A 72,089-nucleotide genomic window follows, 5' to 3' on the forward strand; every position below is an offset into this window, starting at 1 on the left:
TCTCTTTTGGTCTTTTTTTTTTTTTTTTTTGGGAGTGAAAATAGCAATAACTTTCATTACATAGGAATATGGTTGAAGCTTAATCAAGCAATATGGTTGAAGCTATTCCATCCACACTTGAAAAGAGTCCACATGACGAGCATATTAATTGAGCTAGTAAGTGAGCCATGGACTTACATGGGAAAAAGCAAAACTACATGTCTACACCCATCAAAATTCTTGGTGTAACATCTGGCATCGTGTAAAATTACTAAAATATGACCAATATAAATTTTCATCATGTATGAACGTTGGAGTAGTTCTAGACATATATGGAATGGACAAAACCCCCTTTGAACATGGACAATGCCATTAAACATGAAGAGTATCTTGTGGAACTTCATTACAATTATTACAGAAATGATCCTATAAAATACCTCGTCGCAATAGTGCTATCTTCGTGGGGAGTGAATCAGTATATGCTCGCCATAAAAATGTCTTTAGCCTTGGCGGAATCTTGAGAGACCATAATTGATCTCACAGTTTAGACTGTTGTACAGAATCTCTAGTACTTGGCCGCCTTCTATTTTGTTCGTCCATGGTAGATTATAAGCAATATGTAATTATATAAAGAGAACTGATCTTTCTGTTTGCCACTTCTTTCTTGGTTTTCAAGTTTTAACGAATTAGGCCCCTCGGTTTTCTAAGTGGTATAAATTCCTGTGCAAAAATTAAAACAATCAGCTTTTTATTCGACCAAAAAAAAAAAAAAAAAAAGCACAGCCTTTAAACGTAAAATGTAGAATTCAAGATAGGGGAGGTTAACCTAACGTGTTATTCTGCAGAAAAAGAAAAAGAAAAAAGAAAAGAAAAAAAGGGCCACACAAAATCAAGAAAAAACTTAATTAGCACAGAAATTCACTTGAACCGATACATAGAAGTGGTTTTAATGAGAATGGTCCCACATACATTTAGCCACATGGAACAAAATTCAACTTCAATTTCAGATTCTAATTGAACAATTGGAAGGATAATTATGAACTGATGGCCACATAGATGTAGACACATGACACAAAATTAGAGTTCTAATTTGGAATTGCAATTTGAGTTTCTCTCTGCTTCACCTATTATTATATATATAGATTAGTCATCTAAAAAGTTGAATCTTTGTAGCAAAATTATTTATGGGGTATTTATTGTTTAAATAAGAAAACATTTATAAGGTAAGAAAGTTAGTGCTTTGTGGATGATTTCCTAGTTTGTCAGGGTATATGAATGTGCGGATTTTCAACAGTATGTGATATACTGTTGTTACTTATTTTTAACATATAAAATTTCTTGCACTCTCACCTCTCATTTAAATTTACTTGTCGTCAAAGATTTTAGCTTGCTAATATGATACCCGACTGACATGGACTACATCTTATGAACCAGCCAACATTTTTGACATGAAAAATGTTTGAGTTGTGACCCCAACTCTACAGGAATGGTGCGAGTATGATGCTTGATCTATTTGGCAAGAAAATCATAGATCATGTGCACTTTGCCTGAAGTTCCATGTGATTGTATTTTGTACTGATGTTTGTGTATGGTGATGTCTCTTCGATTATTGCATTATACCATTGTGTAAATATATGTTTTGCATTTCAATAGTTAGATAGTGGAATATAAGCAATGAATTCCTTGTTCCCCCAATTAGGATCCTCTTCACTATAAGAATGAAGAGGATTCGTTTTATGATAAAAATTATGTATTTTCCTAAATCTAAACATATATATATATATATATATATGGTATCATGTTATTTAAAATCTTGTTTCACCAATAATAAGTAGAAAAGATTGTTAATATTGTTCTTTCATGTTTTAGGTCTACCAGTGACAGTAGGTTGGCCATTGGCCAAGGGCAAGGTAGCCTTATTATAATAAAGTTTCCTCTACTTGGAATACCTTACAAGGACAAATCATTTTCCTTTTTACACCAATTATAAGGACATAGATATGCCATCCAGCTTTGTTGTTATTTTAGTTCTCTGTCTCTATCCTGCTTGTTCATGTGTACATAAGCTCTTTGAATTTTTGTTAGGAATGATATGGTACTTTGTTGAATGCTTGACTTTGCATAAGAGCCATTACTTTTTTCAAACATAAAATTTGAGGGAGAACTTAGCATTTTCTTTGTTTGGTGTTGCAGTTTTGATTATAATCTTGGAGGTAAAAGAGGTTAGGTCCTAAGCAGAAGGTCGTGACGTGCTGATTATTGTTTTTTGGAGAAGGGCAAAGGGTGATTCTTGCCTGATTTGCTGGACTATTATAAAGAAATCTTATTAAATAAATCTGCTAATGCAAAAACTTATGTACTTTGTAATGATTTGGGTTTTTATGCTTGTGGATGGAGCCATAACTTATATACTTTGTAATGATTTGGGTTTTTCTTTTACTTCTTCAGACCTATGAAAAGGTCTTGCAAATCCTCCTCAAGACCTTCATTTTGATATTTAACATATAGAATCCAAGTTGTTTTATTATTAGAATCCAGGTTTTTATTATTGATTTTTTTTTTTACAATATTGGATGATTTGGGTTTTCTTTGAAGATGTGAATGATGGTTCTTTTATGGAATTGTGCTTGGTTCTTTTTATCCTCTTCCCTCTTCCAGAAATCACTCTTCACTATTTCACTTTGGTACTCTCTCTCTCTCTGGCATGCCAACTAGTTTAACAGATTGGTTAGCTTCTATTCTTTGTTTTATTGCTTGGTGACTTGTGGAGCTTGTTCGTAGAAGCATTTGCTCAAGCAAAATAAAGGGTTAGTCTCTTTTTTTTTTCATTGGACCAATATGGTCACATCAAAGGAAAGTTTTTTAATAATCTGATTAGCTGAGAGTCACTTACCTAACAAAGATCAGCTCAATTTTTCAAGGACCTAGTTGATAAATTTGTGTTTTTTTGTATGATAATGGCTGATTAGATGGTTAAAAATCAAATCTTTCTTATTGGGTTATTGCTTGCTCACTCCCAAGTGCAGGAGATCGTAGCAATATAATTCTCGGAGTACCAAGGTCAAACCACAAGGAGCAGGGTAAATTCAAAGACAATATAATTAAATAACAATTTGGGTGAAGAAGAAAAATACTTTTGCTTGGTGATTGTTAACAAGAATAATAATAAAAACTTATTTAAATCAATAATGTAAATACTAGGGCATCGGGGTGTTTCCCTTTATCGATATGAGATTCTTTGTGATCTAAGAAAATATCTATTTCATAATTGATTGTTCTTATACAATTAAAAACTTATGATTCGGTTGAACTGAGACAATTCAAGAACGCATGATAACCTCGATTAATAATGTGGTTAGAAAAGTTTTCAGAAAAACCGATTCACTTTAAAACCTGATTTCTATTTGAAACTATTAGAAATTCATCTAAACAATAAGAAAAACATGATTGAACTTATTGAAAGCATGGAAGAACTAATACATCAAAAGAAATTTAATTGAACAATCAAATATGTAATTGATAAAATCCTAAAAAGAATCACATTGAATATTCATACCGTATAGAAGAAACATAACCCCTAGCCCTAGCAAAGAGTTAGGGCTGTCATTAGAGAAAGAAAAATACAAGGTTTTCATTGCCCAAAATTCGTTCTGCCCAGCCTCACTTCAAAAAAACTAATGTCTAAGTGTCCAAAGAAAATAAAACATTTACTATTTTAATTTCCGTCCAGGTTTACAGCAGCAACTTGTGAGTTAATTTCGGCCGTCAAAAATTGAGAATTTCGAAAAACTCAAAACTGGAAAGTTGTAGATATTTAAATCATGGTTCCAACCCATCTGGCCTTGTGTCAATTGGATTTTTGAGGAGAGAGATATGCCCAAAATACTGATCAGTGCTCAAATTAGATTTTTCCTTTTCAGATTCTGCCTCTTTGATTTCTTTCCTTATTTGAAGCTTCCAATCATGGTAGACGATCCAAGCACTCCAGCTGGACCTCCTTAGACATTTAAGCATGGTCCTTTAGCTCCACTTTAATTCTAGTTTGGCCTCCATTCTCTCACAAATTCCTGTAAACTCATCTTTCTCACATGATTTCCTGAAAATAGAAAACTACACACAATAAATAGCATCTTATTCAAGAAATTATGTAAAGATAAATAATAGGGACTAATGCAAATCATGGCTTAATTATACAAATTAAGCATAGTAATAAGGAGATAACACCCATATAAATATATAACAAGTATACATTTTAAGGCGTTATCAGTTATTGTAAATGGTCTCTGCATTATTTGATCTGTGGAGGCTGAGAAGGTCTATAATAACTTTCTATTTATGTATGTCTTTGTTTCTTGGTATAATTGTGATAGGCAAAGAAATTAAGATGTGGTACTGATAGCTTTTAGCATGGTAAATGAAGCACCTTGTAAGTTATGACTTTATTCAGATGTTTTAGTTATTTGAGTGCTTATTATGATTGAGACTGTATGGCTCAAATGAGGCATACAAATATTTCGCCATTATCGTTAAAAAAAGAAAAAAAAAAAAAAAAACTCCAACCCAAGACCCGACCCGAAACCCCAAAAACCGACTTGATTATAGACCCAATTTTTTGAGTCAGGTCGGGTCGGGTTTTAGGCAACCAAACCCAATTTCTATCGAGTCGGGTTTCGGGTCACAGTAAACTCGACCTGACCCGACTTGACCCAATATCATTCCTAGTTTTAATAAATATTTATGATAGGTTTTGAGTATTAATTTCCATGGGCTTTAAATAACAATTTGTATAGTTTCTCATAACATTTATAAATCATTTTTGCCATGGATTATTCTGTATATGATATTTTCTTTGGGTCTTTTAAATAATAACCTCCAATGTTTCTTGTGAATAATATTTACCATGGGTTTTAATAGAGGCAATCTCCATGAGTTTCAAATAAAATATGGTAACAACCACTATAATGGGATAATGTGAGATTCTCATGAGTTTTTCTATAAATAATCATAATGGGCTTGTAGGATGAATAATTACCATGAGTTTTGGAAATAAATATTATGAATGTTGTGATATAAGATAAATAGTGACAATGGGTTTTAATTATATAAATTCCATGGGTTTATAATATGGTATGAAATAAATAAATGTCATGGGTCTAAGATAAATAATCATAACTTTCCATGGGCTTTTATAAGATGATTGTCATGAGTTTTGAGAATAGATAATTGTCATGATTCTGATGTTATTGATACTGTTCCATTTCGATCGAAACGAATGGAAAATTTTGTACTAGCCAACTACCTGGTATGAAGCACCACTCTGTTCCACTTTGGACCAAATTCTGGTCTATTCCGGTCTGTTTCGTTCATTTCAGCCAATTTTGGCAAATTTTGGTTATTAAACGAATTTCAATCGATACCCTGTATAGTCTTAAGTTTCTCTTTTTCTAGCCGTCAATCACAATTATTTCCCATTTCATCACTCATTTCTAACTTCTAAGCTTACCTATCTCTCTCCATTACAAATTGCAAGCCAAGAGCAAAGATGAATTTAAGAAAGGACCTTGTCGTTGCTTTGGATGTTGAGATTTGAGATCCATTAGAGTATTTTTTTTTTTTTTTGTGCTGAGATGATGTTGTTGAGGTAGTTGGTGATGCTTCAGAGCCGTGGATGATAATGATGAACCAAAACATTTAGCTTCAAGATTAGCTTTTCATTCTACTTTCCTAGGTGATTTTGGGTATTTTTTACAGCAATGTGAGATGGGTATTTTGTGCATATGGGTAATCTTAGAGTTTATCAGTATGTGGTGGAGAGCTAGTGACTGACTATTCCTACCGCCTTTAAAAAAAAAAAAATTTCAACTTATGGCGTCTGCTTCTGATGATAGCTCTTTATTATCAGACCAAGACACCATTCAGTTTTTGTGTAGGCGGGGATTGAATCCCAAATTTCTTATTCTACCATCAGAGACTTTACCAGTTGAGCTAATTGGAACCTACCGCCTATTTGTCAGTTTGTGGTGGAACCAGTAATTAAAGGGTGACACACAAGTAATACTACTTACTAGAAGTTTTCCAAAAACACCAAATAATAATAATAATAATAATAATAATAATAATAAATACTAGAAGAATAACTATTTGGATTTTATTACTTACTTTAAATTGAAATGTTATAAAATAGAAGTGCTATTTTAACAACATTTTCACAACAAATCATATGTGGTAAGTTGTTATTGGTTCTAATTTGAATCCACAACTTAAATTCCCTACCTATTACAACCAATAATAACCTATCACATAAGATTTGTTGTGAAAGTATTGTAAAAATGTTGCGGACATAACATTTCTCATGTTATAAAACTATATGAGATCAATAAACCGAAATGGGTCAAAATGGTATGTCGAAATAGATTGATACTGAAATATTCAGTTTCATTGGACAAACCGAATTGGGGTCCGAAACGATATTCATAACTTTGATAAATTCCATGGGCTTGTAATATTATAGTAATAAGTTTAAGAACTTAAAGTATTGTTCATCATTGACTTTAAGTGAAATACTTATGATATAGTATTTTGCCAAGTATTGATAACCTTAGGCTTTTTACTAAATTGTGCCAAGTAGCTAGTTTGAGTTTTTAATAGTACCAATGTAAATTGGGTTTTTGATATTGCCAATGAGAATTGAGCTTTTGATATATTGCCAATGTGAATTGGGCTTTTGATAATTAATTTGCCATGGGCTTGAACTATAGGCTTTGATTATGAGATTTGAATTCCATTGATAAAATTGTCATGGGTTTAAACCATAAGCTTTGACAATGAATTTGAATTTCATTAATAAAATTGCTTTGTCATGGACTTAAATCATGGGCTTTTGAAATATTACTAAGCATAAGTAGTCTTAGACTTTAAAAAGAATGAGTAGTGTGCATTGGGCTCGTAGGGCAGGTTTTGAATTTAGCTAAACAATGATAATGGAATTAGATAAGATATGAGTTTTTGGGTTTTTTGTGATAGTTTATATTGTGGCCTAATTTAGATAATGAGATAAGAAATATTTGTGAGTCAATGGGATGAGAAATATTCATGGAAATGCTAAATAATTTATGGGTGATATTTTGGTATTTTTTGGTGAATAAATAAATGTGATTAAATAGGATTGGGGCCAGTGGCGGCTCTACATGCAAGCCAGGGTGGTTATAAGACCACCTTGACTTGCAAAAAAATGTATGTGTATATATATATATTTGCCAAAAAAAATCATATGCTAAACTAACTTATTGTGACTACCTTGATAAAAAATTTGAAACTTATGTATTACAAAAATTTGGGTTCAACAAAAATAAGAGTAGTGCTAGTACATTCACATTATTTTCACAACAAATCTAATGTGGTAAGCTGTTAATGATTCTAATTTGAGCCAAATACTAATAATATTTTTTTATCCACTAATAACAACTTTTTGCATAAGATTTATTGTAAATGTAGCATTACTCCAAAATTAATTTTGCCCCCAAACATAACTAATCCTTTTTTTTAAAGCTTAAATAACAACAATAAATATTACCCAAATAACAACAAACATAAATCAAACAAAAACAATACAAGACCAAACAACAAGAAGTAAAAAATTATTCAACAAAACCTATTATAAAAAAAAAATAAAATAAAGATAAAATTTGTAGCTTGTTCAACCTATTCAATAAAAATAATTTCTAATTTCATTTTTACTTAAAAAATGGTACCAAGAAAAATAATGTGGTAATTTAAATTTTTTAGTGACCACCCTAAATAAAATTTTTTGAACCGCTACAAATTGGGGTACATGGCATGAGTGAAAAAAATTGTACCTCAACAAGTAGTTTTTTGTTTTCTTCACTGTAAAAATACTTTTTATTCCAAGGCACTAACTAGGTGATTTTAAAATTTTTAAAGTTTATTTAATAGGATAAAAAAGAGAACCTAAATCAAATTTTATAAATCAAACACATATTTTTGCCATTTTCTTATGACTAGTTTAAAAAATTGCCTGCGATCCCATGGAGGATTTCTCCACAATAAACATTTTGAAAACTCAAGCCATGGTCCGTAGTCCATACTTCATGCTTCATACACAAATTAAGACAAAAAATAATGAAAATTTGAAAAGACAAAAGAAAAAGTTGATTTTGCATTAATTAAAATTTTTTGATTAATTTGGCCCCCACTTAGAAAAAGTTTCTTTCTTCGCCCGTCCTTTTCTATCAAACTCGTGGAGGATTCACACCGTCACACCGTCACACCGCGTTGAAATATGAAAACTTACCTTAAGCAATAAGTAATAGGAACAAAGATAATGTATTTATTCTCAAACAAGAATATTTTTTTTTCTACAGAAAAAAAAAAAGAAAAAAGTAAAAGAAAAAAACCAATAGAGGATTCAGCCTTCATAGTTCTCATGTGAATGAAACAAACACACTCCAACAAAGATACCTGAATGAAGGGTCGGGGAGTTTAATATAGACAAGGCAATGTATTCAATTATGCAAACAGACAAAAGAAAGGTTTATTTATTTATTTTGAGAAACAAGAAAGGTTTATTTGCCTTCTCAAAAAAGAAAAAAGAAAGGTTTATTTGGTAGTAAACTAAAGACACAAACTTTGGAAAAATTATATGGCCCTCACACTTAGCAATTTGTAAAATAAACGGTAGATAAATGATATGGTCTATTATAAATACATTTTTTTTATATAAGATAAAATTTTTAATTTAAATTAATCTAAGTATATCAATATATAGTTCTTTCTTAGAGACTTGAAGCTGATTCTTCTCCCACATTTTATATGCACTTATACTTATGGCGTAATTGTCGACGCATGAGTACAATATTATTTCTTCAAACTTTGGCCCCCCCTCTCTCTCTGTTTGCTTCTCCTGGGTCCTCGCCGGTCCTATAGGACACACGCTTCTCTCTCATACCACATAACCCCCTGTTCCATTCCTTTCATATGTATCAAAACCAAAAACAAAAAGAAAAACTCATAGTCTCTCTCTCTGGATAAAAGAATGAGAAAATCAGAAAGATTTCATTTTTAGGACTACTTTCTCAGACTCTATAAGGTACTTCCTCATTTCTCCCTCTAAATGCGCATTTTGCTTCGTGGGTTCTTATCATATTTATTCAATTTTGATTCTTTTTCTTTGTGTCTATTGGTTTAGAGGTTCAAAACTTCATTTTGCTACATGGGTATTGATTAATTTCTTACTTTGGTTTAATTTTGATTCATTTTCATTGAAATGATTGCTTCTCTTATGCCCCTTGTTGGATTTCATTATTGGATCAGTCTAAAACCGCTTAATTATATATTCATGCACGTTAAGTTAGACTTAGATGTATACTATGGTTTCTTAATTGGGTTTTTATTTTCTTTTTACATGTATGGATCTGAGTTTGTGTTTTGTTGTTCTTGGATTATTGAATTTTATGCCACCTTTTTGTGCTTCTGATATGGTATATATGTATTATGTGACTATGTAAATCTTGTTGAAGTTTAGCGTTCTTGGTGTTGGGGAATTTGCGCAAACAAAGGTCAAAATGTCTAGTTTTGTGGGTGTTCTTGTTTCTGATTCATGGCTTCAGAGCCAATTCACCCAAGTCGAGCTTCGCACCCTGAAATCCAAAGTAAGCATTTATTTGTTCTCCAAATATGTGCAATTTGGATGATATTGAATTATATACATTTGTTTTGTTTTGTAATAGTTTATGATTAATTGTCAATTTTGGGGTGATATTAACTGGGTTGCATTTGTTTTAGTATGTTTCTGTAAGGACTCAATCTGGCCGTGTCACGGTGGGAGATTTACCAAGCATTTTTGTGAAGTTGAAGGCTTTCACTGAAATGTTTAAAGAGGATGAGATTAAGGCTATGTTGGAGCAGTCTTATAAGGATATGGATGAAGAAATTGATTTTGAATCCTTCCTTCGGGTGAGTTTTTGAAGTACAAGGTTTTCATGCTTTTTGCTCATTTATTCACACACTTATAATGGCATTGATCATTGGAGAATGAATTATGCTCTATTTTTTATTAGTTTTCATGCATCTCTCTCTCTCTCTCTCTCTCTCTCTCTCACACACCCACCCACACACACACACACACACACACACAGTTCATATGAAATGGATTGAACTGAGCAAGTTGTGGAAATTTATTAATTGGCAGGCACATATAAATTTGCAATCCCGAGCAACAGCAAAATCACCCGGTTCAAAGAATTCCTCTTCATTTCTCAAGGCCACCACAACAACTGTCCACCACTCCATTAATGAATCTGAGAAGGCTTCCTATGTTGCCCACATTAACAGTTACTTGGCAGAAGATCCATTTTTGAAGAAGTATCTTCCTCTTAATCCATCTACAAATGCTTTATTTGATCTTGCAAAGGATGGAGTTCTTCTCTGGTAGATGCACTGGATCCACTTAGTTATTTTTTAAGATTTTTTTATGCTTGTTGATGGTGCTTGTGTTTGTTGACGCTTTTAATTGCTTCATGTAGTAAGCTTATTAATGTAGCTGTTCCTGGGACCATAGATGAGCGAGCTATCAACACTAAGAAGGCCCTTAATCCATGGGAGAGGAATGAAAATCATACCCTCTGCCTCAATTCTGCAAAGGCTATTGGCTGCACAGTGGTTAATATTGGCACACAGGACTTGATTGAAGGAAGAGTAAGTTCAGCTACTACCAGCTACCAATTGGAATTTTCTTGTCTTATTTTTCTTTGTGTTTTAAATTTTCTCAAGTTTTTTATTTTCTGTTTTTGTCCCCTTTATGTTGGTTTTGTAGCCACATCTGTTACTTGGCTTGATTTCTCAAATAATCAAGGTATGCAACTTGAACTTGTTCCTTTATGCATTGCATATAATCTCTTAGGACTTAGACATCATGATAAAGGTGGTGATCTAATTTCAACCTAAGAGACTTGAGTTAGGTTATCAGTGTTTACACCATTGATTCTGTTGTGTTTTCATATGATGGCAACTTTAGATTCAACTACTAGCTGATCTCAATCTGAAGAAAACTCCTCAACTTGTGGAATTGGTGGATGACAGCAAGGTCATTTTTTTCTTTTTGTTCTTCGTTATCTATGTTTGAAAATATGCAAGGATAATACTTTTTGCACTTTGCTATATATGCTAGAACCTAGAAACAGTGGTTACATATTTATTATGCTAATGTAATCCTATAAAAAATCAGCAGGATGTGGAGGAGCTTCTGGGCTTACCACCTGAAAAGGTTTTACTTAAATGGATGAATTTCCATCTGAAGAAAGCTGGTTATGAAAAACAAGTTACAAACTTCTCTTCTGATGTGAAGGTAAGTGAATACTCACTTGTTGATGACTGAACACTTTATGCTTGTATCTAATAGCAGAGAATTTATTTTTAAGTTGGCATGGCTTAGGGATAAGAATAATTATTCTGGGTTTGACTATCTCATGTATATAGAGTTTCCAGCTGAGATTTTACAGGTTCTGGACAATGGTGAATAAATTGTGAAAATATGGTTATATCATACTGACTCACAAAAGAAAATAAGATTTGTCATCGCATTCCTAATGTCCTGTCATTGTTTTAGGAAATAGTAAGATGTTAGCTTTAAGGAAAAGATTTGTGTTTGTAATCATGCATCATATATTTGAGCCACCACATGGCTAGAATTAGACTCATACTTAATGATTATAGAAAATAGTAGAGTGAGACATTTATATCTCATGTTTTGGATGTGCTGTGTACGATGTTGTCTTAACCTTAGTTCATTTGTAGGATGGAGAGGCATATGCATTCCTTCTCAATACTCTTGCACCTGAACACTCAGGTCCCACTGCTTTGGATACAAAAGATCCTACAGAAAGAGCAAACATGGTTCTTGCGCATGCAGAGAAATTGGATTGCAAAAGATACCTCACTCCTAAGGACATCGTTGAGGGTTCACCAAATCTTAATCTTGCATTTGTTGCACAAATATTCCAGCATAGGTGAGGAATGACATCTTAAGTTTATTCCTTTTTAGGTTTGCACAAATAAGCTTGTCATCTCCCCCTCCCTCTCTCCCCACCTCTCCTCTTTCGTAATCTGAAACCATGACTTCTTTTTTTGGGTTATTTTTTGGTTATTGAACTTTTGACCCCTTATGAACTGATTCTAAGTTTCTCCCCCTTATTCTGTCTTCTGATTTATATGATATGATCAATGCATTATTTTAACCTGCTAGTTATTGTAGTAGACTGTCTCTTTTCTACATTTTGGTTATTGATTTTTATCTTATGCTTTTCTATAAAGATTTGTTGCAGGTTCAAAATGTGTCCTAGTTTTGCATAAGTTGTGGGAGACACACGAGGTTTCTAAGATCCCTTATGTGCCCTTTGGAAATATGATGCCATTATTTATTGTTTAAATATGTTCATTCTAAGTCAATCTTATGACCTTTCAGAATAAATATGATGATGCTGATATTAAAAACAACAATAACAAATTACTAGGAATTTATTAATTTTGTTATTAGGCTTAGTTGGTTTTTATGTAGTGCTTCTGTTAGATTTGGTCTAGAAATATGCACCTAGTTTTGTGCATGCATATTTGCTATTTACAACAATCAGCCATGTAGGCTTGGACCAAAAGATGAAGAGAAGAGACAAACTGATGTGAAGTCTCTCTCTATTGTAGAAGAATTAGCATGGTAGCTGTTCTTGTAACGACCCAAGGAAAAGCGCTAGCCACATTTGCGCTATACCTCAAAAGGACTAATCACAATTGGGGCTCCTTGCAATTGTTAATAAAGCCCAGTTCAACCCAGTAAATACCCGATGTGGGACTCATCACACACCCACACACATCACACAATCAATCAAATTGGGGTATCACAATCTCTCCCACTTAAATCCCTAACGTCCTTGTTAGGGCCCACTTTGTGGGGTAGTGTCTCTGAACCCACATGGGCCTACTGGGCCGGTTCTGATACCATATGTAACGACCCAAGGAAAAGCGCTAGCCATATCTGTGCTATACCTCAAAAGGATTAGTCACAATTGGGACTCCTTGCAATTGTTAATAAAGTCCAGTTCAACCCAGTAGATACCCGATGTGGGACTCATCACACACCCACACACATCACACAATCAATCAAATTGGGGTATCACAGTTCTGAATTTTACAAGTTTGTGCATCATAGTAAATTTAACCTATACAGCCACTTCATCCCCTTCATTCACTGGTGCTTGTATTTTTAATCCCTTAAATGGCACAGTAATTTTATTGAGAGACCTGTTGATCTTTTGAAATCTTTGATAGTTGGGAGTCTTGGGACTTTGTTTGAGTGGTCCTGTATTTGGGGTTTACACAATGTATTTCCATTTTTTATTTTCTACACTCTGTAAATTGTTCTCTTTGATTTGTTTGTAATTGTTTCGAGTACAATCTATTCACCATCGTGAACATGATTTTTTTTTTTTTTTTTCCTCAATGAAGTTTTTATTACCTATAAAAAAAGGGTTCCTTTTTGTGCAGCACAATTGTCTTCATGGTAATTTCTGATGGTACAACAATATAAAATTGTAATTATTTTTTGTGCATGTCCTAGCTCTGCGGTTGTTTTAATTTATGTTGATGGCATATAATTTTCTCTGCAGGAATGGCTTGACAGTTGACACCAAAAAGATGTCCTTTGCTGAGATGATGACAGATGATGCACAAACTTCTCGTGAGGAGAGATGCTTCCGATTGTGGATTAACAGTCTTGGAATTGCTACATATGTTAATAATGTTTTCGAGGATATCAGAAATGGGTAAGGTTTTTGTTTTCCCCCAGTAGTGTCAAGCCCATATGAATCTTGATGGAAGATGAATTCATTTTGCTCGCAGATGGGTTCTTTTAGAAGTTCTTGACAAAGTTTCACCAGAATCAGTTAACTGGAAGCAGGCATCAAAGCCTCCTATAAAGATGCCATTTAGAAAAGTTGAGAATTGCAACCAAGTTGTAAAGATTGGGAAGCAATTAAACTTCTCCCTTGTGAATGTAGCTGGAAATGATATCGTGCAAGGAAATAAAAAGCTCATACTAGGCAAGTTTCAAAACTACTTAACTTCTGTTATCTTGCTTATTACTACTGCTCCATTCAATCTATCCATATGATTCATGCCTATGCTTGATGGAGTCATGGAAGATTAATATGCTATTACTTTGCAAATTCGCCTATTCAAGAATTATTTTATTGAGTCCTTGTGTGAAGTCCAATTGAAGTGAAAGATGTGCCCTTATATGGTCTAAGTATGAGTCTTTTAGGGTTAAAACAGTTTTTAATTTGGGTTTTTATTTTATTAGTTATGGTCAGTTTTATATTGAGGGGCAAATCTGTAATCTCTGCAATTCCTGCGAATTAAGGGTATTTTGGTAATTTAGTTGAGTCTAGAATCTTCTAGGGTTTTAAGTATCTTAGGTTTATTTACTTTCGGTCCAAGTTAATATTTATTAGGTTTTATTAGTAGTCCTAATACAAGTAAGAGTCTTTATATATGTTGTGCTCAATGTATTCAAAGAGAATAGAATGAGTTGATTAATAAAATGAGTGTTTTGAGCAATAGGCATGTTGACCTTTGTTGTTTCTCTCTCCTTCTCTCTTCTCTTTATTTTCTCTTCTTTCTTTCTAAGGTTACTGTTCACGGGAATTGAGCAATATAACCTCTGTATTTTGCCAATGAGCTTAATTTCAAATGGAACCTCCTTCCTTTGAAAGAGCAGGGGGCGGGTCCGGTCATGAATTCAAGATCCTCCAAATGCATGTGTAGACTTCCCAATTAAAAAGAGAAATAAATAAAGTCTGTTTTTTCCCATTAAGTTATTCTTGTGGCCAACTTAAGAAAATCTTTAGACAGGTCCTTTTGTTTACATATTCTTTAATATGAACAAAGGGTCAACGTGTAATATATGGACATATAACACAATTGTGTGTAATCCTTCACTAATTATATTTCTTAGTTGCCAGGCTTATAGGTATGAAAATCTTTTCCTAATTTAGATTAAATGAACCCAAATCTTTGAAATGGAACACTTGTACATATTGATCAGGCAGTTCAAAGGTTGGAAAAATATAGTAAATTTTGCCTGTGTGATAGTTGCCTTTATTATAGAAGAACATTAAGATGCATAAATTGGGCCAGAGAAGAGGCCATATATCAAGGCTATTAGGTGCGAACACCACAGGATCAGGCCTTTTGTTTGATTGGGTTCATTGGTAATTGGGAACTCTCTAACTGTCTAACCTTTCAATTAATCTTTACAGTACTTTGGTTCTTTTCCACTTTCAATTGCACTTTCTACTCAAGAAAGTTTAATTGGTAGAGCATGCTATACTGTTAGAAACCACTTAACACCTTGCCTCCTGTCCCACCTGCAGCATTTTTATGGCAACTCATGAGGTTCACCATGCTCCAACTCTTAAAAAACTTGAGATCACACTCTCAAGGTAAAAAGGGTAAAGAGATAACAGACACTGATATTCTAAACTGGGCAAACAACAAAGTGAAGAAGGCAGGTAGAACCTCCCAAATGGAAAGCTTCAGGGTAATCAAGTAATCAATGACCTTGTTTTACAATCTGATTCTAACCTATGATTGATGATATTTGTGTCTAAATTAACTTGCCTTTTTAGGATAAAAACCTTTCAAATGGAATTTTCTTCCTGGAGCTTCTTAGTGCTGTAGAGCCAAGGGTGGTTAATTGGAGCGTTGTTACAAAGGGAGAAACAGGTATGTCAGTTTTCTTATCGTTCAAGTGCACAACACAATGTGGAATTTGCCAAGCTTGCACCTTTTTGGCTTACTACATAAAACAAGAAGAATAGATATGCATGAAACAATGGGAAAGTTTCTCACTTAACTGTTTCTAACATTGCAGAGGAAGATAAGAAGTTGAATGCAACATATATAATCAGTGTTGCACGAAAGCTGGGTTGCTCCATTTTCTTGTTACCTGAGGAAATAATAGAGGTAAGATTCTTCTAATAATGTTGGATGTGTATATTTCTCCTCACATTTTGCTATCTTTCCTCTCAAAAAAAAAAAAAAAAAAAAAAACCTTCTCACATTTAACACCATGATGTAATGAAACATTTGGAGATTCTATTTCAGTAGTCCATTTTGTGGAGATTATGATTCTGAGCCGCCTGTATACTCATTCAACTTATAGAGAGATAGAGAGCATATTCAAATTGTATTATTTTGTAGTCTTTCTTTTAGTAGTGGATTTTACACTGAAGTGCTAATCAACCTAGTTGCTCTGCACCTCTTTAGATCTTTCAGTCCAAAATTTTGTGCGCATTTGGGAGAGTTTGTTTTTACTGGCATATTGGGCTTACAAAATAATCTGGCAAAGCAAAGCTTTAAAAAGTTGTACATTAGCTATAAAAAGTTAAATAAGCTGGAAATAGGCTCTGGGAAACGAACCTGCAGCCATTGCACAATGTTACGTTTCTTAATTGATGGTTTGTATGAAGGTCTCTGGTATACTCCCTGTATACAGTGTTTTTCCCTTTTCAATAAAGTACGTTTTTTATAAAATAAAATAAAATAAATCAATGGTTTGTATGAAGTTTTGTAATTACCCCTTTTGAATGAAGGGTGAAGAAGTCCACGAGCAGATGTTATTGAGTTGACTCACATATTAGGAAAAAAAAATGATTAAGCTGACTTCTTTCTGGCTAACAAGTGAACTGGATTCAGCTATGCTGCAACTGCAATTGACATTTACAAATGTATAAAATACATGACTCTTAACTAATTTTTTATTCATATTTTCCATAACAACAGGTAAACCAGAAGATGATCCTTATTTTGACAGCAAGCATCATGTACTGGAGCTTGCAGCAACCAGCTGAGGAGTCAGAGTCATGCCCTGCTGAAGACAGTAACATTCCTGATGCATCCCCTGCATCTTCAGTGGATGGTGAAAGCGAAACACCTTTGGATGGTGAGGTCTGTAATTTGGCCATAAACTATGCTGCTTCAGATACTGCCCCTTCAGATACTGCCCCAGAGGTCGAAAATGAGGAATCCCCTGATAAGGTTGAAGAAAAGGACTAGGACAGTCCTGATAGAGAATGAACAATGTTTTTCCCTTTCTTTTCTTTGTTCATTACTTTTACTTTTACAAGAGAGTAGGAAAGAGTAAAATTTGGCTGCAGTTAGGATGTGATACAGCTCCTTATTTAAAGAGAGCATATGCTTCTAGACCACAGGGGGAAAAAAATTAAAAGGGTCCTGTAAATTTTCTTTAAACTTATAACTAAAGGTTTCTTTTGTTAGGCATATTCTTTTTATTGAAATTACATTAATACTGGGGAATAATGTAAGTGGGTCATAATCATAATGCATTATTTGTTCATTCTTCTTAGTATTGGCTGTGTTATCGCATTTTTCAATTTAATGCTCGTGTTTGATACTAGCTTGGAATACCAAAGGATGTGAATTGTTTTAGATTCAAGACTCCCAGGTGCATTGACACTGGCATTACACACAATTGCTGTCAACAGAACAAACATGTGCTCATGATTGCGTTTATCTAAGTATTTAGTCATGCCAATTGCTTCCATGCTCTGGGAGGTACTTTGGAATTTTTCACTATGCAGTTTTGATTACTATCCATTATATTACAAGAATTGCAGGAGTATTGAGAATTTATAATCATACGGGTAAAGTGCCATGAACACCTAATTGAAGTAACTTATTAGGAGAGTTGAAGCGAGGGAAAATAATTCTCTATTTGAAATTGATTCATTTCATAGTTTACATTAAATATTGCAAATATATAGTGCATAGGCTATCAAACACTAAAGGGGCAACTCATGTCACTAGCCCATACTACACATTAAATATATATATATATATATATTATATTTTCAGGACACCTAAATGTCCTTAGTTTTCTTTTATTTCTTACTTTCACGATATTTAGATAATTATGCATGTTCTAGGTGATTCTTTCTAATTTGTCTTCTTTCTTTTCAATCTTTTTATATATAGTGGTAATTCTTTTGTAAGAAAGCCAAGGAATGCAATAATAAATCTTCTTCCATATATTCTCCCTCAGATATTCTGTGTTTTTCTTTAGTATCAGAGCCTCAACCTACTTATATAATAAAAATCTACTACTTTTTAAAATTTTGTAAACGAAGTGTAAAATTGCCTATCTACCATCTTTAGGAGGGAAATGGAGTACGAAGAGCAGAGAGCACTCTGATGCTAGTTTTACATATTTTGTTTTCAACTAGAAGCGTTGTGCTCTGGGCACCTTTATCTCCCAATTGAAACATCATACACATACAGATCTCTTTTGTTTTATAGGAAAACAAAATCATATCATATAGAAGATCATTCTTAATTATGCCATGGCCAAACAATTTAATGATATCAATAGTGCAAAGGCAACGTCTCTCTTAGTCTTGGCCCCTTAGCGTCATCTGACTGGCGTGCATGGGGAAGAATGGGGGGTTGGTTTGGTCTAAAGATTCAAAGAGGGACATAACAAATGCCCGCCAGCAATTAATATGATAACAAGACCATATCATTGTGAGCAAATGCCTATAGATTACCATGAATCTTTCTTTTTGCTTGAAATACATTTTTCCACCATGATTCAGAACCAAACAGGGGAAATATATGAGAATTGAGATTGGTTTCTCTTTATCTAACACAAAGACATCAGATAAAACGGCTCAGATTAACAAGTATTATTCCATCCAACAAGTATTTCATTAGATCATTAACTGTAACCAATTACACCATAATTCAAAATAAATAATAAACCTAAGAAATAAAATTCATGGATGCTTGAGTAACTAAAGTTACAAAAAAAAAACCCAACTAAAGTACTCTTGAGTCATTTCAATTTATTGTCCACTACAACCAAAAAAATGTTTTATTTATACATCATTAAAAAAAATTGTCTATGAACCTACACTCACTCTTCTTGTTTGCTTGGCATGGGGAAAGAGGTAGGAGGGGATACAGGTGATCTAAAACCATCATGAATATCATCAGCAGGAGCTCCATCAGATTTTTCTCGTTCAGCAACAAGCACAAGCATCTCAAGGCGCTTGTCAAAGAGTAAAGCACTCTCATCTCTCTTGTCAAGCTCAGCAGCTTCAGCTTCAAGCCACTTCTCTCGTAAATCATCAAGAAGATTTGCTTGGTCTGTATTGACTACAGCTCCTGGAGCACTTGGAACAGTGGTGCGAAGTGAGGAATCCCCAGATGGTGGTGGGACTGTCAACAGCATTGCTCGGAATTCTGGTGTATCAGCAAAAGTCTCAAAATTACAGGCTATCGTGTCTAGACAGTACTCCCGTATCTTGAAAACACCATACCTAAACATGCAAATCACTCAACATTATTAAAACCACAATTAAGTTCAAGGCTGATAAGGTATTAAATGATTTACCCATTAGTGACTTAATTTCATTTCTAACCATCTATGCAGCTATAATTTGAAACGGTTCCAGCTTATTGTCAAATTATCTGGCTTCCTTCCTATGAATTTACTCCAGATTGACATAGTTAACTACCAAATAGGTGGGGAGCAAAAATATGATTATATCCACTATAAGTACATTGAGGTAGGATCAGAAGCACTGTAAAGGAAAACATATTCAGCAAATCACCTGTGGGGAACTTTAAAGTTTCTTGTCAAAAAATGTCAAAATAAGAGAGAATTTTTATTTTATTTTTTCTTGTTCCTCCAGATCATGTTGTGCAGTTCAAAATGTATAAATGATGATGATATTTCTATTAAGAACAGTTGAAAGAGGTATTACACACTCCCAGATACTTAATATGGGTCTTTATTGGATAGCCTAATAAGGATTCTCACTGGAAGTTACGAATTCAATGTGGAGGCCAAAAAACTGCTTGTTGCTAATGTCAGAATTAGAATAGTATCCTACAGTTTCAGATGAAAAGCTGAACCTCTAAAGGTCTAATGCTAATAAGTGTAATGATAGTAGTTAACAATTAATACAGAGAGGATTAACAAAGCAGCAATTAACTTGTCAGGAAGGAAAGACAGAACAGTTCACTCAGCAAGTGCCTCATCCAAGAGCTCACAAACTGTTATACAGGTGTGTAATGGGCCAAATATGTGGCACTTGGTAAGAATATAATGATTCAGTTATGTACTCCCTTTCCAAGTCCCTGATATAGATATATAAGACATCCTCAGTGCACACATTACTATAGCTACTGATCAAGATATATTAGGAAGAGAAAAGAGATAACCAAAGATGTACATGTCCGATAATATCAACCAATGGCACAATTCTGCAGGTGAGGCCATTTCCAGGTGTGGCAATAGTACATCAGCTACAGCTCGCTTAAGAGGAAATAACAAGTATCTAGAAGCAGCATCAAACATTTCCTCTGCCTGCTCAATTAACAAGAGTATTATAACCAGCAAAAGAAAATATTTTTGCTAAAAGTAGTTTTGATTGATACATTTTATACCTGATCCGGGTCTATATCCTTCAAGCCATCAGTGTACCTGAATCAACCAAAGGATTAAAATAAAACACATGACAACTAATGCTGGTACTGAAATGGTGATCACATGCAATCATGTTAAATGGTCTCAATCATAATCAATGGTTTACTTGCAGTCTTCTTTGCTTATATTAAATAATTGATCACATAAAAAATGGACAACAAAAGTGCAAGAAACATTCTGAATAGGGAATGAACCTTGGGTTATTGTAACAACAAAATCTTTGCTGCATAATTTCCTCTGAATGTTCTGACCTAATCTCACTATTCTATAGTAATGAGAATTGACTTACATATACTCAATCATCTTCTCAAATGCTTCTGTCCTCAAATCATGTTCGTCAAGAAATGGAAGTGTATCAACAGGTAATGCATCTTTTCCTTCATAAAAATCCTTCATTCGAGACAATCTTGCTCTAAAGTATTCTGACCTTGATGCTAAAACTACTTGATGGCAACGAAAAATATTTTTATCAACTCTTACACAAACATCTGCAAGATCATCAACAACATCATTGATCTGCATTGCACCAACATTATATGATAATTCCTCAACGTTGTTGTCTTGGTTGTGTTCCCTGGTGGAATTGGCAAGGGAAATTTGAAGGATTTGATGCAATGCTGCAGGAAGTCGATCTTCTTCAGGAAGGGACAAGCCCTGTAAAATGAACCGTTTCTGAGAATTATCTAAGTCTCTCAGTGCTTTGTATTCCGCAAATTTCTGGTGAATCAATTCTTTCTCAAGAATCCTTTGTAATGATTCACATTTGCATACTTTGCATATTCTCACAAGATCCTCCATGTCATCTACTGCAATCTCTAGTCTATCAGAATAAAAGAAGTGGATAAGGCTGTAAAGAGCAGTATAAGATAACTTTTCCCTTGCAAATCTTACTTCCTTGCGGTCTTTCCAATCAGTTTCAAACTTCCTCTTAAAAAATGGTGACCGAGCACTTAATATAACTCTGTGAGCTTCAATAGGACTACCTTGCACAAAAAATACCACATCTGGTGGGAAGTGGTAGGAACTGGATCCCCCATTGGATGACACACCTAGCCAACCATATCACATGTTGAATGTTGAATTAATATGCATATTATTCTTGGAAGAAAAAATATGTAATGCCATTGAGCTGGTAGGTGTCAACGCTGATGAAGCAACTAAATCAACAAATTTACTTTTCACACATTAAAATAGAATTATTTTGCCTTATGTTACCCAATTTTACAGCAAAATATCAATAAATCAATCAACCAATCTTTTTTCTTATTCATCCAATCTTCCGAATTTGTAATATCATGTACTTATTCAAAATCAACATGTACAACACAAATAACACCCGACAAATTTAATTTTCCAATATTATCTCCACTCTTCCTTAAGAGCAGCCATCATAATCTCACAAGATCTGTCCCGATGAGTTTGCCCCCAAAAACTAGAACCAGCTCCGTCAGGCATCAGTCCCACACTCAAATACACCAAAATACCCATATGAACCATTCACCCACAAAATAAATTCATTCCAAAAAATCAAACGAGACAACATTCTTCATAATCATCCTTTATTCCCCCATTTACTCACTCAACCCAAAATGAAATTACTTTCTACTACTACCTCTACTCGCATAAATTTTAGCCATTAACACCACAATTAAACAATGTACAACAACCCAGGATTTGTACCCACAAACTGTATCTAACTCATAATCCCCACACCACTTGTAGATTTCACATGGCCAATTCAGGAAATGTAACATTTCAGCTTTTTATAAAATAATATTAACAATACTAATACATGTACCATAGATTTATAATTTTTTTTATTTAAAAAAAAAAACCAACCAACCAACCAACCAAATTGAGAGAAACCGGTCAACCCACACCACCAATTCAATAAATTCAACATTGAGCTACAAAATTTACAAACAGTAACATTCCTAAAATTTAAACTAACCCAGGATCCTATTTAACGAAACCCATCAGTAAAACAAGTATATTTCAGCCAACCAGAACTCACAGACAACAATGTTCATAAAATTGAACCAACCCATTACCCCACCTCACAAGTCCCAATTGAGTAAATTCAACATTGGGCCACAAAATTTACAAAAAAGTAGCATTCCCGAAATTGAAACTAACCCACAATCATATGAAGAAAAAAAAAACCCACTCAGTAAACCTAGTATATTTTCAGAAAAAAAAAAAAACGAGCAGTCACAAACAACAATGTCCATAAAAATTGAAACAACCCCATTACCGTTATCTCCCAAAACATGAAAACCCACATCACCAATTAGCCAAACATACCATAATCAGGATGGTCCGAGTATTCCCTGTTGCCAGCACAAGCCAAGAAAGTGTCTCTCAAAGCACCCTGCAATGGACCCAGAGGCGGTGGCCTAGCTTCAAATGCCTTCAAAAGCTTCCTAACCTTCAAGTTCAGCGCTGCATAGTGACACCTATCGCCATCAAAAGTGTGCTCTGAACATATGGCACCACTCTCAAGCAACATCCTCGCGGCGTCGAGGTGACCCGCCAAGCAAGCGTAGTAGAGCGCCACCGAGTCCCACTGGTCCCGAGCGTTGACGTTCACGCCGGACTCCAACAAGTACTTGAGGCGGTCCACGTCTCCGGCTCGTGATGCTTCGAAAACGTCGCCGTTTGGGACCTTCTTGAGGGGTATGGAGGACCCGAAGTCTGATGGGTCCAGGTCGATCCCGTCCAGGTCTGTGTCGATGATCCATGAGTTCGGGTTTGGGAGATTGGTGTTATGGCCGGTTGGGGACATTTTTGAGCGGGTGGAGCCGTGGAGGGAGATTTGGGTTTTGCTTTTATATGGGTACAGACTGCAGGCTACAGAAACTAGAAATGTGTATTATTATCCTTGTACGGTACCACCTGTTGTCTAAAGTCCCAAGTAGCAACCCTTTTTTAAAAAATAAATGAAATATATTTTTATGAGATAATTATTTATTTATTAACCACATGAGGTTAGGCTGATTTCTTATTATTTATCCGTGGTTTGATAAGAGTGTCTTCATTCACTTGAGGTTGATTCTGCAATCGTTATTCATCTCATCACTTTCATGGTTAAAAATGAGAAACAAACATTAAAAAAAAAAAAACAAAAAAAAAAAACATAAAGAAATCAAGAGCTAAAAGTGATATTTGTAAAAAAATTTGGAAGATTTTATACTTTGCCTCAAGAACACTACTAAGGATACATTGACTAAGAACATATATGAGATTTACTAGGTCATTAGATAGGAAAAGAAGAATAATAAATAATAATAATAATAACCATTAAAAAAATAAAATATGAGGCATAAGTATTGATGATGAATGGATCTAAGGAGGGAAAAAATGAATGGCTATTAGGGCTATTCAAACTTCAAAGCTTCAAGCAACAACCCAATTGAGCCGAACAAACCAAAAATAGTGGCTCAGACATCCAACAACCACCACTCAAATAAACATCCCCACTATCGATCTATGTAAATATGTTACCCCCCCCCCCCCCCCTCTCCCCCCTTTCCTCTTCCCCAACATGCTGCAAGTAATGAACAACCAAGTTGATAAGATTGGCGTGCTGAGAAAATCTCTCTAAAAGCCAACTACACCAATGAACAATCGTACTAGAAGGAGTCCTGGTCTAGATTTGATTCGGATTTGGTCAGATCTGAAACTTCTCTTGTTTCAATGCTTAGGTCCCTAACCAATATGCACTATTGGGATATGAAGTCACTTGGGTTGGATTGCATTTGGTGATTACATCTAGTTTACTACCCAACAAATTTTCCCATGTACATGTATTTTATTGCTTGTTTAATAAAATTATCACAATATCACATTTTCAACAATTGACAAGCCCAAACTCCTAAACCAATTAACTTTATTACTTTTTGAGATTGGACTAAAATCAGACCATGAACTAGTGAGATATCACAGAAACAGTGCAAAAATGGCCAAAAAACATTTAGCATATATTGCAACTTGGATTTTGGGCAAAATAGGTGATTCTGGAGCGATGTTCGCACGCATATTTGCTCCATACCATGAAATATGGATTCGAAAACCTAACTTGTCGTGAAGTAAATGACTTTCTCTATGACATGGTACTCCTAGTTTGTTCACCAGAGGTTCGAATTTGTGGTAATCGCTTGTGGAAATACAAATATTCTTAAGCCCAAGTGAACCTTTCCAACCAACCAACTTTTGAGATGCATAACTTTCTCACTGACGATCCATATGACATAAGGCTAGACCTGTTTGAAAGTAGAGTACACAATCTTCCCAACAACATTGGAATCATTCGAATCAAACATCGAGAAGACCTCTTACCAAAGACTTGAAGATAGGTTGCCATAAGTAGAATAAATGGGAAAAAGTGGGAATTTTTGTGAAAGTGAAGAAAGGAAACAATTACGCAACATCAAGATGATCCCACATTTTTCTATAAATATGAGCTCATACCTCAACATTTGCAAGAACTATGGGGTAAATGGGGGAACCTTTGGGCAAAGAAATAGTCCTGATCTCAGGCTACCAACTTCCTATTCACGAATCTTGCTTTAGAGAGGCTTTCTTGCTTTGAGTGCTTAGGAATGCTAGTGCATGCATGTAAGATTTCTAAACCTTTTTCTTTTTTCTTTTTTTATGCCTGTTGAGGTACAATTTTTTCATTCATGCCATGTTCCCCAATCCTATTTAATCACATTTATTTATTCACCAAAAGTACCAAAATTTCACCTATAAATTATTTTGGGTCTCCATGAATATTTCTTATCTCATTGGCACACAAATATTTCCTATCTCATTATCTAAATTGGACCACAATATAAACCATCACAGAAGTCCAAAATGTCATATCTTATCCAATTTTATTATCATTATTATAATAAGCCCAAAACCGGCCCTATAAGCCCAACGCACACACCCCATTCTTTTTAAAGCCCAAACCTACTTATCCTTAGCAATATTTCAAAAGCCCATAATTCAAGTCCATGGCAATGCTATTTTATCAATGAAATTCAAATCTATAATCAAAGCCGATGGTTTAAATCCATGGCAATTGTGAGAGACTAGGAAAATTTGGGTGCTCTCAAAAAAGAGATTTAGGTGCTTTTAAGGGCATCTCTCTTTTTGGGTAAGTGGTGGGGAGTTGCCACTTATTTTTTTATACAAATAAATAAGAAAAAATAAATACACGTTGCATGATCAAAATACTTCATTGTCATTAATTGAATAAAGAAAAGAAAAAATTTGGTAAATTAACCTTACAAGGCTTTAGGTCCTAGTTACAATCTATGCAAAAGAATACAAAACTTTGGTCCTAGTTACAATCTACCAAAATTAAAAGGACAAAACACTAATCTACCTATCCAAAAATCCTAAGCTTGGGGGCAAGGTTACGGAATGGAAAGGTGTTAGGCACCCATTCCACCCAAACAAAGTCTGGTCTTCTAGACTCTAATGACCAATATACCATTTTTTTGCATGATGTTGAATGATATGTGAACACATATGACAGACACTTGACAAAAGTTAATTTAAATAATTTTGCCTTATGAATGATGTGTCCTCTTTTTAAAGAAAATTTAGACCTGTTGTTTGTAAGGGGTAAGAAAAGAGATTTTATCAACAAAAAAAAAAAAAAAAAGAAGAAGAAGAAGAAAGAGAGAGAGATTTGTGGTGATGTTATTCCCAAAGAAAGCCTTTTTCTCTACCTTACTTTCCTACCCAAACTTTTTGCCTCTTTCTCTTTGTTTCTCTTGGTTTTTGCCCTAATTGCTCAGCGACATGTCCCTCTTTTAGTACGAGGAATGTTATGAGGTACATTAAGATAGGTGTCAAACCTTTATTTGCCCATTTCAAACCCTAATACAGATATTATACCATACTATGGTTGGAGGAGAGAGAAAACATGTCAATATCAGGGTAGTGGAATGGAGGGCGGCTCTGCTACTACATGGGGAGCAAGCCATAGACAAGGAAAAGGACATTCCAGAGGCTAAGAGTGATACACGTGTCCTCAATAGTGGTCTAGCACAAAATAAGCCAATAAAGGGTGTCCTATAGCATCTGACCATAGGGGGTTGCTATCTCCCTTTTGTGCAAGTGTTGGGTGTCCATGTCAGGTGCAAATCTCACTCTTCCCCAAGGTGATCATGCCATTGGCATGAGCCAAAGATCCTCTTCTTCAGTCAACGCTTCCCTTCCTTTCCTCATTGCTAGTCCATGTGTAGGGTCTGGATCCAGCCACGTTAGCACTTTCACATGCCTTGGTTGGTGTAATGTACAACTGTTTTTATTTTATTTACAACTATTCCATTAAGAATGTTTTTTGTATTTTGAAAACACCCTCTCAGCTATTTTCAAAATTATGGTTTGAACAAGAAAAATAAGATACAATTTTCTAAAATTTGTATTTAGAGAACATTAGCCAAACAATATATTCAAGTACGGGGCCCACCATTTTATGGTTTGTAAAACAAAAAACTATGTTTAAATACTCTTACCAAATGGGCCCTAACCTTTAAGTGCTTAGACTTTCCGAATCAAATGCTTTCTCTAGTAAGAGAGATCACATGGCTAATGGGGATTACTTACATGTCTAGGATTAATTTAAATTCCCATGATCAATTCTTTCTTTTTATAGCACGCTTAATTGATTGTCATGTGATTGACTATCACATGCTCGCTCGCATTGATGCTCACATGTTTAATTAATCATAACGTGCTTCATGTAATTGTTAAATGCTTGATCAATTATCACGTGTTTAATTAATAGTTGCATGCCTGGTTAGTTTTCATATGCTTGAAAAATTGACAACACTTGGATAATTGTCACGTGCTTAGAGCATTTGCATAAGACAATGCAAAATAGAAAAATGGCTCAATTTTACACATTCAAGCCACAAAATCACCCACATCAATCAAGTTCAAGATATGTAAATTTGTAAAATTACTAAATTAACCATGTAAATATACACGATTAGAGTTCCTATTGATGACCTACATCAATGAGTTAATTGTGTAAATTTACAATTTTGCTGTAATAGCTGTGTAAATTTATACTGACACTATTTATTTTGCATTTAGTTTTTTATTATTTCTTTACATATCTTGAGAATGAAGGAAGAGAATGGGTAATGGTTATTATATGGGAAGAAAGAGAACAATTAAAAAAAATTAAGAAAAATTTATATTTTAATGAAATGTAGTGTAAAATAGAAAATTTAATGTGAATTGTTTTAAAAGTGAGTATGTAAATTAGAAAAAAGTAGATTATTGTGTTAAAATAGATATGAATTTTTGTGCGAGTTGATGCGAATGCTCTAACTTTGTATATCATTATTTTATCCTCTTTTTTTTTTTCTCTTGCCTCTTGTCTCATCAAATTCTCTCTCTCTCTCTCTCTCTCTCTCTCTCTCTCTCTCTCTCTCTCTCTCTCTCTCTCTCTCTCTCTCTCTCTCTCTCTCTCTCTCTCTCTCTCTCTCTGAGGATAATAACAAACAAATAATGAAAAATGATTATTCAAATAAAATAGAATGTAGAATAAATAATCTGATGTGAGTGTTTTTGAGAAATTGTTGTGTAAAATAGAAAAAGTAGATCAATTGAGTGACATACTTACCTACAATAGACATGAATTTTTGCACAAGCTAATACAATTACTCATACATGTCAATTGAGTGACACTCACCTATTGATTGACCCATATGTCTACATGTCAATTGACCTGCAAGCTACAAGTTGATTGGTGCACATGCTTACACGCTTATTGATTCATATGTTTACATGTAATTGCCTCAAATGTTCATAAACTCACTTGACCCTCACATGCTTGAGTGACCTAAATGTCTGGATGATTTATTATTCTCTATGCTTCTTTTGTCAGCTTCATTTATTCCATTGCTTTCATTTTTTTTGTGACTTCTAATCTTAAATAAATTCTAGGGTTGGGGTGTTAGTGCATGTGTAAGGGCTTGCTTAGTAAACTCTATTAAAGTAATTCGGTAATATAAATAAGGGTTAATTACGGCTAAGCGGTTCAAGGTGCCTAACCTCTTCTCGTTATCCTACCCTAACTCTGATTTTTTTTTCCTTTTTTTGTTGTTGAGAAAGGCCCTGACTCTAAACTTAATCTAATGTGAAGACCCTCCTTCTGTAGTTAATAAAATGATATTTGGACCTATAACCAAGCGATGACTTCTTTAATGCTTATATCTTAGAGGCATCAACGTACTCTTGGGTTCATTCCGATAATGAGCTCAAATTGTGATAGGGAGATATGTGCATCTTGCCTGCTTGTCAAGAGGAGCCGAAAGGCACAAAAAGGATCACAACCCACGACACTCGTAATAATTATATAAAAAATTATTAACAAATATAATTGTATCAAAAGGGATCGGTTAATAAATATTGATCATTAATTGAATTATTTAGATTCAATTATGAAAATAAGTACTATTTCTTATTAGTAACACTTTAATAAAATACTGCCTTTATAATAATAGTTTAGCAAAGTGTTAAAGTTTTTTATTTAATAAAATAAAAGGTTAGAAATTGTAAGTGTTTTTTTTTAATAAAAAAAAATAAGGGTAAACTACGTATTTGATCCCTATCCTATACACCATATTTTAATTTGGTCCCTAACCTTTTAATTGTGTCAAATTGGTTCTTAACATTTCAGTACCGTGTCAATTTAATCCTTACTGTTAATTTTTAGATGAAAATTGATGACGCGTCTAATGGCTAAAATAAAAAATTAGCTTTCATTGACGTGACAATACAATAAAATTTTATTTTGGCCTTTTAACATGTGATCAATTTTCATCCAAAATATAACAACAGTGACTAAATTGACACGACATTAAAAGATTAAGAACCAAATTAAAATATGTTGTAAAAGATAGAGACCAAATATGTAGTTTATCCAAAAAAAATAATTAAATAGCAAAATGTTTACAAGTAAAGTAAGGGGTAGTTGTTTGAATTTTGAAGAATAGCAAAAGGCAAAAGGGTAAACATATGTGACAGTAGGCATTCCCCATAAAAGGACAAACAAGTAGCTGATATTAATAAAGCCGGTTACCATAAATGGATAAAAAGACGGTTATTCAAGTTATTCGTACGCACTTCTCTCTCACTTTCACTCTCACTCTCACACACACACACACACACACACACACACACACACATCACATGCCAATGCCGTGTCCCTCTTCTTCTTCTTCTTTTTCATCATCTTCTTCCATTTGTGCACAGTCTAGGGTTCTCTCGCACTGTTAACTCTATTATTATACTTCTTGTAGTAGTAGTAGTCTAAAACAAAGGAAACCAAATTTTTAGAGTTCTAGTTACGTTTTTTTTAAAAAAAAAAAAATTTAATTTAATTATTTATTATTATTATTGTTGTTGTTGTTGTTGTCATTACCTTTTTTTTTTTTGGTGTGTGAAATGCTTTGTTTGGTTGACGAGAAAGTGTAGGAAAAGAGAAGGGAATGGGGTTTTAGAGTGTACCAAAATATATTTATTGCTCGATTGTACAGTCTTGGTGTGGAAATTCAATGGCATCCGATGAAGAGAGTGAGATTGTGGCAGAGTTTGTCACAAACTATGATTTTATCGATCACATGGGAAATCCCGTTTCATTGTCTGTTTTGCCACTACAATGGAGCGAGGGTGATTTCTTTGGTGACTTGGAAACACAAGTTTTCTTACGTGGGGATGGTGATGATGGGCTTCAGAGAATCTACAAGTGCGTCATAGCATGGAAATTTCAACTTTCCTATGTGCGGCCTGAAATTTGTGTGCTTTCCAAGGAGAAAAGCTGGATAACACTTCAAAAGCCAAGGAAGGCTTTCGAGAACACAATCAGGACAATTTTAGTGACTGTTCACTGGCTTCATTTTGTTAAAAAGAATCCAGAGGCATCAGCTAAATCTCTATGGAACCACTTGAAGAAAACATTTAGGTTTGATTTTCTTATATTATATATATGATATCCTAAGTGCTGTTTTGCTCGTTTTTGTGATCACCTGTGTGTTTTGCAGCTCATTTGAGGTTGAACCTTCTGAGAATGATCTATTGGATCACGTACAATTGATCACTGAAGCTGCTAAAAGAGATGAACCTTTAGTAAAATCTAAGGTTATTACTTCTTGCATCTATCTCTGTTGTTGTTTAGTGTGAAAGTCTGTATTTGCTTATTGAAGAGATAACTGTTGTTTTATAGAATTACAAATACTTACATTCAGTGGTGGAGCCAGAAATGTTTCTTAAATGTATCATTGTATTCCTATTTCCCTAACTCCCTAAGTGCAAATGAAAATGAATTTGTCTTTGGAAAAAAAAAAAGAACTTTTATTAAAGAGATTTAATCTTTTATTTTATAAACCAATGCTTTAAATGCTCCTAAAATTATATGATTTATATATGACAAAAAAGTCATTATTAAATTAAAAAAGAAGACAATAATACATTAAAGAGCGTTTATACTTCTAAAATAAATAAATAAATTGAAGGGGGGCATTACCAAAAATTGGCTCAAAATTATGAATTTTAACACTAAAATAGAGGGGGAGGGGCATCTGTCCCCTGGCCCCCCTCCCTCTGCCACTGATTACATTTGAAAAGAAAGAGAATCAAGAATATGTACTATGGAATACTGTTGTACTCATTTTATATGTTATTACTGTTACTAGCTTCTCTAAGTTATATATTATTAATCTTTTGGACAGTATTTGCTTACTCTTTTGGAGAAGCCTAGGAAAAGTAATGCGTTTCATGAGGTCAGAACTATCTGATTAGTCTCTTGCTTACACATTATGTTGCAAAATCTTTCTTTTTGTTCAAGGTGTCCTTGTTTGGTTTAACAGGATGCTCAAAAAAGGAAGAAGTTGAATTTTATAGTATATTCGGATGATGAAGAGGAGTATGATAAAGTGTTTGGTGAAGAAGATAATGAACTTTATCTCTATGATTATGTTTGTTCAATTTGTGACAATGGTGGTGAAATCCTATGGTATGCTCTCTTTATGACTTCATTTAATTAATGGTTTTCTTTTACACAATGAATGCAATTTTTTTATTTTAATTTAAAGGTAGTGTTTCCTTAAGGATTATTTTGTTGAATAATCCCTTTTTTGGTAGACTAATTTACTTTGTTGATTTCAATTTCAATTTGCATTTGATACAGTTGTGAAGGAAAGTGCTTGAGATCCTTTCATGCAAACATAGGTTCTGGGGCTGAGGACTTCTTCTGTGAGACTCTTGGCTATACTGATGCTCAAGTCAAGGTACTGACTTCTTTGCTTTCATTTTGTGTGTGTATTCTCTCTATTTGCTCGTTTTGCTCTGAAATCTAGTTATTTTCTCCTTTAATCAGTATTTGGTTTTGTGCAGGCAATGCCAATATTTTTGTGTAGAAATTGCAAGTATCAGCAACATCAATGCTTTGTTTGTGGCAAATTGGGATTTTCTGATAAATCTTCTGATGCAAAGCCAGCAGAGGTATACTATTCTGATAATCATAATCACTTCACAATTTGACATATAAATATATATATATATATATATATTCTTGTTCAAGCTTTAAAAATGATCATTTGAATTGTTAAATGATGAGTCTAATACCACTTCCCAAAAATTGTGCATCAAGAATTTGGCCACAACATTGGTACTAAAATTTATATGGAACCCTCATGGTGAATGTGTTTGTGACTACATGGTTTTAATTTGGAGCCATTTGAAGAAACTGTTCGGTATTTCTCAGTTCTTCCCCCCCCCCCCCCCCCCCCCGCGCACGTATGTTTTATGGTACCAAATCTGAACCTAGTGAGATTATGATATTTTAACATCCTTCACTAAGTTGCAATAAGGATTAGCTTACTACCCTGACCTATCTGAATACTGAGTGTGATGGCAGGGCGAATGATGAATTCTGGAAGTCATTATGTACATAGAAAGGGTAATTATAGCAGTAGTTTATAACTTAATTTGTTATCACATGGATTTAGCAAAAACCCTTATTTGTTATATTTTCTTAATTGCTTTCAGTCATTTGTAGATATATGGCTACCTCAGTTGATCATCCCATAGTACTTTTTCATTTATTCAAGTTGCAATCTTAGATTTTAGGTGTGTTTCACTCTTTTTGGTTAGGTTACATGTGTATATCTGCAACTCAAAACTTTTTCTGTCACATTCAAGGTCTTCCCCTGTGTTTCTGCAACTTGTGGCCATTTCTATCACCCAGAATGTGTTGCTAAACTGCTCCATCCACACCAGGACATGCAAGCACTAAAACTTCAGAAAAAAATAGCTGCAGGAGAATCATTTACTTGCCCTGCTCACAAATGTTTTGTTTGTAAGCAAGGTGAAAATAAGAATGTTCATGAGTTGCAGTTTGCCTTGTGTCGGCGTTGCCCCAAGGCATATCACAGGAAATGCTTGCCCTGGTACTCTGTAATTCTTTTTTCATATTTAAAGTAGGTTTTGAAAGTATCATTCTGTGGAAAATTTCTGATATATGGTTTGCCCTCGATTCAGGAGGATTGGTTTTGAATATAATAATGACGAAGATATTTTACAAAGGGCTTGGGATGGCCTGCTTCCAAATCGAATTCTGATATATTGCTTGTAAGAAGTCAAGTATATGTAATCTCATTCATGTTTTTTAGAATGTATATACATTGTTCATTAAATGACATTGGATTGCCAAATATTTTGAACAGGGATCATGAGATCAATAAAGAACTTGGGACTCCACTTAGAGACCACTTAAAGTTTCCTGATGCTAAAGGAATAAAGAGACAACATGAAGGAGAGAAGCTATCAAGTAAAAAGAAGGCCGTGGCTTCAAGAAAAGGAATGGTTTGTGACAATTTAAGTGCAGGAAAAATTAAATTAAAGTTGCCGAATCGGGTCAAAAAGATGTGCAACAGTGTCGAAGGTGGAGATTCTACCAAAAAGATTGAGAAAAGATGTTTTAGGCAGGATTTTGATTCCTTGAAAAAAAAGAATACAATTGACTTGGTTGGAAAATCTGTAAAGGAAAATATTAGGTCTATCCCTTGCAAGTCTTTCACTGCGGTTGGAAGCAAGTCCTCTACAAAGAACAATAAATCTTTGATTGATTTGGAATTGTATCCATTAAGGTCCAAGAAGCAGAAATTGTCTAGTGGGAAAATCAAGAACACAATTTTGGAGGAGTCTGTGATGATAAAATCAAACAGTTCAGAGTTCGTATTGAATGCTGAAACGAAAAATCAGTAATTTTTTACTTGCTTTCTTCCTCTTTTCAAAATTACAGGCCTAGTGCAGCTTTGTGTGAGAGGAAAAATCTGAAATTTGAAGTTTCAGTACATAATATATGGATTTGATAATACTGATTTTACTTTTCAATTTACAGAATTTTGGCTCTAATGAAAAATTCCACCACTTCATTAAATAATGAAGAATTCATCAGAAGGCAGAAAGTCCAGGGTGCAGATGCATACTATGGATCTCTATCGGACAAGAGTATCACACAAGGAAAAGTGGAGTGCTCTGTTAAGGTATTTCCAACTGATTGTCTGTCAAATTTTTCTGCCAATGTTGAAATTATTTGACTAAACTTTGTAATTGTGCATCTCTATAGGTGGCCTTTTTTTTTTTTTTTTTTTCTTCTTTTAAATCCTTCAAGTTTACCTGCAGGCTATTCAAACAGCCTTACAGAGGTTAGAAGAGGGTTGCAGCATTGAAGATGCAAAAGCTGTTTGTGAACCAGAGATTCTCTGGCAGATTTTCAAATGGAAGGTTGAAGCCAGTTCTACCAAAATCTTAATGATATTACTGATGAGATTTATGCCTCTGAGGTGTACTTGGCTCCTTAGTTCTGTTTCACATATTATTCTTGTTGAAATGCTCTAAATGGTGAATCTCTTTTTATTGTGTAATATACTTTGATGGCAAATGATTGATTTCAAGTGGTCAAGCTTGTAGTCTTTCCTCTGTCATTATGATTCATGGGTTGAATTTATTTTTGTGCTACAACTCTTCTTGAAAGGAAAAAAATTATCATTTTCTTCTTTATTTCCTTTTCCCCACTGACATTAAGGTCTGATATTTCAAGAAAATGTGGTCAAAAATTAGATTTGTGTAGTAAATCATTTCACTTGTCAACTATGACTGAATCACTTTGGGAGAGAGTGATTAAAAACAATTTTACTTATAAGAAGGGAGGGATTAAAGGAAATTTAAATCATACTAAACTATCCAAATTACTTGTTCACATTCTGTAGAGAAAGCTCAGTGTCTATCTTGCACCTTTTCTCTATGGCACGCGCTATACATCTTTCGGTCGCCATTTCACAAAAGTGAACAAGCTTAAGGAGGTAAATTCTACTGATGGTTTATTTGATTTAAGTTTTTCTTGTAGTTTGGTTTTGTGTCTGGTCTACTTGGATCTAGCTGATCAATGACTGGGCAAAGCTCATAGAATGAGTTTTCATTCTGCAGATTGTTAATAGGCTCCATTATTACGTGCAAAACGGTGATATGGTAAGACAATTCTTTTCCTTTTCCTTTTCTTGGATTTGGTTATGCATCTTGTAATTTTAGGGAATATGGTGTATGTAATAACCTTGATTCATACCACTGCAGATTGTTTTCCTTATTGCTTTCTGAGAATGTAGTAGGTCGAAGCTCAAAAGTTGTTAACTTATGATTCTCTTCCTATTACCATTTATTTTTCCATTTAATCATTATAACTCTTTTTGCTTAGTCCAACCAAAAGGACTAGGGAAGAATTTTAAGAATGCTCCATGTGTTTATAACCTTACTCTATCTCTATTCATTTTCAAAAAAAATATTTTTAAACTAATGTGGAAAACTGGAAGTTATGCATTTATCAGGAGCTTTATAGTGTGACTTTGAAATATGGAAACAATCCCGATCATCTTGTTGTTAATGTTGGAGAATTTAAGTCCAAAGAAAGGAATACCCATTAGTCCATTTTGTCAGCCCGTTTGCTATCTAAAGACTAGTATTTTATTTGTCTATGGTATGTTTTGTTTATTATTTTGAAAGGTACTGTTAAAAAAAAAAAATTTAAAGGTCATTTGATTAGCTTATGATTTTTAATGAAATTAGATGATTAGGATTTAATTGTCATATGTAGGGTTTGGATTCAAAGGGTTTGACACAAGACAAAACCACTACTAGGTCTGTCCATGGGTCTAGTTGAATTGGTTTGGGGATCAAACCGAAACTTGTTCCCACCTTGTTGGGTGAAGAATATCAGTAACTTTCATCAACCGAGAATAACTTCGATCTTGACCACTTGGTCTTCCACGTGTGTTGGTGGGATTCAGTTGAGGCCAACGATGATGGACGATGAAGGGTGACAGGCGAAGTTCGCCTGCTGTAACCACACCTTATGTCTCCGTTGGATGGGTCAGTTTAATTGGATTTCAATCTGTGAAAACTGACACCCAAACCGTATTCATTGGTTCTTGAAGAGCTTAATCCACCACCAACCGCTGTTCATCTCGAAACTGGCAAGAATAGACTGGGTCGGACTGGGCTGAGCTGGTGGATCGGTTTTCATGGGTGGATGGACAATCCTAACCAAAATGATGCAACAATAAATTGGAATCAATGTTGCAAAAGATACAACCATGTCTTGAGTCTCAAAAAGTATCATTGTATCAATCTTTTTCACATCATTAAGCTTTGTCACTTTAAGCATCGTGGAAGGTTGATTGATAGTAGATGCGTCAAGCTCAATTTTCACATCATGTATACCTTCTGATTTGTTGCTCTCTGAGTTGATCTTTCTCATCAACCAGTGGGAAGTCTTCCTTCTCAGTAGTAAACAACATATCTGATTCTTCATCAGGTTGACTCTTAGGTTTGAAGTTTGAACTGTGTAGCAAAAAAAAGATACAAAAATAGTAATTATTTTGCATTAATTTGGTTTGTATTACTTGATGGATGCAATCAGGATGAGACTGACAGGTTTTGCTGTTGACAGCTAAGGTGACATGGGGGAGGCATTGCTTACTTGAGTGGCAGTGCTTCTGCTCTGTCCCTGTGTAGATGCTATTTCATGTGATGGAGATCAATAATGATTATTCTAATGAAGCCACAAATGTCATTGCAGAAAATTTTATTAATTTTAAGTGAACATACTCAGCAAATATATTCTCAACTAAAACAATATCATTAGGAAACAAGCATGACGGGACATATTCTTGGATTGGCATATGGAGTTCATACATAGCCTATTTTGGTCCTTAATTGTATCTTATTGTGAAGGAAAATCACTCACTTTGGACTTACACGCTCTGTGCTTTGACTCTGCATTCATGAACTAGAAAGAGGAGAATTGTATGAGGCTAAGATACTTCTCACTTGAGTCACTTCTTTGCATAAAATATAGATTAAAGCTTCTCAGATTGTGGAAGAATCTATTGCAGATAGATAATTAGAGTCAAAGCAATTATGATGCTGCTGCAATTCTTATAATTCTTTTGAATAAGAGTATGAAATTGAAACTTCGAAATTTTTTTGTCTGTTTGTTGTTGGTGCTTTTAACTACTGGAAAATTCCATTTACTCCTTGAACAGATTGTCGACTTCTGCTGTGGTTCTAATGATTTCAGTTGTCTCATGAAAGAAAAGCTTGAAAAGACTGGGAAGGGGTGCACATTTAAAAATTATGATCTTTTCCAAGCGAAGGTAGATTTTGACTTTTATAATGGTACTAGCCTATATCCTGTGCTATGCATGGCCTTTTTCTTTCATTTTTAATTTTATTGGTATGAATCTGGTTAGATTCAATTGATTTTCATTTCAAGAAATATATATGAAATTTAAATGGAAAAATATAGTTAAATATAAACAATGTGTTACAAAAAAGCATTGTTTATGCCAGTGCTAAAGTTTGTTTATGTTTTCCTTGAATTCTACGTTCATACATTTTATAACAATATAAATTGATGGTATATTGACTTTTAAAGGGAGCATAAATCTAAGACTCGTTTGTAATCTATATACTTGCAGATCAAATAGGCAAAATGTAGTTATTTTATCTTGCTTGTAGGGTCTGAATGGTAGTAGTTTGAATTATTACAGTTCTATACATTACTTGAATTTCTGTGTAGCATCTAATGATTTTTTTTTTCATTGAGAAATTTGTTGATGTGCTTTTTCAGAAAATGCTAATTATAAAATGTTTGCCATACATTTTCCATCATCATTGTAGAGTAAAATTACCATCAGAACATACTTTGCTAATTCATTCTATTTGTTTATTTTTCTCTAAAATTAGATTTTCTTATTTCTTGTAATAAAATTATATTTTCATTTCTTTCTGAATTACTACTAAAATGTTTATAAAGGAACCAATTATATAGATTGTATCGTACTATAGGCATTGCATGATAGTTCTTTTCTTTAAATCTCTCTTTTTGTAAAGCAAACTGAAAGCCAGTGACTTCCGTAAAGCAGACTGAAAGTAGGAAATTCCTCCTAACTGCTAGGTTGCATTCTTTTAAATAGGCAAGTGTCCTTGTCATGTGAACATCACATAACATTGTTAAGTAATTTAACGGACCAGGTATTATGTAAAATGCCGTTCTCTTTTAGCCCCAATCCCCTCTTCTCTTTCTTTGTAGTTTCCTCTCCCCCAACCCCCTCTCATCACTCTGCCATTCCAACCCCCACCCCTACCCACCTTTTCTCTATTGTGTGGTCCAATGGTACAAGGACTGGGATTTTGCTGCCAATGATTTCGTCAGCATTTGAGAGGAGCTTTGCCAAGACAAAGGGGTCGAAGAGATTAGCAGCTCTACCATGGTACAGCAATGGGGGAGGCAAGTTAGCAACAATGGAGGCCATGTCAATCTGCAAAAGAAAAATTAGAAAAAGAAATAAAGAAAATTCATGCCTATAAAAAAAAAAAAAAATATTCAAATTATGTGAAATGGGGTTTTGTTCGAGGTGCAAAGAGTATCAGAAGGTTGCAACTAGAGCAAAGATTGTAATTGGAAAGAAGGAAATGGGTTTTACCTTTGTTGTTGCATAGAGAGAGATAGAGTGAGAAAGAGAGAGGGGGGGGGGGGGGGGGGGACTGTATTTTCTAAGCACCATGTACCAAAGAAATGTGTTGTTTTTGAGTTGTGTCAACGAGCACCATAAAGATAAAAATTGTTCCTTTTAGAATCCAAAAGGAAGAAAAAGTGTTGAAAGTACAGTAGAATTCGCTTATTTTGCTGAATTTGAAAACTTTTTACTGAAAGTATTATAGATAAAGCTAAAGGTTAGCTGAAATAATATAGTGAGATCTATGAATAGTACTAAAAAGTACAGTGAAACTCATAAATAGTATAAAAAATAAGCTGACAACTTTCATCAATGCCAAACACACGCATAATAGTCGAAACTGGTATTTTCTTCAACACCTTCCTCTTAGCGAAGCATCTCTCAAACGCTGATGGCATTATTGGCGCCAAAATCGCAGTCTTTGTACCACTGGCACTCACACAGTAGAGAAAAGGTTGCTGGGGTGGGAATGGTGGAGTGATGAGAAGGAGTTGGCAGAGGGGAAATGACAAAGAAAGAGAAATGGGAATGTCTGTCAACATGAAACTTGGTCTGTAACAATGTCATGTGACATTCACTTGATAAGGACCCTGTCTATTTAAGAGAATGCCACCTAGTTCCTCCTAATCAGTTTGTAGCTAAATTTTTTCCAGAATTTGAAAATTTAAAATTATACAAGTAACATATAAATGGATTTGTCATTTATGTACACTTCACTTCGGGTTGCCTTCAATGCAGTTTGAAGCAACTTTGCAAGTAATTTCTAACTTCTCTTTTTTTCTTTTTTTAATACTGTTTATTAGGTTTGGTCTCTTCTGTTGTTGCATTGTTTTTCATGTTTCTATCTTGCTTATATGAAAGTTGTAGTTTACATTATTTTTTGGTTGTGTTTCTGTGAAACTGTTTCATATTTTGTTAGTATTTGGTAGATGTGGAATGTGGTTGCTCAAAAGGTTCATCATATCTAAGTTTAATTATTAATTAAAATGATTAGAAATCCCTAAGTTAATAATGTGATTTTAGGTTTGGTGTTAGTATTAATTATTTTATATAACCTTGAGATGGCACAATTTTGTGCAGTTAGCATAGCCATTTGGCATCTGGGGAACAAGTTTAGGAATGCTAGGGCTACACTTTTACTCAGCTTCTCCCTTTTTCTTTTTCTTTTTTTTAATGAATAATTAAATCTTATTAATAAAAAATGGAACAATTACAGCTCGAACAATTACAGCTCAAACAACACAAAGACACAAGCAGCCAAGCTACATACACCAGATTGACACAGCAGCCACAAACAACCCCCAGATACACATAAACCCCTACCCACCTAACAACAAATGCTAAAACCAGCATCTATATACGCACCCTGGGACAACAGAAATCCAGATCTCCCAAATCCCAGACATAATGTCAACTCCTGCCAGCAGTCAACCACAAACAACAGAAAGCAAGGCTGCTAGCCTGACAACACAAACAGAGCCCCTTTATGGTTGAAATTTCAGTATATAGAGTATAAAGCTTGATACTTAACTCAAGGTTGAAGAGGAAGGAAAGATATAGATATCTGTTAACTTGTTGAGAACTAGTTATACTTTTTGCTTAATACTTCTTTTGTCCGATATTATTAGTCCACTATACTATTTTGGGATTTCCCAAAATACAATATCCTTTAATAAATCAATGAACACTACTAATAACATTTCTAATTTATCACTTTATTTGAAAAGTCAAAAACTTTTTTTTTACTTGTTTTATTTGAGTTAAGATTAAGGAGGGTAGCTTTGAAAACTTCTTCATTTTTATCTAATAGACAATGCATTAAATGATGTTTCTTAAAAAGTTGGTTTTCTAAACAAGATCAACAATATGGGATAAAAGAATTATATTTCATTAGCAGGTCTTTGTGTCTGCATCTTTGTACACAGCAACCTCAGTTTGTAAAATAATTGGTGTTTTTGTAAAATATGAGTACTTCTCCAAGCTTATGGCAAACTTAATTTGCTTTCAATGATTGTGTATATTCCATGGAAATAATTTTTACTGCAAAATACGTGTCAATAAGTATCTTTATTGAATAAAAGGTATTGATCCTTTTAATGCGGGTAAATGTTGTTTTATAATTCACAAGGGGATGGTTAACAATGAAATACATACCAAAATTGATGTTTTTATTAACTATTTTGTATTCATACCATTTTTATAATTTTGATATTGTAAAAAACTTGCTACTATGATTTGGGTGCTAGGTTTTTCATCTGATTCGTATTTTCTTTACTTTTCATTGAATAAAACACCCTTTTGCCGTGAAAGAAGTGCAGAATATGGTTCTATTATATATAGGACTACATGTTATGCCCAAGAAGTTGAAATAAAGACTATGTTTAGTTAAGCTTTTGGGTAAACCTCCTATTTTGTCTGGTATGACAAGAAAATAAGTTCCTTTAAATCTTGTTATTCTATTGAATATTACATACTTTTTGACTCTTCAAAAAAAAAAAAATAGCCTGAATTTTTTGTGTTTAAAAAGAATATAATTTTTTTTGAAATCTTCTGTCCCACAAAAAAAAAAAATAAAATAAAATACTTAAAAACTTAACTTGAACCCAATGATTTTAGTGATAGATAGGAATTCTCTGTTTTCTCTCCTCTGCCGATCCCTTATTCTTTCCTGATATTAGTTACATAAGGATCCTTCTTTTGCAGAATGATTTCAGTTTTGAGAAGAGAGACTGGATGAGTGTCAATCCAGAAGAATTACCCAATGGTTCCCAACTGGTAAGAGGCAAAAATCTTGGCAAAAAGTAAGTTGTTTAATATATTTCTTAACTCGTGTACAGGTTTCATGTACTTCTTCTTTTGTTTTCTTTGTGGGCAGATCATGGGGCTGAATCCCCCTTTTGGGATCAAAGCATCTCTTGCTAACAAGTTTATTAACAAGGCCTTGGAGTTTAAACCAAAGCTCCTAATTCTTATTGTTCCAAAGGAAACCAGACGGTAATTGCTTGTAGTTATTTATAATCTTATTCTCTTAATGTTTCAAACCAAAGCAAGAGGTAAAATTAGCATGAGTTTTGGGGAGGGCTTGGATTTTAAGCTTCTTTAATTGACCTGTTTTTTCCCCTCGATTATTTTAGTAGAAAGAAAATACTCACATTGCAAGAAGGGAGTTGATGATGGCTTTATTAAGTATTTAGTTATGTGGGAGTTCTGAGGTGAGCCACATTTAATTAGACGTCCAATATTGTTAGGGAAGGAGTTGGATTCTGGCTTCTTAAGTGTCTAAGCTACAATGGGACTTTGGGGTTGACTCGGGACTCATGCTTAAGGGCCTCATACACTCTTCTGCTTTCTCTCATTGCTAAGCAAAGCAAGAGCTGAAATCTCTCTTTCTTTTGTTTGCTGTTTACCAGACTTGACAAGAATAATGCTGCATATGACTTAATTTGGGAGGACCATGAGGTACTCTCAGGCAAGGTAAATCAACAAGAAGCTACATCTGTTTATCCTGATATAGATCATATTAGATGTAAAGTGAACTTCCAAAATGGCTCATTTACTTTTTTGTCCTCTTTTCAGTCATTTTACCTACCTGGATCTGTTGATGTTCATGACAAGACATTGGAGGACTGGAATTTGAAGCCACCGCCACTCTATCTTTGGAGTCATCGTGATTGGACTGCAAGACACAAAGCAATAGCTCAAGAGCATGGCCACATATTCAAGGAGCAACCAGAGATGTGTTTGGAAGGAAAAAATGCCCAGAATTATCTTATTGAGAACTGTGGTTTTTTTTGGGACCATACAGGCTTGCACCCACCTGGTGATATGGGAAATTGGCATGGTTCATCGTCAGGCACCAATCTTGGTAATAGATACCTCTACAATTTGGAGAACCAGTTTCAAGGGTACCAAGGACAATGTGGATGAATTCAATCAGAGTTCAATGGCCTGGAGGAGAAGCACAAGAGAGGATAGAGACAAATGTGAGAGCTCACATCCCACTTCCATGTCGAGGACTCGTTACATAACTAGGATCGTATTGTGTAATATTTATCTTCCTTAACGTTTTGCCACCTCTTGAAGCCTGTAGTTGAACTTGCAGAAACTTTTAAACAGTCAGTTGCTTGTACAGCCACAAATACTGCAATCGCATTAATGCAAATAACTGCCTTACATATTTCGAGGAGTAGATCGTATTTGTATGTGTTAGTGAAGTTTGTGTAATATTTACTTAATATGCGGCAATGGTAGTGACCTTACAGGGCGTCAAGAGCCTACAAGTAAGCAAATCCTTATAGTTTAAGGATAAAATATGGATTCTAATTTCTAACCTTGATTAAATTGAATTTTAAATTTCTTAATTTATCTTTGTAGTCTTAATTTGTCTTATTATTTTTTTAAGCAATTTGTCTTTATCTTATTGTTAAATACTTTCATTTAGATAATAGGATTATTTTTGGAAGTTCAGAATAATGAAGGTTAAAGAATTCAAAAATCAAATTGGCACCATATTCTTATTTTTCAATAAGTTTAGGAACACCTAGTTTTACACTAAAACTAATGTTTCATTCTGTGATTGGTGCATGATAAAAATAAATAGTGATAATGGAGGACCCAAGTGGAAGTAATATTATTCCCATCAAAAGTTGACAAATCAACCAAATGCAGAATTGGATGTGGCAGGAGGATCATTAATTTATTTTCTCTTTTCAATTAAAATTTTAGCTTCTTTATTTTCACAAAACTTATGTATCGTATTTTAGAAACTTAGATTCAATATATTAGGTTCTATAATTAAATTGAAACACATAGCTGTATTGAATTTAATTATTCTTAGAAAATATAACACGATTAGTGTTTTATTAGTTAACACAATCATGTGTTTGAATTTAGTTAGGAAACCTGATGCATTGCTCTAGAGTTTGTACCTAAATTTTACTCTTTCATTCTTAAAAAAAAGGTTTTATTCTTCCTTTTTTATTTATGTATTTCTTTTATAACTTTTAAATTCTATTAAACATTGAAAAAAAATGTATATTTTATTTATATTCCCTAAACATGAATTGTTCATCCAAAAATAAAATAAAATGCATTATAACACAGCACTAAACTCCTAAATGAACTAGAAAAAAAAGAAAAAAAAAAAGAGTAAAACTCAAACCAAATACGAAAATAAAATAAATAAATATATTAACTTCTTCACACACACTATATTCATGTTTCGTGACTCACGTTTTCAAATTAAAAATGATAATATTTAACAGTTGTAACTAGTTATAGTTTATACAATATATATTTCAAATTTATGAAATGTAGATTTAAAAAATTTTAATTTACATTTAAATTTTTTATTTGTCTTATCATTAAATCATTTTCAGTTAAATAATAATATTTTTTTAGTAGTAACCAAAATAAATAAATAAATAAATAAAAAGGAAGTTAGAGAATTCAAAATTCAATCCACACCCTATTTGTAATTTACTCTTTAATCCAAAATTTTTCCTTTTCATTTTGTATCCTTATTTTTCTTTGATAACTTTTAAATCTTAAAAAATTTTGATAAGTAAAAAATTATTTATATTGTTTCAATGAAATTTGTCATCTAAAAGAAATGTCTCTTCAGAATGTCAAATATTTCTTGGCTAGTCACCTTGAAGCAACCTTACTATCCTTATAATCCTTGCTGCACATAATTATCCACTTATCATTGTGCTTATACTCATAATTATGCTTTTCTTTAAGGATAAAGTTTCGCTACAAACTTAGTTGTAGCTAGTGACTACGAATCCACTCAATATCTTTTTATTAAAAGTGAATTTTGACAAATTTACCATTGAATTACATTTTCTTCTTATATAATTTCCAAAATATCAAAGATCAATAACTATGTCATCAATCAAATACTAAAATTTTTGTAATCTAAAAAATCATGCATAAAAACAAGTTTATGGATTGAATAGTAAATAACATCTAATTGATAAGAAATTTGACTTGTGTATTAAAAATATAAAGAACATGCAATCCAACGATTAGATTTTCAAAAAATGTAGTCACGTTAAGTTTTTTAGTGGAAGTTGTAGCCATTGGCCAGTGACTACAACCAACTTTGTAACCAAACTTTTATTCTGTTTGGCATCAGTTTATAAGCTTAGTTTCTAGCTTTTATGTACAGTTTTTTAAAACCTCATTTTTTCTCGCATTTTCTTACTTTTTCAATTTTTTTCAAGGTACAAGTATACTTTAGCATACTTTCAACAAAATTTTTTCAGCAACAAGCTAGATAAGTTGTTCCCAAACAGACCCAAATTTGTATTTTCTCTAATACGCCACTCCTCTAGTGCCTCCTTGAAGACTACATGTGATACAAATATGATTTCATGTGTTAGCTATACATTCTTCACGTCGGTGTGCTAGTTAAACTCAGGGAACCTAGGCCTTAAATTCCATTCATCATCAAATGACCCTTTTGTCCTCCTTAACTCATGAATGTCCCATGCCCTGAGTCTCCCTCACTATTCCAAACTCCTTGAAGCTACTTGCCCCAAATCTCTCTATTGATTCCATCAAACATAGTTTTGCATCTTATACCAAACAAACAACGGAAATTAATGGATCTACTTCATTCATGTGAGATAACATGGAATAACTGAACTTTAGAAACAAAGAATAGAAAGGCATACCTTGCTCTAGTAAAATTCAAAACAAAGAAGAAGATTGAATTTGGAAAGACCTTCAATCTTCATCCCAATTCCATATATGCCCAAGGTGTGTGGTCTTGCAATTAGTTTTGTACGTGCTTTTTTGTTTCCAAGAACTTGTTCTTTTTCAAAAATTGTTTTCTTTTGTTTTTCTCGTACATACTAATAACTGTCTGAGCAATTATTTTACTTAATAACTCTTATTATATAATTAACTAATTATCTAATTGGGTTGGCCTTTTGGGACAATTCAATTAGGCTATTGTGTGTGGCTTGGGATGGGACCAAATGGATAAATAAAGCTCTAGCTCCAATGTGCTTCATGCTTATCTGTCAACTCTTGACAAACCCAAAATTACTATTAATTATATTTAATACCACTATAAAAATATAATTGCACTCTAAGCCTTTTTAAGAAAATTATATCCCAAGACTTAATTATCTAAACAATTAACCAATTCATGAAAATATTCATAGTAATACAAAGTCATAATATATAACTGTTACTTTGAAAATTACTACCTCTTAATCCTTGAGTTCCTGATTTAATCCTTCAAGTTATTTATATATTTATGAAATCACATTTCATAAAATATAAGATTTGATAACTCTTTACTAAAGTGGCTAGGCCTAACACTCTAAATAACCAAACCCATTAAACTTATCTCAAGGGAATATTTTGTATCTTTAGAAAGAGACTATGTTTCTCAAAAAAAAAAAAAAAAAAAAAAAAAAAAAAGAAAGAAAGAAAGAGACTATAAATTTCATCTTGAAAATATGAGTTCCTTCAACACTACTTGTGGTTGCCCAACATATTGAGATTAGATCTCACTCCTGATATATCAAAGCAATCTATATTTCATGATCAGGTTCACAATCCTCTCAAGATTGAGAGTTTATGTAAATGAAATTTGTGAGATTTATTTTTCAGTTGACAATAGTTAATAGAATAATTAATCTCACAACGGTCCAGTTCAATATATCTTACACACTTAAGACACATCAATATATCAATTAGAAGTATCCACTTCCATGATCAAGACAAACTATCTTAGTTGACATGTTATAGTCATCACAGATGAAATGCCAAATTTCATCGTCGACTACAAACTAAGATTTTGAGTTTACAAAGAACTTGTGATTTATATCTCTCGTGACTAAATCACATACAATGCATCTCAAAGACTATATGATAATGTCAAAATATTCATGTTACCATTATTTTAGATAATAAAACAATTTTATTATTTATAACACAATGTCATTCATAGCATCATACAATAGGATTTTAGGGCACTAATCGTAACAATCTCCCACTTGCCCTTAAATACTATTGTGCACCAATCTAACTCTCGTTCCCTCCAAGTGTGACTCAAAAGTTCACTGGGACAAGGTTTTGATAAAGGGATCTACTAGATTATATGCACCATCAATCTTTGCTACTGTATAAATTTCAACATTAACAAATTCAGATTGGCCTTCAGCCATAGTAGAATCATGTTGGGATTGAGGGGGTGGTACATTTGGCATAGAAGATGAATTTGTAGGAAGTGACAGTGGACATTCAACTATGGCTGCATTACAAAATTAACAAGAAAATTAATATAAAGAGATGGGAAAAAAAAGAACAATATAGAGAATAGAAAGAAAAAAGAAAAAAGAAAAAAAAAAAAACACTTGTAATCAAACTCTCAAATCCCTATGTTTCTACTTTGAGACATAGTTTGTCCAGTAAAGATTAGAGAACGCATAGAACTGGACTTTAGTTAATTGAATTAAATACAAGTGACCAATCACTACACCTTATGAAATCCCAATGATTGGAAGCAACTCCAAGTATTTTACATACATCCTACACAACACATACATAATCCTCTATCTCACTTTTTGTGTTCCATTTTACACTCTACCAATCACAACTTGCTATGTATTCCATGTATTCTTTTTACTTCTTTTATAAAATAACCAAAGTTTTTAAATGTAAAAAAGAAAAATAAAGCACATGACATGCCACATTGATGAAGCATAAAGTGGGACACAAAAAATAGGACATAGGATTTGTATTCTTCCACAAACAGTTGTAGCTCCAAAAGTATGAGTAGTGTAAGTGAATCAAGGTACACACACATATAGAGAGAGACCAAAAAACCTAAAAGAAAAGAGAGAAAGACTAAGTCGAGCCACATGGCGTGACCAAGCTTGCTCTTATACTTGTAATGACTTGAGGAAAGCACTAGCTATATCTACACTTACACCCCAAAAGGATTAATCAAGTGACAATTGGGGCTCGTTATAATCACTTATAAGTCCAAGATTCACCTAGTAAACATCTAATATTAGACTCAGCACACGTTTGCAGAATACACACTTAAACCATTTGATTTAGAGTATCACAACTATTCTATAAGCATTCCTATCCCTCTTTGGACATCGGTTCTATGTGTATACATTGATTTTTACACTAACAAGTGCAAAGGAGGGCACCCTATACAATGGATATGGAAGGCACCTTGTGGCTTGGAAATAATATTGGACAAAGTTTGGTTACAAACTTTATTGTTACCTAAGGCTACAACTTCATTCAATATCTTTTTATTGGATGTGAATTTTGACAAATCCATGATTGGATTATATTTTCTTCTAATATCATCCATTCTTGCAAAATTTTCAGAAGATCAAAGATCAATAGCTATATCATCAATCAATTGTTTTAATTACAAAATTGTGTAATCAAAAATTAAGCATACAAAATAAGTTTAAGGATCATACAATAAATAATATCAGATTGGCATAACAATTGACATGTGTGTTAAGAGCGTAAAGAACATGCAATCCAATTATTAGATTTTCAAAATATGTAGCAATGTTAATTTTTTTAAAAAGAAATTGTAGTCTTAAGTTACAACTAAGTTTGTACTTTGTAGCCAAACTATGTCCAACAAAATATTATATAAGAAGAGAAGAAAGAAACATGGAGAGAGAGAGAGAGAGAGAGAGAGAGAGAGAGAAATGACAATGGGGCTAGGCAGGGCCGAAGGAAGGTGTTTTCACCTCTGTCCCGCATGATTTTGTTTTACCCCATCGCTACCCTGCCTCGTATGGTGGAGCAAGGTATCTTGCCCAATCCCCACCCCTAAGGCTTCACGAGGCCCTGCCTTGCCCTGCCCCACCCCGCAAAATTTATTTCATGGTAATTGGTCACACCCCACACCCCTCCTATTAAATTTATTTAAAAAAAAAAATTTGTTTCATTAATATAAATATACTTGAAATTACAATTTATTATTTTAATCAAACTAATTTTTAGTAAGAATTGAATAATATTATCCAAAGTGTTTAATAAGACAATATCACAATAAAATAAAAGGTATTAATATTCATGCATTTAAATAATTATTAATATAAACTAAGTTTTTAACACTAATAGGGCGAGGCAGGGCGGAGATGGGATGGGGCTAAAAAGCCTATAGCCATCTCCACCCCGCCCCAAAGTGTGGGAAAATATCTTGCCCCATCCCCACCCCCACTCCACCGCCTTAGTGGGACGGGAAAAACCTGCACGAGATAGCAGAGAGAGGCGAGTCAAGTTCTATTAGTCACATAGTTCTATTATAGGATTGCGTCGCAATGCATGAATATCCCCGTGTTTAACAACAGGTACGTAGTGATGAATAGGCTTGGACCTTTTATTGCTGCAGTCAGAACCGTGACATATATTAGATGAAGGCAAAGGACTCGAAGTCGATGATCAAGATGAGTATCCGAATTTCGACTTAGCCAGATCTCATTTTTAGTCAAACAATTTTGACTGAACTGGGATTTTTATTCTAAGCTTTGTCTTCTCCTTTCTCTCTCTTTCAGCCATATAAATTTTGGTCCTACAAATTTGACTGAAAAGATTTATTCAACCCAGCTTAATTTGTCGTCTCCTCTTCATCTCTCTTCTGCCTATAATTCATCATTACTTTGACTAAGGCATACATCTTGTGTTTCAGGTTTCTAAACAATACTGGAAGCTTAGCATGAGGACAATATTTGAAATTTTAAGTTTTTCTAATATATATATATATATATATATAAATTGATATAACTCTTATTGCATATACTATTATTATAGATGACCATTGATTATAGTACACTCGTTAGTGTGCATTATATTCTATGCGTATAAATATGAGAATTAAATGTGAATATACTTAAATATATATATATATATATAGATAAGATATGTGAAATTATAAACATTACATTCAGAGTATATATCAACAATCATGTAAAAATAAATCCTTTGTTTTATAAAAAAAATGTAAAAATAATTTTTAATTATTTATACTATATATACAAGAGGATTTTCATCTTTGAACTGGACTTTGATATGGTTCAAAAAATATCCTCATTAATGAAGGATAACTTCTTTTAGAAAAATGATCATAAATGTCAAATAACAAATTTCATTCTGAATTCAAAAAGAGAACTCATAAAATTTAGGATTTTTTTCCCCTTCATGTTCATCTTTTTATTCCTTAAAATTATTATTATTATTTTTTTTTTTTATAATAGATGTAAATTATTAACTTTTACCCAGAAAAATAGAAAAGTCTTTAAGTACGCACAACGCACATACTTAAAGGATATATATATATATATATATATATATATGCTGAACTCTCTAAATTCACTTGCTAGCTTCCACGTTTCACCCATGCTAGGCTCCTGCATGTACACTAACTACTTATGTCTTTGGCATTTAAAGTCTGTTTATCTATCAAGAAGAAGTGTTGATCCTATAGCCACATTTTAAACGCGACCATAGGTCTTGGTCTTAGGCCACGTTTGAAAAAGTGCGGCCATAGACCCCTCAGGCCTATAGTCATGGGATTTAGCCCACATTTGAAAACGCAGCCTAAAAAAACGCAGCTATAGGCCAAATCATCCTATAGCCACATTTTTCTGACCTATAGCCGCGTTTTAAAAACGTGGCTATAGAACCTTTTTTTTTTGTAGTGAATGTGTCAGCTTGGTTATAAGGATCTACAAAATTAATGCATGATGGTAATTGGTTACTTTGTTTGAGTTCAGATAGAGAATAGAGAAGCTGTTAGAGAGTATTTGCAAATATGGTTAATTAAAATCAAAGAAAGGGTTTATAATTAAAATTTGGATGAAACTTTAGATATTTTGTTGGTTCTTTAGAGCATTAGCATCACGGAAGCCATCTCACTTTTTAACAAAAATTTTAAATACTTTCCAAGAACAACCTTCATTACAGGGGAAAATCATCTTGTACTATTGAAGATTATCTTGTGTAATTCCAATTAGCTTTGTACTAGTTCTTAATATCCAAGACGATGTTAAACCATACCAGCTAATTTTTATAAATTGTATTGAACTTCATGTCTAATTAAGTATTTGTCCAAATTGAGAATGAAAAATATTAATGAATTATTAGGGAAAAATTAATGAGTTAATTCATTCCAAATTACATAAAATTTTTGAAGGACTTGCACAAGACTAACATAAATGAAGAGAAATTTCAAATCATCAATATATATATAAAAGTAAAGATCTCATGCGGGAGAGTATGGGGTTATACCATGTTGCACACTCTATGAAGATAATTGAAATACTCTTAAAACACATTAGAGATAATAACAAATTTAAAAATATGGACTCTTTATTTTCCATGTTTTGACAAGACTACTTTTTGTTACATTTTTTATTCAATGTTTTGAGATTACTATTTGTTTCATTTGGTTTATTGCTTCAAGCCTTTTTCTCTCTCTCACACACAAAAAACTATTTGCATTTCCATTCAACCTTTTAACTTCTACTCCTTTATATACATATGCCCACAGCTTTTCACGCCACCCCATCTCAAATATGCGCTTAGAAAAAAGACCAATGTCATTTACCTTCAACATCTCAACGACACCTACATAACTCCAACATTGCATTACCATTTGATCATAAACTATATGAGTAGGCTATGACCGATGAAGGGGGCTTGCGTTTTTTATTCAAGGACGGTAGTTTACGGTTTTGATGTTGTAGTTCGACGTTGAGGATTTTGTGAAGGCTGTGATTCCCTTTCAGTCTTTAGGTGTTTGGGATTTTGTTTTGGAAAAGTTATAAATGTATTTTGTTTTAGAACTAAAGAAAAATGAAAAAGAAACATTCTAATTGATTATTTATGAAGTTAGCTTATTTATTTATTTATTTAAATGTTAGAACTCATAATTTGTACGTTTCTTTGTAGTTTTTTTACTGCTATTTTGTACAGTATAAGCCATAGTGATAAAAATAAAAATCAATGATGATTTCAAAGTATTTTTCACTTCTTTTTTAAAGGATACTGAACCCCAACTAAAGACAATTAAATTTTGATAATTGGATGTGTTTTTAGCAAATTTCTTTTTGTTTAATCATGTTCTCTTTATGTTAATACTTATAAATGATTCCCTCAATTTCATTAAGATAATGAATTGGATTTTGCGATTAAGGTTTCCATATTTAGTTGTGAGAATAGAGTGATTAAGGAAGTGTTTGGGAGGTTGTTTAAATTTATATAAATTTAGGATAAAAAAGCATTTTATGCTTTATATTCTTATTTAGAGATTTCAAAATCATTTAATCAGTTTAAAAAATAAAATCTACTTTTAACGGTAAATATTATAATATGTTATAGTCTTATGGTGTTATACAACTTTTAAAAAATAAAATATGAATTAAGAAAATCAAGTTTTCAAAGATTCAACAATATTGTGGGCAAACATAAATATTATGCCACAATAAATATTATATGTAGATCTTAATATACATAAAAATAATTTCAAATGAAATTGTAAAATTGTTTGCGTATCGTGCGGGACATCATCTAGTTACAATAAATGCTAAGAACATAAAAAAAATAAAGCGAGCATGACATTAAAATTAGATGATCCTACAATTTGTTATATTGTAGCCCAATTGCTCCACAAGATTCAATTGAGGTTGAGAGTGAGTTAAAAAAAATATGATAGTTTATTATTGTGAGATTTAAAAATATAGCTATAGGAAATTTGAAAAATATAGCCGTTGGGAATGAATAGTGAAAGAATAAAGAAATATTAAAAAAAGAATAAAAAAAATATTAAAGAAAGATTGGATAAATATCAAAGAAAGAATGAAAAAATAATATTCAAATGAGATAAAGAAAGAATAGAAAGTCTGCTGGAAAGTGTATTTAAAAAGGTAGGTAGGTAAAAAGTAAAAGACACTATTCACTCTCTAAACATGGTTCTATGGGATCCCGTCGTAATGCATGCATATCCATGTGGTTAAAAACCGGTAGTGGCGAACAGGCTTGTACCTATAATTTCTGCAAGCAAGCAATCATGCATTAGAACCGTTGCAAATATTCCTTGTGATTAAAAACAACTGCCATGTTTGAACCTTTAATTTTTGCATGTAACCAACCACACATTAGAACGACAGAACCCATGCTAGGCTCAACCTCTACGTAGGGCTGGCTCAAGGCATTGTGTGGCCTAAGACAACTACTTTAAGAATGCTTATTCTTATATTTTGAATATTAATAAAAGATTTATTTAAATTTTTTTTTTCATTTAAAATCTATTTTTTTAGATGCAAAATTACAAATTAAAATGAATCCATCGTATTACTCAATAACTATACAACTAAAATAAAAATTATTTATTTAGTGAATCAACCTAATACTAAAAAACTATGATTGAAAATTTTAAAAAAATTATATATTTCATATATCTAAATAAAATTTGAGTATAGATTCATTTATTAGTGGGAGATTAATGAGTTCTTTCAGCATTTATATGTGGGAGATTGAATGAGTTTTACACTCTAAAACTGAGAAAATGAACAGTCAATTACACATCCACTGAATTTTTTTTTCCTTAACTAGTTTTTCTTTGATAAAAATATAAAAAATAAAAAATAATAAAAAACTTTTTATTTATTGGTAAATATGGGGGACTTCATTAATAATTCCTTTGGTACAAGGATATCTCCGTTGGTACAAATTTGGGGGCATTTTTTCATTGGAGGCCTTAGGCAATTGCTTATTTGCCTCACCTATTAAGTTGGCACTACCTCTATGATTGTCTTAGGCCTATGAATGGAGCCATTCATGGACTGGGGGGGGGGGGGGGGTGAAAATAACTATATAACTATATATTTAGGTACTAATTTTAGTAACTTCGTTCAATAAAATTACATTTTATCTCCCTTAATAATATCATTGATCATTATAAGAGAAATGCTATAGGTACAAATTTTTTTACAACATTTTTACAAAATATTGAGGAAGCAAATTCTTACTGATTTGCAACTAAGTCCACCACTTACATCACTTTTTTACTTACTAATAACCACTAATCACAACAACAATTTGTAAAAAGATTTGTAAATCTAGTATTTTCCTCCTTTTAAAGGCCATAAAAATATTTATAAATCTAAAATCTAAAAAAATATATATACAAGTCCAAAATATTAGCCCAACGACAAAAATTACCGATAGGCGATGGCAAAGCTAAAAAAAAGAAATTGAGACTAACTAACCAATTTTACCAAAAACAAACAACTTAACCCTTTAAAAAAATTTAAACAAAATAATTTTGTCCTTGCCAACAAAGGACACACTTTACACACATATAAAAAATAATAATAATAATAAAAGAAAACTTTTGCTGGCTAAGCAGTATAGCTGAAAACCGAAGCCACCGCATGCAGCTAACAATAAAACCTACCCCCTAACTCCAAATCCTAGCTTCGTCTCTACTTAGGCCACTCTACATGAATAGTTATATACACTTACAGACATTTTATCTTTTACTAAGAGCACTACCATCAGGTGTGCCAAATGCCAAACACCAAACACCAAAAACCAATCCTCATCAGGTATTCCAAATCTCAAATATCTAACCACACCGCTACAGTACCGTCTCAAATATGAGATGGTACAAACATCAATGCCAAAATTTTTTTTGCTTATTTTATTTAATTTTCTCTCTCCTCCCAACACATATATCTCTCTCTTCGTCTGCAACCTCTCTCCTCTTTGGTCTCCATCTCTCCCATTGCCCCCTATTTCTTTCTCACTTTTTTTTTTTTTTTTTTTTTTTTTTTTTTTTTTTTTTTTTTTTTTTTTTTTATCTCTTACTCTCTCGTCCTCACTCTACTCTGCCGACTTCAAGCCGCTGCTGTGTTGCTGATCTCGCCTAGAGCTACCGCCTACCGATCTCATCCTCACTCTACTCCACCACACCTTGCCGATCTCTCTTTCTCTTTTTTGGTGGTTGGTTGTTTTGATTGTTGGTAGTTGGCTGATTTTGGTTGATGGTGGTGGGTTGATCAGGTTGTGGGTGTGAGATTTGGGATGGTCTCAGATCGGGTTGTGGGTGTGAGATCGGGTTGTGGTTGTGAGATTTGTGGTTATGGATGGATCTCACCAGTGCTACCGCCGATATTGGTTGTGGTGGTTGATGTTGTGGTGTTTTTTTTTTTTGGTGTAGGGGCTGATATTGGTGGTCAATGGTTGATCTGTGGGGGTGGTTGGTGGTTGTGGGCTGTGGCGATTATCAGTTGATCTGTGGGTGTGGGTTGTTGTTGTTGATGATAATGATAGGGAGGAATTAATATATTATTTTAATGTGTAGTAAATATTATTTTAATGTATAGAATTGAAGGATAAAACATTTGATGAATGGGATATTGTAAAATGATGTGGTAAAATAATAATGTAAGCTTTTGGTGTGTCAAAATGACATTTTTTTTAAAAAACAGCTGATGAGGATGCTCTAATGGTCATTGAAAGGTTCATTTTTTCTCAAATCTTTTTGGTGAGATTTGTGAGAAGCATTTTATGTGCCCCAAAAGAAAGTGAATTCCAAAACTTTTATTTTCTTAGGTATCCTTTTTGCTACTGTTTTTCTCATCTGCTCAGTTGTGGTGGCAAAGACGTCCAACGAACATCAACAAACGTTAGTATATTGTCTTTTCTTTCCTTTGTAAAATAATTCACTCCTAAATTCAATTTAGTCCTTGAATTATACTTCAATTGTAAAATGAGTCCTTAAAATTAATTAGTTTTTTCCAATTCAATTAGTCTCTTGCATTGTTAAAATAAGTCAATTTGCAACTTCCAACAAATCTATTAGCATATAAAGCTATTAAAAGAAGAGTAAATTATGCTACCTTAATTTGAGGTTTAATAGAATGATACTCCCTTCAAAAGTTTCATGAATTGGGACTTCTCATTGAGGTTATTATTTTGTAATTTGATAGTAATGTGGAAGAGAGAATTTAAACCGTGGATGTCTCCATTGAAAATATTAGTAAGTGTCAGTTGATCGATAAAGCTCATGGCCTAACCCTTGAGGTTTGAATAAATGCAACAATTTACTACCTCCGTCCCAAATTATTGGTTCTGTCTAGAAAATCCAACTTTTTAACAAAACATTATTTATTGTTTTGGCTATTAATTAAAGACAAAATTTGGCTACAAACTTGATTGTAGCCTAAGACTACAATTTTATTCAATATCTTTTTATTATATGTGGATTTTGACAAATCTATCATTAAATTGCATTTTCTTCTTATATCCCCCATGTTTGCAAAATTTTCAAAAGATCAAATATCAATAATTATATCATCAACCAAATATTAAAATTTCAAATTTTTGTAGTTTAAAATTATGCATAAAAAATAAGTTTATAAATGAAATAGTAAATAACATTTGATTTACATGAAATTTGATATGTGTATTGAGAGTATAAAAAACATGCAATCTAATGGTTAGATTTTTAAAATATGTAATCATGTTAATTTTTTTTAGTGCGAGTTGTAGGCTTGTAGCGTTAGGCTATAACTAAGTTTGTAACTAAACTTTGTCCACTAATTAAAAAGATAAAAGTTTCCAAAATTATTCTTAAAAAAATTTCTCAAAAAAATTTATTGTTTAAAGTGCTTGAGTTTGGTGGGGACATAATAGAAATGACAAAATTTAGTTACAAAATTGGTCATAGTCTTAAACTATAACCTTACTTAATATCTTTTTATTAGAGGTGAATTTTGACAAATCCAACGTTGGATTACATCTTCTTCTTATATCCTTTATGATTGCAAAATTTCTAGAAAATTAAAGATCAATAGTGATGATGCCGAAAATCGTCAGTTAGTTACACAGTCCTCACATAATCAAGACAACACCTGCACAACGCCAAACAAGAAGACCTTAGGAGAGAGCTAGGCCAAAGACCCTCCGAAGGTTAAGTTAGAAAGCTTTTCACAACTCTGGAGTGCTAGAGCTAGGGTAAATTATGCGTACCTTAATTCATGAGAGTTATGGGTTTTTATAGTAGTGTAGAACCAAATTTTTCTTTCTTGGTTAAGAAGGTATTTCCTTATGGAGAAAACATTAATAAATGTACGTATTTTGCAGGATTCTCTCCATATAAGTGTTCCTTGACCAGGGTCAATCGTAGAATGCAAGATATTTTCATTTATGATTCCTTGGAGATTACTTAAGCCACGTGGATGCCATGTGGCATTGCCACCGTCCACTTGGTATCCATCTACTTTTTATCCATCCATCATGGAGAGTTCGTCTCCTTGTGTATGTGCATCGTCTCCCTCCATTATTTTGAGCTTAAAGCTCCGTCATATGTGACCGATTTAGTAGAGTGAGACCGTCTACATCCGTTTTATCCTCTTCTGTTGACCCTTATTCCATGTGTCTGTCGCATAATGTTAGGACAGATCCATGGAATGACGGTCTAATTCAACTTTGGGAGATGCATTTTGATTGATAGGCTAGCCTAGGGTCATAAATGTTGTAGAGGCACGTGGTGTGTTTTTAGTGGTTAGTCATTCAAACCGAAGCGTCCCTTCGTCTTCCGTGCCGTTATCTCTATATATATATGCACTTCCTTCCTTCTCACTTTCATTTTTCACAACAAATTTTCAATCAAAGCGCACTCATCTACCTTTTTGACTTTGCTTTCTGTCTACTTGGGGCATCCGTCAGCCACACCTTGCAGTTCTTTTCAACTGGTAAGTATTTTTATGTTGAATTCCTTGGCAACTTATTTAAATTCTGAACACCCGTCGTCTATGTGAAACTGTTAGGGTCTTAGGGTTTATTTGTCACGTGTAGATGACATGTCTAGTGCGTCGAGTGAGCAATCGTGGGTCCGCAAAGGAGTAGGTTACGATAAGGTGAATCTGTTAGGTCAAGACGACCTTGGCACCTCAAGTAACGAAAGGAGCCTGTCGACCTCCTCACCTTCCTCAAGGGATGAGGATTTGGACATGGATAGGTTAGAGAGTGACTCCAATAACAACTTTGTCAATGTCGAACCCCCTCCTCAATCCATCATAGGACCAGATGGCCTTAGAGAGTTCATTCTCCTACCATTGTGGATGGTGAATGAATTCAGGTTCACTATCAAGCAAAAACACTTTGATACCCTTAGAGCATCCGTAGCAGATGTTCCAAAAATTATGCCATTTTACCACATCAAATGCCTACTTTATTATTTTACCACATCATTTTACAATATCTTATTTATCAGATGTTTTATAATTCAATTCCATACATTAAAATAATATTTACTACACATTAAAATAATATTTACTACTCATCAACACAATAGACAAACAATAAATAATATACCACACATCTTCCGTACCGTGGCAAATTTGTCACGGTACTGTTCAATGTTGCAAAAAAAAAACCATATCCCACATCTACTAAATGGGTGAAAAAGGGGTTTGGTGTGGGATATGTGCCAAATATTTAGCATTTGGCACATATCCCACGTCTACTGTGGGTGTTCTTAAGGACAAATACCAAATCCCACACAACATACCAATCTGTCTTCTATACAAATCTGAGAAATGTTACTACCAGGGGGTTGACTATGTTGGAGTGTACGAGCAAATGCTCAAAGTAGGACTTAGGTTTCCACTAAGTGCCCTTCACTATCGCCTCCTGTAATATCTTGGGTTGGCCATCACCCAAGTCTCTCCAAACTCCTGGAGGGTTTTCTTGGCCCAGAAGTTCTGTATAGGGTCCTTTCTAAAGGAGCACATAGGATGACAGTGGAGGAGTTCTTCCACTGCTACCGTCCATCCGAGAACATCTAGTCCAAAGGGATGTACAACTTCCTGCCAAGGAAGCCGTCTTTTAGATTAGTTTGTGATACCTTCGACTCAAATAAGAACTAGAAGAGTCGGTACTTTTTCCTTGAGGGGGACAGCTGGATGTGTCACCCATATGACCAAGAGTTCATGCCAGTGGACAAGACTTGGGGTATAAAGCCCCCATCTGGTAGGTGTCAGTCAACAATAAACTTGGCTTCTTATTTTTTATGTGATGTACTAACTATCTCCTATTGTAGCTCGAGACCGTTAGGAGGTTTCTCTCGAACAGTGGAGTTTTTTGGAACGGATTTTTAAAATCCAATTGTCAGAGAGAACCTGGGCAAAGCTCATCACCTTGGATACTCTCCACTGGTATTGCGAAGGTCCTGAACCCTCAAAAGCCGCCCGTCACCATGATCGTTCAGTGCACTAACGTAAGTTTGTTTCTTTCTTTCCTTATAATTTTATAGCGGTTTCATCTAACTCCTTTTTGGTTCGTCTTACACAGAAATGGAAGACGATAGGCGAAAGGCCTATATTAAGCAGCAAGCAGCTAAAAAGAAGGAGAGGGCAAGTACATCCAACCCGTCCATGAAGAGGAAACCGTCCAACAAAGCGACCGTCCACCTAAAAAAACCCAAGGTGGCAAAAGAGCCCGTCGTTGCCATTCCTGCTAAAGGGAAACTTCCTCCTTTGCCCGTCCATGGAAAAGGCAAGGGCTTGATGATGGGTCAAGTTCCTGGTGATGAAAAATGCCCTGTCCTTCTTCGTGAGGACCCTCAGTATGCTCTAAAGCAGCTTTTGTCCATCCTCACAAGTGAAGACTATGAGGACTTGAGCAACCATTCTGTTAAGGCCATGGGGAGACGGGTCTCTTCAGCTTAGCTCAGGTACGTCTTCGTCTGCCTTTTCTTTCCATCTGCCATTCTTTTTATTTATTATTATTGTTCTAATCATGGTTTTGGGTGTTCGCAGGGGGTGCTCATGATGAAGGGCTTGATGGACCATTGCGTGTCCCAAGCGACGGTGGTTGACCATGTGAGGGCTAGGGCGAAGGTGTCGGAGGCCAAGCTTGGGGAGCTGAAGGCCTGGAAGTCCATCTAGGAGAAAAAGTTTGACCTAACGAAAAGGCTTCTATGAGAGGCGGAGGCATTGAAAAGAGTTCTTAAGGATAAGAAGGACGAGATCACCAAGTCCAAGAAGCTGCTCTGTCGGGCTAAAGAAGATGCAATAAAGGAGTACCGTGACTCCGATGTGCTTCTATCCAAGCTAGGAGGTTCCTACGCCGATGGCTTCAATGATTGCCTTCGTCAGGTTAAGGCTTCCGACCCAGACCTAGGCCTATCTCATGTCTCCATTGACGCCGAAGGCCAAACCCCAGCCTGTCCAGTTGAATTAGAAGGAACCGAAAACCTTTTTGCTGATGCAGACAATCCTGTCCTTCAAGTTAATGAGGAGGCCACTCATGTTGGTCATTAAAAATTCGTCGATGATGGTAACCATCAGCCTAAAGATGTGCAGGTTGTTAAAAAGAAGAATGAGGAGACTCCCCACTTTCAGCAGTAGTTTTTTTTTTTTTAGATCTTTTGGAAGAACAGTATTGGTATCATTCTAACTATCACCCCTTCTTTGGGGTTTTTGTAAACAATTTGCCTTGCATGGGCTTTTTATTTATTACTTCTTACTTAAGTATTTCTCCTGCCTACTCTGATTTTGCATGTATGTATTTTCTTTTATGGTTTTTTGCAATATTTTGGCTATATTCCTTTTGCAATACATCCGTCTATCTTGGGACTTCAAGCTGTTAGGTCGGATGGTCCTGTCTACCTTGTGGACTTAATCAGACATAAGTACCCTAATGTGGTGAACTCGTTCCTTTTTTATGAAGATGAGTTATCTGTCCATTTTGTGGATATGGTGGATGTAAGTCACCCTTTTAGGATTGATCCATCCTACTTTATGGACTTGGTCAGCCTTTTTAGGAGTAACCGTCCACTTTGTGGACTAATAAGCACAAGTTATCCTTTTAGGATGAACTCGTCCGCCTAGACTTGACCCCTTTTGGGACGAGCCCGTCTACTTTGGCTTAACATTTCAAATCACCCTTTTGGCATAAGCCCGTCTACATGGACTTAACATTTCAAATCACCCCCTTAGGGATGAGCCCGTCCACATGGACTTAACATTTCAAATTACCCCTAGGGATGAGCCCGTCCACATGGACTTAACATTTCAAATCACCCCCTTAAGGATGAGCCCGTCCACTTGGACCTAACATTTCAAATCACCCCCTTAGGGATGAGCCCGTCCACTTGGACTTTACATTTCAAATCACCTGACCCCTTAGGGATGAGCCCGCCCACATGGACTTTACATTTCAAATCACCCCCATAGGGATGAGCCCATCCACTTGGATACATTGTGACGTAGAAAGCATATACACACTGCATTTCTGAATAACTCCTCTTATTGTGGTAAACATGCATGTAAAAATTGTTCTTAAAAGATAAAAACCTGCCCTTCAGGCTTAAAAGGAACTGTAGATAATAAAATTAAACTAGAAAGCAATAACTGGAAGTGGAGAGTATTATTGCCCATTTTGTTGTCTACTGGTAGTAATTCTTCATGTGCTCTGTGTTCCATGGGTGGTGCAATCTTTGCCCGTCCAGTGTTTCCAGGTGGTAAGTTCCCTTCCTATACCACAAGGCGATTCTGTACACTCCTCCCCAATTCGGTCCTAGCTTCCCCTAAGAGGCATCTTTAGTGGCACCTATCACCTTCCTCAAGACCAGATCTTCAACCTGGAAGTCTCTGTGTCAGACTTTGAAGTTATAGTGTTTGGCCATGAGGTCCTGGTATCGTGCTAGCCTTTGCTCAGCCGTTGCTCTGGCCTCGTCCAACAGATCCAGCTGCAGGCGCATAGCTTTGTTATTTCTGCCTTCATCATGATTTCCCACTCTATAGCTTGTAAGTCCTACTTCAGCCGGGATGACTGCCTCGCTACCATATGCTAGTCAAAACGGTGTTTCTCCTATTGGCGTTCTTATCGTTGTCCTGTATGCCCATAAAACACTTCGTAGTTTGTCCAGCCATATACCCTTTGCCCCCTTGAGCTGAGTCTTGATGATTTTAAGCAAGGATCAGTTCGTGACCTCAACTTGTCCATTGGTCTGAGGGTGCGCGGGCGATAAGTAGTGGTTCTTGATCCCTAGCTGTGAGCAGAAGTCTCTGAACGCGTCGTTGTCGAACTACTTTCCATTGTCCAAAACAAGCACTCTAGGTGTACCGTACCTGTAGATAATGTTCTTCCATACGAAGTTACGCATATTCTTCTCCATGATGGTGGCCAGGACTTCCGCTTCTACCCATTTGGTGAAGTAGTCAATGCCGACTACTAGGAACCTCAACTGTCTAACCACTGTTGGGAAGGGGCCTATGATATCCAACCCCCATTAGGCAAACGACCACGGGGCTGTCATCGGGGTGAGATCCTCTGTTGGTTGCCTTATGAGGTTGCCAAATCTCTAACACTTGTCACAAGTTTTGACGTATGCATGGGCATCCCTTTTCATGGTTAGCCAATAGTACCCCACCCGGAATAATTTATCCACCAACGACTGTGATCCAGAGTGGTTTCCGTAGACTCCTTTGTGGACTTCTCTCATGACATAGTCTGCCTCTTCGGAGACAAGGCACCTCAGGTACGATCGGGAGAAGCCCCTCTTGTATAGAACATCTTTAATCAAAATGAAGCAAGCTGCTTGATCCTTCAACTTCCTTGCAGCCTCCTTATTGTCTAGTAGCATGGCATCCTTCAAGTAGGAGGCTATTGGTATCGTTCAATAGTTCTCAGAACCTATCTCTTACACACTGGCATCGTCTATTAATGATGAGTTTTGAACAAAGGATAATACCTGACCGGGGATGAGCATGTGCTCCACTGAAGCAGTTTTGGCAAGTCGGTCGGCGTGCTCATTCTCCTCCCTTGGGATTTGAACAAATTTTACTCGGAGGTTGCTAAATCGATCCTTCACCTACTCAAGGTACTTCTTCATCCGTTCATTCTTGCATTCATAGTTGCCATTAACTTGACTGGTTACTACTTGGGAATTGCAATATATGACCAAATTTTCAACTCCTGCTACCTTGGCAAGGTTTAGCCCCGCTATTAAGGCTTCATACTCTGCTTCGTTATTGGTCGTAGGGAAGCCCAGACGGATCATGCATTTGACCTTATCTCCTTCTAAGCTATGGAATACCACACCAACCTCACCTGCTTGCCTATTGGAGGATCCGTCTGTGTGGATACTCCACTATGGGACTTCTTCTGCCCCCTGGCCTTCCACTAGAGTGAATTCTACGATGAAATCAGCTACCAATTGCCCCTTTATAGCTGTGCATGGTCAATACTGTATGTCGAATTCGCTTAACTTAACTACCAATAATGCCATCTGTCCCGCAACTTCAGGGCTTCTCATAGCTCTTTGCAGGGGTTTATCCATTAGGACGACCACAGTGTATGCCTGGAAATAAGGCTTGAGCTTTCGTGCCATAATTACTAACGCGAAAGTGAGCATTTCCATTTGGGGGTACCTCTCTTCCACTCCTCGTAGTGCTCGACTCGTGAAGTATACGGGCTTCTGCACCCCATCCTCTTCTCTAACCAAAGCCGCACTGAACGCAAGATATTTCCATTTAAGATTCCTTGGAGATTACTTAAGCCACATGGATGCCATGTGGCATTGCCACTGTCCACTTGGTATCCGTCTACTTTTTATTCGTCTGTCATGGAGAGTCCGTCTCCTTGCATATGCACACTGTCTCCCTCCATTATTTTGAGCTTAAAGCTTTGTCGCACATGACCGATTTAGTAGAGTGAGACCATTTACATCTGTTTTATCCTCTTCAAATAGCTATGTCATCAATAAATTTTTTAAACTGCAAGTTTTTGTAGTTTAAAATTATGCATAAAATATAAGCTTATAAATCATATAGTAAATAATATCCAATTAACACAAAATTTGACATGTGTATTAAGAGCATAAAGAACTTGCAATTCAAAGGTTAGATTTTCAAAATATATAATAATGTTTATTTTTTATTGAGTAAGGTTGTAGTCTTAGGTTACAACCAATTTTGAGCTAAACGTTTTCTTAATAGGAAGCTCAATAAATTAATGGCTTTTAATTTTAGAAACATGACAAAATTTTGGGACATCCTAAAATGGAATATAAGACCAAAAACTTAGGACCAAGTGAGTAGTTTTTGTTGATAAAATATTCAATTTTTTTTTTAAATCTTAATAATTCATACATATATAGTTCAAGGGAGCTATGTTAATCATCCACAAACCTCAAGTGATAGGAGTGTCATTTCATCCATAATTTGGGTAAGATTCTTTTTTAGAAATAGAATATTTCATTAGTAAATTCAAAATTTGAGAGGGTATGAACTTAATTGTTACATTTATACAAATCTCAAGAGGAGAGTGTCAAACCTCAAGAGGAGAGTGTCATTTATATAAACATTTGAGGGAATATTATTTTGGTTAATCTCAAATGCAGGTGGTGTAATTTACCTTTTTTTTTATAAAATTTATTTATACAACAAGATCTATTAAATGTCAGATTTCATGAAGTTTTTCAATTAAAATTTTAATATAAATTTCTAATAAAAAAATGTTTAAATGGAATCATTTGTTAAAACTTACACAAAATGACCAAATAGGCTTATTTTTTACAAAATGAGGGACAAAACTTAAAGTTTAGGTCTAATTTGACAATTGAAGTGTATTTTACCCTCTCTCTTATATTTCTTCTTTTTTTTAATCTTTTTTTAATAATATAGTTTCTTGAAAATCTTAAAACGAATTTCTGCATGCTATTACAATTACTTACATCAAATAGTATAAAAACTCTAATATGGTCTCATTTCATGTGCTATGATAATTGCAATAGACAATATATGATGTATCATGGTGATAAGTATATTACATATAGGTTATAATACTCGATATCCTCTACAGTGAAGGTGACCGCATGAAGAAATCAAGTAGATGATGCAAGGATGCAATACAACTGCAGTCATGGCTATTGCAGGGTTGATTTTGAATCAGGATTTTGCTATATATGTTGTTAATACACTAACAAGTCTCACAACTTGGATACTAAAGTTGTTGGAAAAATACATGTTTTATCGCATACAAAACATACGCAGCAAAAAAATTAACGGATTTACTTCATTTGCACTTGATAACATGTATTATGTAAATTTTAGAAATTAAGAACAAGAGAGTGTACCTTGGTGTGGTGAATTTCAAAACAAAGATTAGAAGTACTTGGGAACACTTTTAATCTTCTCTCCAATTCCACTAATGTCTAAGAAGTGTGGTCTCTCAATCAGTTATATGAATTTGTTCAAGGGAGAATTAGAGTGTCCAACACTCACATACAAACCATTTCATGTCTCTTACTAAAATTATGTATGTTTCTCTCCTTATAATTGATTATCCAATTGGGTTAGCCTTTTGGGCCTTTCCAATTGGACTTTAGTATGTGGCTTGGAGTGGGACCAAAAGGGAACAAAAAAGACACTAGCTACAATGGGCCTTGGACTTTTCTGTCAACTCTTGACAAGTCCAAAGTTACCATTTGATTATATTTAATATCACTATATAAATATTGTGCACATCGGAAATGAGACTGTTGGGCTTAACCTCACTTGAGCTCACAACTTATTTATAGAGTGGGCTTTAGGATTTCCTACTTTGGGTCATTCTCGGCACAGAAACTCAGAGTAATATCTCTCCTCCCTTCCTAAATGACTGTTTTTTCCCCCTCTTTTCTAAACCCCCTTTTCTTCCCCAACTTCTCCTATTTATAGCTCTAAGTTAGTGGGGAGATCATGATTACTACCATTGTTAGTGCAATTGAAGGTCCAATATTATCTGTTGTAAGTGGATGTTTAGGTGAGAGTGGAATGCAGCGATTATGGTTTTGGAACTTGGTTCCAACTCAAGTAAATATGCTCGGTAGTGATGTTCCCCAAACTGCCGAGCATCCTATGGTACGTCTGGACAAGGTTTCATTGATTGTTCGGGAAATTTATGCCGAACACAGGTTAGGGGCCGAGGCTCAAAACTCATATTTTGTGAAGGTAGTTTCAAGCAGAACTTAAAGTGATGGGGCCGTGCTATTGGGCCTGAGCCCAGGGCCCATCGCCCCCCTTTGATTCATACCCAGCTGCTAGGAAGAATCAAAGAGCCGACCGAGCCTTTTGGTTTCAAAGTCCTACGGCCAGGGACTCATGCGGTTATGGCTTCTCATTAATGCTCTTCTCAAAAGACGCACTATTCCGGGACGCCAGGTTCAGTTGTCATTATTGCCTGACGGTTCGTGAACCGAAGCGGCGCGCATGTCGGTTATCTTTGGCATTCGCAGGGTCTTTCATGAATCGTGGCCATTTATTGCTTGATTAAACGTTTTCATGCCCTCTTCTGCTCCTATAAATAGCTCTCTTCAGAACATTCTTTCACTTTTTCCACCTCTGATTTCTTGAGCATACTCTTTGCCGATCACTTTTTTGTGCGCTTACTCACTAGCCTAGAGTTCCTTTCTCCCTTAGAACCCAAAGTAAGTTCTCTTCCCTTTCCTATTCCTTCAGCTTATTTCTTCGAGTTCTCTTTCATAGTATTAAGTTTCAAAAATGGGTTACTCTTATCTCCTGGAGGCCCCGGCTGCCTTGGCCACCTTTAGGCAAAAGTTTAATGTTCCCGATGACATGGAAGTGGCTTACTGCCACGAGAGCGAAATCGCTCTCCACCAAGGGCATGGTACAACCTTTTTTCCTTTAATGGCAATTCTAGAGGGTGGGGTTAGGTTCCTCGTGGATCCCCTTTTGATAAACACACTTAGGTACTACGGGCTGTGTCTCGACCAGCTTCCCCCAACTTTTACCGGGTAGTTAGCTGCGTTAGTAGGTTGAACCACACTTTTGATTTACATTTAGATTACCATGATATTAACCACATGTATAGTCTCTATGGGAACAAAGTTTCCAACTTTTACCTAAAAACTAGAGATAATCGGGTACGGCTGATATCATGCCTACCTGATTTGAATAGGAACTCAGCCGAGGAGTTTGTCTGGGTGCGTGGCAACTGGTTTGCCGAGGAGGTCCCCTACCCTCTTTCACGGCATGAAGTGGGGCCGTGCCATTGGGCCTGAGCCCAGGGCCCATCTGGGTCTTGGGACCTCGGTGCCGTACAAATATAATTGTACTATAAACCTCATTAATAAATTATATCCCAAGACTTTATTGTACATGCAACCTCTTCATAAAATATTCGTAGTAATACAAAATCATGAATATAGACTGCCACTTTGTAAATTACTACATCTTAATCCTTGAGTACCCAGTTTAATCCTTTAAGTTATTCATCATATATATACGAAATCCAATTTCATAAATATATACTTTAGTAACTATTTACTAAAGTAGTTAGGCCTAACATTTTGAGTAATAAACCCATTAAACTTATCTAAAGGGAATATATTGTATCTCCGTTAAGAGATTATGACTTCTATCTTAAGAATATATGTTCCATCAACACTAAATGTGGCTGCCCAACATACTGAGGTTTTGACCGTGACTTGAGATCTCACTCTTGATATATCAAAGTAACCTACACTTCATGATTAGGTACATTATTCTCTCAGGATTAAGAATTCATGTAAATAAAAGTCATGAGATTTATTATTAATTTGATAGTCATTAGGAGAATAATAAATCTCACAGCGGTCTAGTTCAATATGTTTTAAGTCTTAAAACATATATTTGATAATATATTTATATGTTAATATAATGTTAGTTTGAAGACATTTATGGTATTGTCTAAGTAGAGCTAAAATTATTACAAGTTCTTTTTAATAGGTTTGTGGTTTTAAAATCCAGGGAAAAAAAAAAAAAACAATTTAACCTATAGCGGCATTTATAGCCCGCCCCTAAAGCTTCACAAATATAGTGGTAGGCGTAAGCACCGCTAAAAGGTGCATATGTTCTGTTGTACATGAAACCCTATAGTGGCACTTATCGCCCGCCACTAAAGGTTGTCACCTATAGCGACGCACATATCTTGCCATTAAAGGCCAGTTGACCTGAAATCTAACCTCATATGGCGACGGTTTTCTACCCACCGCTAAATGGTAGATCTATTGCGGCACTTTTTGTTACCGCTGCAATAGATCTATAACGGCACCGCAACAGTAGCGAGAAGAACCGCCGCAATTGCACCTGCCACTAAAGGTCAAATATACCTTTAGCGATGCTTTTTTGGGCTTTAGCAGCGCTTTTGGCCCGCTGCAATAGTCCGTTTTTCTTGTAGTGAGAGATATATTAGCGCAATGTAATAGGCCTAAGTTTATCATAATTTATTTGCAAGGCAAATCTCCTACTTGAAGTCTAGGGTTTAGCCTCTTATATACCCATGTTATTATATTCATCGTAACACTGAATTTGTACTTCACTTTCATATAATAATATGTAGCTCTTAAGGGTTTTCTACATGGACGTAAAGTATCAAGCTAAACCACGTAACTCTCATGTTCTTGTGTTCCTTATACGCTTCCTCTTCCACATCTATTCTAGTATATTCAACATGGTATATCAAAGCTATTATTAAATATGGTATTAGAACCAAACTTCGTTCTTAACCTCTAAAAAAATCAGTCTTTAATCAAGCTTGCAATTATCAACTTGTGACCCTTCATACATTGTTGCTCCTACATGAGCACTACCACTAGGCCTCCATAACATCTCCAATAGTCCTTGTCACCTCCATCATCCCAATGCCACCGTCAATAGATCTGAAAAACTCTACAACTTGCTATTCTTTTCTCAAATCTGTGCAAATATAGCCTTCTTTTCAAGAAACTGATTAGACCAACCTCCTTCCAGGCCTCTTGTAAGAAAAACACAGAAACTCAGCGTCCTCTCTCCTCCACATGCACCACAATATGAGTTCAGGCTCCGTTAATTCTTCACATGCCACTATGGATTCCTTACACACAAATCCTCTTTTGATCACACATGCCACCATGTTGGCCTTACCGATCTGTAAAATCGAGGAATCTACCCACCATACACTTCCGCACGTGCCTCCACACACAACTTGGAATTTTTGCTATCAGTCCACATGCTTGCCATGCACTCCGATGCGCCTAAATAACTTGTATGCTCGTTCAAGCATTGTACAGTCATCGCCTGCCACGTGTATAGGCTGACGTCATCCCTAATGTCATCATGCTCACGTCAGCAGGCCACGCCTCACCACATCAGCCGTAGTTGACTTCACTGCCAGGTCTGTCCACATCAACTCCACATCAGCATTCACACCACATCATCAATTACCAACCAGATCTGTGAATCAACCTGGACCAACCCGGATATCGTTGGCCATTGCTTAACCGCTGACCATTGACTTTTGAATAAAAGTCAAAAAAATTTCCAAAAAGCCTATCTTACTCTTTTTTTTTTTTTTTTTTTCATGTAGATTCTGATTGTAGGCTCCGTTTCTTCATTTTAAGCTCCAAAATGGCTCAATTGGCCCATTTCTCATTTTCCTTTAGGCATCTTCATGGTTTCTTCGAGACATCTTCAAAGGGATGATATGTAAGTGATATATTAGCCTAATGTATGTAACAAGCCCAAGTCCATCCTACTTTGTGTGTAAGGCAAGTCTCCTACTTATACTAGAAGTCTAAGGTTTAACCTCCTATATATACTCATTTTATATTCATTGTAATATAGGATTTGTACTACACTCTCATATAATAAAGATATAACCATTAAGGGTTTTCTCTGTGGACATAGGCCATCAAACTGAACCATGTAACCCTCGAGTTCTTGTGTTCTCTATGTGCTCCTCTTGCCACATCTATTCTAGCATATTCAACATGGTATATCAAAACTAATATTTAACAAATCCTAAGAGTTCCTAAGTTGAACTAAGGACAAAATCGTATCTTGAACCAAAGATCATGAATTCGGAAGTTTAGTTATGTGTAGGAAATATGTTAGGTATCCCACAACACTCATCATCTCTTGACGGTAATTTGTTTTGATTCATTCCTATGATTTTCACTATTTAAAAAGTAACTTAAATATTTTGGCAATGGTTTTGAAAAAAGCTTGTTTGAAAATCACTTTTTGTAAATGAACCATTTATGCTTTACTTTATCTATCTAATGTAAGAATAAATTATATTTAGAAATAAATACAGCTAACCTCTGCTCCTTTATAAAGCATTAGCAAGCTAAAATTGTAATTTACTCATCAAGAAAATTTTCTCGTGCAAAAAACAAGAAGAAACACAATGGTTAAATTTGCTTGTGGGCTTTGATCTTGGAGTCCATGGACTGAATTGATGTAAGCCTAGGACAGAGAGTTTTTTTTTTTCTTTTCTTTTGAAAATCATTTTGACGAAAAAGGGGTGTTTTTATTGAAAACAAGCATTTCAAGAAGAGATTATCAAGGAAGCGTTTTTATTTATGTATTTTTGGAGTATTTGAAAATACTTTATATTAGGGCTATCCATGGGTCGGGCGGGTCGGGTTTTTGCCCAACCCGCAACCGACCCGTACAAGATTGGGTGGTATTTTTTCAACCTGCAACCGACCCATAGTAGTAACAGGTTCGTTGGTTCGGATTGCCGGCGGGTGGTCGTCGGTTTCGGGTGAACCTGATTATCACTGGAATCTTTCGAAATGCGGCGAGATCTCGCCAGATTGGGCAAGATCTTGCCAGATCCATCCAAGATCCAATCGGATTCGGCGAGATTTCTGCCAAATCGTGATGAGAAATCACTGGTTCGGCCAGATCTGATGTTTATTGTGCCAGAAATCGACGGATTTAAGTGAAAATTAGCCGGAATCTGGAAAAAAAATTGTCGGAATCTAGAAAATTAGCCAAAATCTGGAAAAAAATTGCCAGATTCTGGAAAAAATGGTCGGAATCTGGGAAAAAATGGCCGGAATCTGGAAAAAGTGGTCAGAATCTGGGAAAGATGGTCGGAATCTGGAAAAAATGGCCGGATTTTAATGGAACGTCAGGCGGGTCGGGTTTCACGGGTTTTAGAGGAAGAGATCCGACACCCGACCCACCGGAGTCGGGTTTTCGGAGTCGGGACCCGAGTCCGACCACTGGAGCCGTCGGATCGGGTGATTCCGGGTCGGTTCCGGGCGGGTGTGGCGGGTTGGGCGGGTGGACGGTTTATTTGGACAGCCCTACTTTATATATTTAAGTGTTTTTGGACTTCTAAGAGAAAATTATTTTTTGGATTCTTTTCTAAAAATGAATATTCCCTAGATGTTTTGGAAAATAAATTTTTCAAAGGACAGAAAAATCCTTTTTTTGGATAAATTATACAGTTCTCATGGTAGACTATGTCATTTGTCCATCAGTTCACTAAAAAACTCTCACTTGTTTAAAATTGCTAAGTCAGTAATCAGTTTTTGCTTAAAAAAAAATTCTGACTTAGTAATTTTAAACAGATTGGAGTCCTTTAATGAAATAATGGACCCCGTTACTTGTCCACTAGGAGGACCTTATAATTTTTTTTTTTTTTTTGGAGTAAATGGAAGTGAAGTTTATATATATATATATATATATATATATATATATATACACACATTGTATTTATTTTTGGAGGAGTCTATTTTGTTGTTTGTATTTGGAGGAGTTATGGGCTAAATAATGGGTCAGATGCTATTTTTGTTTTTGGGTTTTCTTTTTTGTATCATTTCTATTTTTGGGTTTTTGAACCAATTCTAAGATTTGAGGAGGCCAAAATCATATTTAAGAGAAATTAAAATTGTTTCTTTTACCTCAAAATTCTAGGTAGTCATTTAGTAAGATGTTATAAGATAATTTTTTTTTTTTTTTAATTTTTTTATTGCCACTGTTAAGAGAAATTAATTAGCGAAGGTGCCGACACTTCCCCACCGAAGCTTCGCCCCCTGTCCCACCAAAATGATGGTGGATGGACCGACATGTAATTTTTGACTTTAGCTATTGTAGCATTTGGATATGGTGATTTTGCAGGCTTTTTATCCCTTGGACGAGGGCAAGATTCCTTCTAACCACTCCCCCTTTTTCAATTTCCAATTAAGTTTGCAATTAATCATTCAAAGATGGGGGACGACAATTTTATAGCATTAGGTCAAGTAACCCCCATGGGTCCCACTCCCAAGTCCTAACCCTCTCACAGCCACAGCCACAGCCGGCTCATGCATATGCTGGTCAAACATCATTACCATTGTTAGCGGAATCATGTCGGTTGCTTGCTTCTCAGCTCAACCTTAACACTACTCATATATTGTTCATTCTCTTTCACACACACACATGCAATATATATAAGTACCATGGATTGGTAGCTTCAAAATTTTTTTTTTCTTCTTTCAAATTTTAGATCTATGAAAAGTCGTGTCTTTATTGATCAGTTAGCTAGGCCAACCTTCAAATTTTTCTCCTTTCAGATTTTTGCAGCTCTCTTGATGAACACAATATAATTGTCGAGTTGAGATGTACTTGTGT

The 72,089-nt window shown here is 34.7% G+C and overlaps 3 protein-coding genes and 1 long non-coding RNA gene across 7 annotated transcripts; 2 read left to right on the forward strand and 2 right to left on the reverse strand.

Annotated features, from left to right (window-relative positions):
- Positions 1-8,835: 8,835 nt before the first annotated feature.
- Positions 8,836-17,410, forward strand: LOC126695230 (fimbrin-5-like). 3 transcript variants are annotated; one of them, XM_050391903.1, is made up of 15 exons: positions 8,838-9,085; positions 9,516-9,647; positions 9,781-9,951; positions 10,187-10,425; positions 10,521-10,692; positions 10,811-10,849; positions 11,012-11,080; positions 11,225-11,341; positions 11,791-12,002; positions 13,653-13,808; positions 13,885-14,084; positions 15,417-15,583; positions 15,672-15,768; positions 15,917-16,008; positions 16,828-17,410. In XM_050391903.1, exons 2-15 carry the CDS (start codon positions 9,561-9,563, stop codon positions 17,098-17,100), a joined length of 2,091 nt encoding a protein of 696 aa, XP_050247860.1. In that variant the 5' UTR covers positions 8,838-9,085; positions 9,516-9,560; the 3' UTR covers positions 17,101-17,410. The 3 variants fall into 3 exon arrangements, with proteins under 3 accessions (XP_050247861.1, XP_050247860.1, XP_050247859.1); XM_050391902.1 differs by having other exon boundaries at positions 9,521-9,647; XM_050391904.1 differs by lacking the exon at positions 16,828-17,410 and having other exon boundaries at positions 8,836-9,085; positions 9,521-9,647; positions 15,417-15,591; positions 15,917-15,986.
- Positions 17,411-18,746: 1,336 nt separating this feature from the next.
- LOC126695231 (BTB/POZ domain-containing protein At2g04740) lies at positions 18,747-23,436 on the reverse strand. Its single transcript, XM_050391905.1, has 5 exons — positions 22,859-23,436; positions 20,844-21,603; positions 20,515-20,551; positions 20,301-20,434; positions 18,747-19,382 (listed from the first exon to the last, which is right to left on the reverse strand). The coding sequence occupies exons 1-5, from the start codon at positions 23,337-23,339 to the stop codon at positions 18,977-18,979; spliced, it is 1,818 nt and encodes a 605-aa protein (XP_050247862.1). The 5' UTR covers positions 23,340-23,436; the 3' UTR covers positions 18,747-18,976.
- Positions 23,437-29,709: 6,273 nt separating this feature from the next.
- On the forward strand, positions 29,710-42,820 carry LOC126695232 (protein ENHANCED DOWNY MILDEW 2-like). Of its 2 annotated transcripts, XM_050391906.1 has the most exons (18): positions 29,710-30,530; positions 30,610-30,706; positions 31,297-31,347; positions 31,435-31,580; positions 31,755-31,854; positions 31,961-32,068; positions 32,768-33,015; positions 33,107-33,196; positions 33,292-33,828; positions 33,969-34,113; positions 34,253-34,354; positions 34,840-34,932; positions 35,057-35,098; positions 37,168-37,278; positions 41,347-41,418; positions 41,519-41,637; positions 42,054-42,117; positions 42,220-42,820. In XM_050391906.1, the coding sequence occupies exons 1-18, from the start codon at positions 30,124-30,126 to the stop codon at positions 42,568-42,570; spliced, it is 2,883 nt and encodes a 960-aa protein (XP_050247863.1). In that variant the 5' UTR covers positions 29,710-30,123; the 3' UTR covers positions 42,571-42,820. The 2 variants fall into 2 exon arrangements, with proteins under 2 accessions (XP_050247863.1, XP_050247864.1); XM_050391907.1 differs by lacking the exon at positions 31,297-31,347.
- On the reverse strand, positions 42,451-42,972 carry LOC126695233 (uncharacterized). The gene is made up of 2 exons (XR_007645999.1): positions 42,750-42,972; positions 42,451-42,591 (listed from the first exon to the last, which is right to left on the reverse strand). It is a non-coding gene; the product is annotated as an uncharacterized LOC126695233 (long non-coding RNA).
- Between the last annotated feature and the right edge of the window lie 29,117 nt (positions 42,973-72,089).

This window comes from Quercus robur, chromosome 8 (genome assembly GCF_932294415.1).
Source record: "Quercus robur chromosome 8, dhQueRobu3.1, whole genome shotgun sequence".
Classification (NCBI taxonomy): Eukaryota; Viridiplantae; Streptophyta; class Magnoliopsida; order Fagales; family Fagaceae; genus Quercus; species Quercus robur.

Excerpts from the sequence above, each read along its gene's own strand:
- LOC126695230 (XM_050391903.1), top strand. The coding sequence starts at position 9,561 with ATGTCTAGTTTTGTGGGTGTTCTTGTTTCTGATTCATGGCTTCAGAGC. Across the intron at positions 14,085-15,416 it reads AAATAAAAAGCTCATACTAG|CATTTTTATGGCAACTCATG; the intron begins GCAAGTTTCAAA and ends TCCCACCTGCAG. Across the intron at positions 15,769-15,916 it reads TGTTACAAAGGGAGAAACAG|AGGAAGATAAGAAGTTGAAT; the intron begins GTATGTCAGTTT and ends CTAACATTGCAG.
- LOC126695231 (XM_050391905.1), bottom strand. The coding sequence starts at position 23,339 with ATGTCCCCAACCGGCCATAACACCAATCTCCCAAACCCGAACTCATGG. Across the intron at positions 20,552-20,843 it reads GAGAAGATGATTGAGTATAT|GTACACTGATGGCTTGAAGG; the intron begins GTAAGTCAATTC and ends TGGTTGATTCAG. Across the intron at positions 19,383-20,300 it reads TGGTTGATATTATCGGACAT|GTATGGTGTTTTCAAGATAC; the intron begins GTACATCTTTGG and ends TTGCATGTTTAG.
- LOC126695232 (XM_050391906.1), top strand. The coding sequence starts at position 30,124 with ATGGCATCCGATGAAGAGAGTGAGATTGTGGCAGAGTTTGTCACAAAC. Across the intron at positions 34,933-35,056 it reads AAGTGAACAAGCTTAAGGAG|ATTGTTAATAGGCTCCATTA; the intron begins GTAAATTCTACT and ends TTCATTCTGCAG. Across the intron at positions 41,419-41,518 it reads TACCCAATGGTTCCCAACTG|ATCATGGGGCTGAATCCCCC; the intron begins GTAAGAGGCAAA and ends CTTTGTGGGCAG.